The sequence below is a fragment of the Oncorhynchus mykiss genome, chromosome 13 (genome assembly GCF_013265735.2).
Source record: "Oncorhynchus mykiss isolate Arlee chromosome 13, USDA_OmykA_1.1, whole genome shotgun sequence".
NCBI classification, from domain to species: Eukaryota; Metazoa; Chordata; class Actinopteri; order Salmoniformes; family Salmonidae; genus Oncorhynchus; species Oncorhynchus mykiss.
In genome coordinates this window covers 19,641,063-19,709,415 of record NC_048577.1, presented here as the reverse complement: position 1 = coordinate 19,709,415, position 68,353 = coordinate 19,641,063, and the positions used below count along the sequence as shown (strand labels likewise).

The following is a 68,353-nucleotide window of genomic DNA, read 5'->3' as shown; positions in this document are numbered from 1 at the left end:
CCAAGCCAGGAGCTCCTCGGTGAGGGTGACGTCACTCCTTGAGGAGGTTGAGGAGTGTGACCTCCCACTACCACGGCTCCTCCTGGCTCCAAAATGGCCGTCGAAACTCCAGTCCTCGGAATAGTCATCTATGACTTGTGTGATGGTGTCCGCCATGCACCTGATGGCTCCCTCGCTACCAGAGCGTGCGGCACGCAGTTGAGCCCGGTTGGAGTCCGAACGCAGGGACAATCTTTTAGCCGCAGTCTTCACAATGGCCTTCACCGCATCCTCCCCACTGAATTGGATGCTCTCCTCCAGGCCAAAGACGACAGAGATGTCAGCATACTTCAGGGCATGCTGGACCTCCACAAAGAGATCCTTCATCAGCCTGAAGGGGTCATTAGCCCTCCTTGTCTGGGGGGACTCTGAGGCCTCCAGTCGGCACATGATGCCGTGGAGAATAAACTTCAGAGTCTGGGGGCTCATGATGGTGGCCCAGGGAGTGCTGCAAAGGAGGATGTGCTCCTTGCCTGGTAGGAGGGAGGGAATCTTCTCCAGGGGGTCCTGCCTGTTCTTGGTAGGCATCAGGGAGCTGTCACTCATCTCGGAGACCTCAGCCTCCCCCACCTCTTCTTCCAGGGTCTGGGAAGGAGCTGCCCGTGCTGCATGGGTGTTCGGCACAGTGTTGTCCTTCATGGAGGTGCTGGGGACTACCTCTTCTTCATCCAGGCAGGGTCTGGGCAGAAAACCGTCCAGAGTCTGGGCAGGAGCTGCCCATGCTGCCTGGGTTGAGGTGGAGGGTTTAGGGTATGAGACAGTCATGACACTTACAACCACCTCCTCTTCGTCCTTGGGTGAAGAGGAACACGGAGAGCCAGGGAACCTTTCTCTGGCACCGGAATCCAATCCTAAGAAAACACACTCATATTCTGAACTGGTTCAAAGCCACATCCATGTATAACACTATGCAGTATCTAGTACATTTACTATAATGGTAATACACTGGTTATTACACAAGTTATTACATGGTTATTACTGGTGATATGGGCAAAACAGGTTATAAGTGTACCTTTCTGGATGATGAGCCTGGCCTTGTAATCGTCGTTGCAGGTACTGTTCAGGATGTCTCCCACCCTGGTGGTCAGGACCTGGCAGACGGCCCCTAGTCAAATCAAAATGTATTTAATACAATAATTCTTACTAATTAGTGATCTTAATTCATCAATCAAGGGTGGAGTGAAACGCTGCAGAAACCCGGCCTTCTATAGAATGAGTTTGACATTTGATTTAAAGTAATTCTTCACACATAACATGTCTCCAAACACTGTATAGAAAAATAAGAAAAAGAGAGGAGAGAAAATGAAAATACCATTACTGACAATAAGAGAAAAGAAAGAAGGGGAATGTGTGGGTGCAAAAGATGGTAAAAACAACATAATAACTAACTTAGTGCCTCCTTGTTGTCATCGGAGAGGGAGCTGGAGGACTGGAGGGTAACTTTAGTGCCCTTCTTGATAGCTGGTAGGACACCTACAGAAAGAGGATCATAGACATTAGTGGATCCTTCCACCATATATCGCTTTAGAATTCTATCAATAAATCCAGGTATTTTGGAAGTGGAGATGAATACTCACTGTAACTGGTTGTTTGAGTTAGAGTTTGAGGCAGTGCCAACATACCAACTACTTGGCGGCTTAGTTTTTTCACCCCTGACTTAACCTCCCTAGACCTTCTAGCCTTGATAACCTCTGTGGCCTTCTTTTCTGACTTTGCTATATCTGCCTCTCGGCTGGGCCTGGGGCCTTGCGGGGGCTTCGGTACAAGGTTCTGAGACAAATAACAACAGTGGGGAAATCATATCACCATAGAAACCACATTTTTCACCATAGGCATGATGGTACTGAGTGACATGTCACATAAGGGTTAACCTTAGAATTAGCATCAGAATTAAAATCTGAATTCCAATACTAGTAGTTCTAACTAGTAGGTGGTCCATGTGTCTTAATGGCGTTATTATCGGGTTGTAAACTGGTTTTCAACCCGTCGTATTACTAGATTGCAACCAACTGGCCTCCGTGACAACCAGACGTTTTGCAACAGAACTAAAAGCTTTTTCTTACCTTTCGAGGGCTATCCTGGAGGCAGTCATCCAGGGCTGGCAGGCTTAGTCCATCATGGCCAGCTGAATGGACATCTGCCTTTCGAGGGCTATCCTGGAGGCAGTCTACCAGGGCTGGCAGGCTTAGTCCATCATGGCCAGTGGAATGGACATCTGTCTGGAGCACTTGCTCTCTATCACTAGCTTGGAGGGTCCCAGCCTGGGGTATAGGAACATAAGGAAATACATATAACTTAAGCCCTCCATTATTATGCCCACTTTTCCAACTATAAACCATAACCTTAGAATTACAATCAGAATTCAAATCTGAATTCCAAAACTATTAGTTCTAACTAAACTCTAACTAACAAAAAAAGACACGTCCTCTCACTGTCAACTGCGTTTATTTTCAGCAAACTTAACATGTGTAAATATTTGTATTAACATAACAAGATTCAACAACTGAGACATAAACTGAACAAGTTCCACAAGCATGTGACTAACAGAAATGGAATAATGTGTCCGTGAACAAAGGAGGGGTCAAAATCCAAAGTAACAGTCAGTAACTGGTGTGGCCACCAGCTGCATTAAGTACTGCAGTGCATCTCCTCCTCATGGGCTGCACCAAATTTGGCAGTTCTTGCTGTGAGATGTTAACCCACTCTTAAAAAATTAAATAAGAAAATGTTACCCCACTCTTCCACCAAGGCACCTGCAAGTTCCTGCACATTTCTGGGGGGAATGGCCCTAGCCCTCACCCTCCGATCCAACAGGTCCCAGACATACTCAATGGGATTGAGATCCGGGCTGTTCGCTGGCCATGGCAGAACACTGACATTCCTGTCTTGCAGGAAATCACGCACAGAACGAGCAGTATGGCTGGTGCCATTGTCATGCTGGAGGGTCATGTCACGATGAGCCTGGAGGAAGGGTACCACATGAGGGAGGAGGCAGTCTTCCCTTTAACGCACAGCGTTGAGATTGCCAGCAATGACAACAAGCTCAGTCCGACGATGCTGTGACACACCGTCCCAGACCTTGACGGACCCTTCACCTCCAAATCGATCCCGCTCCAGAGTACAGGCCTCGGTGTAATGCTCATTCCTTTCGACGATAAACGCAAATCCGACCATCACCCCTAGTGAGACAAAACCGCGACTTGTCAATAAAGAGCACTTTTTGCCAGTCCTGTCTGGTCCAGTGTCGGTGGGTTTGTGCCCATAGGCGACGTTGTGCCCGGTGATGTCTGGTGAGGACCTGCCTTACAACAGGCCTTCAAGCCCTCAGTCCAGTCTCTCTCAGCCTATTGCGGACAGTCTGAGCACTGATGGAGGGATTGTGCGTTCCTGGTGTAACTCGGGCAGTTGTTGTTGCCATTCTGTACCTGTCCCCAGGTGTGATGTTCAGATGTACCGATCCTGTGCAGGTGTTGTTACACGTGGTCTGCCATTGCGATGATGATCAGCTGTCCGTCCTGTCTCCCTGTAGCGCTGTCTTAGGCGTCTCACAGTACGGACACTGCAATGTGTTGCCCTGGCCATATCTGCAGTCCTCATGTCGCCTTACAGCATGCCTAAGGCACGTTCATGCAGATGAGCAGGGACCCTGGGCATCTTTCTTTTGGTGTTTTTCAGAGTCAGTAGAAAGGCCTCTTTAGTGTCCTAAGTTTTCACAACTGTGACCTTAATTTCCTACCGTCTGTAAGCTGTTAGTGTCTTAACGACCGTTCCACAGGTGCATGATCATATTGTTCATGGTTCATTGAACAAGCATGGGAAACAGTGTTAAAACCCTTCACAATGAAGATCTGATATTTGGATTTTTACGAATTATCTTAAAAATACTTGGTCCTGAAAAAGGGACGTTTCTTTTTTTGCTGAGTTTAGTAGGTGGTCCATGTGTCTTAATGGCTTTATTATCGCGTTGTAAACTGGTTTCCAACACGTCATATTACTAGATTGCAACCAACTGGTCTCCGTTACAACCAGACGTTTTGCAACAGAACTATAAGACGTTTTCTTACCTTTAGGGGGCTGTCAATGGGGCAGTCTACCAGGGCTGGCAGCCTTAGTCCATCATGGTCAGTGATGTCTGTCTGGAGGACCTGCTCTCCAGCACTAGCTTGGAGGGTCCCAGCCTGGGGTATATGAACATAAGGAAATACATTTAACCTTAGCCCTCAATTAATTATGCCCACTTTTTCAACTATAAATCATATCAATGTGTTTTTACAGCATATAGGTTATACTACCAAGAAGATAGCCTCATTACATATCAAGAGGGATAGCCCCAGAATGAACAAACATTTTTTTATCACTTATGAGACTTACTTTTAGAATAATTTTTCTCAACGGTTTATGATTTCTATCCATTGTGCTTTCAGGCACTCTTCAGATTGGACCTGACATTTTTTAAAATAAACAAATACATTTTAAAATACATTTCAAACATTTTTTTTACAACATCTTGGCCAGTTATGCTGTACTCACACAGAATGTCTTCTTTGTCCACTCAAAGTGATTTATTTGAACATGAGGATGACTGTCCTTTGCAACGCATCAACTCAACTAAGGCAAAAGTAGCGCACTGAACATTTTCTGGAGTTCGTTTACGTCATAGGCTTCTATATTCCATCATACATTATGACGTCAACTACAAAAGCACAGAGCGACCACTCCGGGAAATTAATGCATTGTTTCTGATCACATACGATATCTGATTTTTTTTTACAATGTAACCCAATTAATTTAGGTTCAGTGAGGTTTTATCGTATTATATGGATAAATGTTGCCCTCTGTTGGCCATAACTGATATATTATAGTCAAATAAATCAAATCATTGATGGGTTTGGTGAGGGAAGACAGATGTAGTAAGCTGATATGATCAGGGCATGCACACATATTGCCCATGAATGAATAAATGTTTTAAGCCAAATGTATATTTGTCCAAGACAGTCATTGTTACGCCTTTGCCCAAATTGCCCAATATAGCTTCATGTCACACATCTATCATAATTTATACAAACTGGACGAATGCAGGCTGTTGGTTTGTAAATGTTGTAAATAAATATGTATATAGTATGCATATGTAACAGTTGTTAAAGTACTATGTGAATTTCACCAGGTTCATATTTTAATATGTCGTGTTGATTTGTTATTATGCATGCCTGCATCCTGGCTGAAGTGGAGTGTGTTCTTACGTCTTGCCTTGCGTGCTCAAATCATTTTGATGCACTGAGAGAGGTAGTCACGCTTTTTATGTCTTCAGAAAAGTTTGATTATTTTCAGTACAAAGTCATACACACAGTGTTTTGTTCATGAATAATGATGTGTATTTAGAGGTTACTCATAAGTGAATGGTATTGTTAAGATGCACTTGTAATTGTACTTTTTAGGATGATATCAACATTCTGAATTCAACATGTGGTTAATAGCTGGCTAAGGTATTAATTAGCAGGCTATTTATTGTATGTGTGAGCGATGGCTAGCTCCTCGAATGATCCCAGTCCCTCCTATTGTGTATCTGCTGTAGAAAGAGGCTACGATTCGCAGAACAAATGTGCTCTACAAATGTTTGATTTCCTTTTGGATGCAGAGAGTGAGTTCTGCTTGATTAAAACTACCTGATCTCCAAAGTCCACGTCTATAGTCTCAATCAACCACACACAACGCAGAGTTACAGCGGTGCAGTATAGCACCGGTTACACATATTCTTATTATTGTTTCATTCACTTATCTTTTTGACCTGCACTGTTGGAGTTCAGATCTTAAGAATTTCACTGTACCCTACAATTACTACTGAATAAAGCTATCAGTGTTGTCAAACAAGAAATGATGCCTACAATTTAGTTTATGGCAGCTGGCGAAATCCCGCCTTCTTCGTTGTCATTTTCAAGATCGGCATTAAATTAGACGGTTCGTTTTCAGGCCGGTTTGGTGAGATTGCCTTTAAAATTGACCAATAGTGGCCACGAATACACGTGCTTCTAGACTGCCCCTGTGAACCTAGCTAGCAGTGATACTCGAAGCCGATTTTAATTGCATAAAAAATGTCCAGTATTGAGTAATTTTCAATATCTGCATCAATTGTAAATAAGAAATGCTCACAAATAGCAGCCATGTTCGAGTATATTTTTGATAAAAGCTTTGCGAAAACCTTATGCAATCTGGCTAGCTAACACATTTAGCATTGCGTCAAGCTAACGCTAATACTAGCACGGTCGTGTCAGTTAGTAGTTAACTTCTGCTAGCAGTGTGTCGCAGGTTGGTTCCGATAATTACATTTTAGGTCAAGTTAGGCCCTAGAAATGTCTTGCTCGTTATTAATTTGAGCCAACGTTATTTCTGAATATTCACCTTGCATTTGGAACCTATTTCCCTTTATAGCACTTTGCTGTCACAAAGTTTGAATGAGGAGGCGGCTGCCATTGTTTGTGCGGAGAGTGAGGCATGATTCCTTGTTCAACTTGATTGAATTGTGCAACTGGCTAACTACTGTAAACTGAGTTGTGTGGGATTCTGTGTTTCACATTATAGCCATTACCATATGATTAATTATTATCTGATGTTGGTTGTGTGAGGTATCTGCATTTGTGCACTGGAGCATCCATTATGAGATTAAACAACTGCTTGCTACTTGCCTGTTTGTGTGTGTGACGACAACTGAATAACATGGTGTGACTTGCATGTTGCAAAACTGTAGATAACAGCCCAGCAGATGCGTTGTCCTTGTGTTTGTATGTAACAATATTGAGCACATGGTGTGACTTGCTGTATCTTACAAAGTTGTGGTTAAGCAGGCATAGGGAGGCGTGGTCATCACGAGGTTTAACTGAGATGGAAAAATACTGAACAACACAATAACAGGAACTGAGCAACTGTTATAACTAGGCTGCGATACCAGAACAGTAATAATCTATACATCAACAGAGGGAGGACTCCAAGAAGCGCCAAGAGGCGGTGACCCGCCTGGGCTGGAACTATGTCCATCACAGTATAAGAACAACACTACTGTTTACGTACATACTGTCAGTTCTCTGTTCTCCCCTGGGTGGTATTACAGCGAGCCCGTATATAAGAAAGTTGCATTTGCCATTTATTACTTAGCTAATAAAAAATACATAGTATACAATCGGTGACTCGTTGTTATATTTATACCAGATTCGAATTTACGCAACTCTAACAGTTGCAGGGTGGTCGCTGGTCCAATCCTTGTTTTTAGCTAGGTAAATTGTAACGATTATGTGCCAAATGTATTCGCTTCCCATTTTGCGTACTGTCCAGCTTTGGCGGTGTGCGTGCGTCCGGCTACTAGCATTATTAGCAGCTAGCTAATGCTATGTAGGAATAAACATTAGACGAGTGTTTCCCAAACTCGGTACTAAGGACATCAGGGGGTGTACGTTTTGGTTTGTGCTGTAGCACGACACAGCTGAATAAGCATCAAGCTTTGATTGAGTCAGCTGTGTAATGTTGGGGGGGAAACGGTCACCCCTTGGAGTCCCAAGGACCGAATATGGAAAACCCTGTGCTAGACGGTGATGATTCACAAGGATTCAATTCAGAAAGTGAAATTACAAGAATTGGAAACCTCATGTAATATAACTAAGGTCAGATGGTGAGGAATTGTACATAGATTATTGAATTGGCATTTCAATTAACCTTCTGAATTTACTGTATTGTTGATACAGCGCCCACCCCCAAAATAGTCTCCAGTCTTTCCTAGCTTCAACTAACGCAAGTACCCCTTCTCTAGAATGGCAGAGAACGACGTTGACAACGAGCTTTTGGACTATGAAGAGGATGAGGAGCCTCAGGTTGCCCTGGAGACCGCCACACCTGCGGGCAAGGAGGAGGTCCGCGCCATTGTCGACTGTGGCTTTGAACATCCCTCTGAAGGTGAGCCTCACAGGCACTTCCCACCTTCAACCAAGGACTGTTTTTGACTTTGTCCATTCTGTGTGTGTCAAATGGCACCCTATTCCTGACATAGTGTAAAACTATTGAGCTGGGCCCATAGGGCTTTGTTCAAAACTAGCGCTGTGTGTGACTGGGCCCTGGTCGAAAGTAATCCACAATATATAGTGTGTCATTTGGGACTCCGACTACGAGTTATACATGTATGCCCCTTCAAGCATCACATCATACTTAAACTGGTCATCTCTGTATACCTGTCGCAAGACCCACTGGTTGATGCTTATTTATAAAACCCTCTTAGGCCTCACTCCCCCTCCCCTATCTGAGATAACTACTGCAGCCCTCATACTCCACATACAACACCTGTTCTGCCAGTCACATTCTGTTAAAGGTCCCCAAAGAGCACGCATCCCTGGGTCGCTCCTCTCTTCAGTTTTCTGCCCTAGTGACTGGAATGAGCTGCAACAAACACCCAAACTGTACAGTTTTATCTCAATCTCTTCATTCAAAGACTCAATCATGGACACTTACAAAGCAGCCACAACTGTCAGTGTGATGTGTTGTCTACCTTCTTGCCCTTTGTGCTGTTGTCTGTTCCCAATGTTTGTACAATGTTTTGTGCTGCTACCATGCTGTGTTGTCATGTGTTGATGCCTTGCTATGTTGTCTTAGGTCTCTCTTTATGTAGTGATGTGTGTTTTGTCCTATATATATATTTTTTTAATGTTAAATCCCAGGCCCCAATCCCTGCAGGAGGCCTCTTGGTAGGCCGTCATTGTAAATAAGAATTTGTTCTTAACTAACTTCCCTAGTTACGTTTCTGTCTTTCAGTCCAACATGAGTGCATCCCACAGGCCATCCTGGGCATGGACATCCTGTGCCAGGCCAAGTCTGGAATGGGCAAGACGGCTGTGTTTGTACTGGGCCACCCTGCAGCAGATTGAGCCTGTGTACCGGCAGGTGAGTGGTTGAATCATGAAATTAATCTCTACATTGTGGAAGCAGCAACTGAATTGCTGTTACACTGAAACATAGTCCTCCTGTACTAAAAATAGCTTTCGGCGGAGAATCCATTGAGTGCTTTGTAGTTTAGGAATAGGCTTAATGTGTATCTGGGGATACTTGCATAAGAAAGTGTCTAATCGCCAACTTTATTTAACCTTTATTTGGACTAGGCAAGTCAGTTATGAACACATTTTTATTTACAATGACGGCCTACCCTGGCCAAACCCTAATGACGCTGGGCCAATTGCAGTCTGAATTTGTTCTCCTTTTAATCTCACTGTTTACACTGCTGTTCTATCCTATTGGATAATCTTGTGTGCTTTTTATTTCTCTGCTATCCAGAGAATTCTGTATTAAACATCCTCCCCTACCTCTCTCTCAGTCTACCAGGTGTCTGTGCTGGTGATGTGCCACACACGAGAGCTGGCCTTCCAGATCAGCAAAGAGTATGAGCGCTTCTCCAAGTACATGCCTACTGTCAAGGCAGCCGTGTTCTTCGGGGGCCTGTCCATCAAGAAGGACGAGGACGCGCTGAAGAAGAACTGCCCCCACATTGTGGTGGGAACGCCCGGCCGCATCCTGGCCCTCATCCGCAACAAGACCCTCAACCTGAAGAACGTGAAGCACTTTGTCCTGGAAGAGTGTGACAAGATGCAAATTCAGACCACAGTAGGACAGGGGGGCTGATGCCAGATGTGAGTGACGGGAGCAAGGAGTAAGTTGATACGTCACAGAGGAACGGTCAATTGAAAACGTGTTCCAATGTACCTACTAGCATACCACTTAGAATGCACTTCTAATACACTGTCCTACTAAGTAGTAGTGGATCTTGGAACAGAATGTGATAGATGGTGTGACTTAAGTAAGGATTTAGCCAAAACGTAGGAAAGTATTTACATTTTATGTAGTCCCGTGGTTATGTACATGTTCTGAAACTTAAAGTTGCAGTTTTACACACACACAGATGAACCCATCTCCCTAAATTGCACTTTGAAGAGGCAATCGGCAGTATAAACATTAATGAATCATCTTCCTCGCCCCTGTTTTGGAGGGATAGGTCTGGAGAAATTTAACCACTCTGAAATTCGTAGAGCTATATGCAAGGATTAACCGTCAATGATATCAGAATTATCATTTTGACCATGTTTTGAGACTATATAGTTTATTTTTGCGTTTACTTTGTTTACAAGCATTGGAATGAAACATTTCTGATGGGGTACGAAAGTTGAACTAAGCTCATGGGCATTTGTTATTCTTTTAATTTTAAATGTCTAAAAATGGATGTAGAAACTGCAGATATCCCCCCCCTTTTTTTCAAGGGATTTTGGATATGGCTTAATATTAATGTAAAAAGTTCCAGTCTAGCACATCTAAGCTTTGTCTTTTCGTGACTGTCTGTCTCACAAGTGGCCAGAGTTGACCCTCTCTTCACCTGGGTCTGGGGCTCTGGACATTTTCAGGAGGAACAGTCCTGGCATTAAAGCTATAATGAAAAATAAAGTTCCATCCAGCTCTAGTACTAGTAATTGATGTTCACAATCACATTTGTAGTTCTTCATTCACCAACACAGAATGTGGTTTACTCCTGTTTTTCACTTAATGTGGCTAGGTTTATAAAACTGCCCTAAATAGTGACACTTTCCCCATGTTCTATTCATTGGGGCACACTAGCAAAATGTTTAGCACTGGAAGTCCTGGTAGTCCCTCCCTGTGTTCTGTTTGGTGCTTAATGAATATCTCCTGTAGCCCATGGATGTGTTTGTGGACGATGAGACCAAGCTGACGCTGCACGGCCTGTAGCAGTACTACTGCAAGCTGAAGGACAGCGAGAAGAACCACAAGCTCTTCGACCTGCTCGACGTGCTCGAGTTCAACCAGGTACGGACAGAGGTCTTTTCAGAGACGTAATTTATAAAACGTAAGTGAGTTGAATGTATTTTGTCCATGGATTTGAAAGTCACGTTTTTAAATACAATTTTACTCATTCAAGTGAACTAAGTCTATGCACCGACAAAGTTTCTGCCTGTGAGTTTTATGCCCTGTGTTTTTCGTCTTCAGAGTGTACATTTATTTGACCAGGGTAAAGCCAGGGTGCCATATCAGATGCAGCATGGGTTTTGTGCCCCATGTTTGTCTTCGGGGTCTCACTGCCATTTTCTCCCCTGTCTGAAGGTGGTGATCTTTGTGAAGTCTGTGCAGCGCTGTGTGGCTCTGTCTCAGCTGCTGGTGGAGCAGAACTTCCCTGCAATCGCCATCCACAGGGGCATGGCCCAGGAGGAGAGGTGGGTTCTGATGGAGAGGGAAAAATCACTGGCTAAACCCTACAGTCTATGCACTTGTTAAAATCTGAGCAGTTTTGATTGGTATAAGCAATATTAGGACTTACACTTCAAGTCATCTCAGATATTAATAAGTGCATAGGGTTTAGGGGTAGATTTGGGATTGGGTCTTGGCTTTCATTGGGAATTTCTGATTTGGACAAAAGAATGTCCTCGACTTTTCCGTCCTCTTATCCGTAAACCGATAAGTGGTTGAGGAGTGTCAATTCGTTAGTAGGCAAACGGTGTCCTCGCCTCCTGCTGAGGAAGCATAAGTGTCCTTTGCTGAAGTTGACATCTACCCCTCCCCTTTCAATCAGCTGTTTACTCTGAGAAGCATGCACATATTTAAAACGATAAGTAGCATATCGTTTTTATCCATACAATGTCTAGCTAAATGTCTTTTCCTACTTTACACATTTTAATTTGGGATTCCACCCCTCTAAATGTCATTTGCATTATGTGTGAATGGAGTCTACTTTCATACAAGCACATTTCCTCCTCTCAGTTACTGTTGACTTTTTTTCAAAAGGAGGAGAGGAATGAGGAGTTGCACAATCAAATTGAGAATCTCATTTACTTGCACATTTTCTATAATAGTCATGTAGAAGCTGTTATCCAAAGGGACTTAACAAGAACTTTCTCTCAGACAACATGCTTGTGGGTCACAGTTTCAGTGTACCCACAGGAGTGAAGCAGGATGTATAATGCCTGTTCTACTTATTCTAAATCTATGGGTGCCCCCCTTCCTCCCCCAGGCTTTCCCGGTACCAGCAGTTCAAGGACTTCCAAAGGTGGATCCTGGTGGCCACCAACCTGTTTGGCCGAGGGATGGGCATTGAGTTCGTCAACATCGTCTTCAACTACGACATGCCGAGGACTCCGACACCTACCTGCACAGAGTGGCCCGTGCAGGCAGGTTCGGGACGAAATTCATTATATCGTTCCATGGCCCTGTACAGCAGATGTTATCTAGAATCATATAAGTTGCATAAATGGTAAGCTTGAATGAAGACCAGACACATTTGGGCAAATTAGCTAATATCATGTAATCCGGTGAAGCTCCCTCAGACTACCCAAGTTCCCTAAACGCAACCACATTTAGAAGAAGAATTGCTTCCTGAATTCCTAGTGTAGCAATAAGCGCCCTTCTGATAATCACGTTTACATGAATACCAAGGGTAACATGGCTTTAAAATATACACTTCCACCATCCTCCCTCCAAAGGAATTGCAAAGAAATGCGATGTGACTAATAATTTATTCTGCAATGGTAGTGAGTGTATTGTCGGAGGGGGGCTAGGCCGATCTGACCCTGATCAGGTCTGTGATTAAATAAGATACAGATTAAAAGGATCACCAGCACTGCTGCGTTAACCTCAAATGGATTACAAACAGATTTAACACTGTACACCAACATAACCCCGGATGCCCTTGCATTTGCCTAGGCATTAACAGAAAATACACACATAAACGATACACGGTATGTCCATGGGATTGGTTTAAGCCTCACTTTCCCAAAGTAGATGAACCAACCAGATCCTCTTTTCTGGGGAACTGATCGAAACTGATATGGGACCAGTATAGTTAGTGTGGCATCAAAATGAAACCATCTGACCTATTACTATTACACCTGTGCCACTTTGGTACAATAGCCCCAGTACATTGTGTCACTAGTTGATTGTGTGTTCATTCAGCTCTATATTAACACCATATGAAACCTCCCTCTGGGGTTACAGAACAGGTCTGGATAGTTTGCCACACACACTGGAATGGGCCAATAGTGAGGTGATGTTAATTATTCTCCCAGAGAGAGTTAACTGAGGTGAATCATTCCAGTACATTACCAGACACCAGTGATCCTAGAAAACAAGTGCAACCAAGACAACCGCTCTGGTGAAATGGTTGCCCGGGCTTGTTTATCATAATAAAGGGCAAGGCCCTGTTCACCTGACTAGGTGGAGAAATAGATGGGGGGGCGTGGTATTGGGCGTGGCCAACAGCGCCTTCTCCGACCAACATTTTTAGAGGCCCTCCCATGGCAGCAGAAACAAAATGTTGCTGTTTTAAAACAATGTTGTCTGCTATTCGCAGTTCTAGACATTTTGCCATGGGGAAAAGAAAGCATTTTACAGTTTAATTAAGCTAGTTTCCTGCAATTCTACACATTTTGCCATGGCTTGTGTTGTGTTCTTATGCTACACTTCATGACCAAAAGCTTGTCAAACATCTCATTACAAATCATGGGCATTGTTATAGAGTTGGTCCCCCCTTTGGTGCTATAACAGCCTCCACTCTTCTGGGAAGGCTTTCCACTAGATGTTGGAACATTGCTGCGGGGACTTGCTTCCATTCAGCCACAAAAGCATTAGTGAAGTCAGGCAATGATGCTGGGTGATTAAGCCTGGCTCGCAGTCGGTGTTCCAATTAATTCCAAAGCTGTTCACTCATGTGAAGGCCAAATTACAGAGGAGGAACTGCTTGAGGCAATTGGGTTCTTTAAGGATGGGAAAACTCCAGGGCTGGATGGCATACCAGTGGAAGTATACAAAACTTTTTTGGTATACTCAAAGGACCATTATTGGCTTGTTTTAACCACTCCTATATAAATGGTAGATTATCAGACACGCAAACTGGAAACAATAGAACATTATGAAATATCGGGGACACCAGGCCTGGTTTTCATAGCTGATTTAGAAGAGGCTTTTGATAAAGTACGACTGGAGTTTATATATAATATTTCAATTTTGGGGAATGTCTTATAAAATGGGTTAAGGTTATGTATAGTAACCCTAGGTGTAAAATAGTAAATAATGGCTACATCTCAGAAAGTTTTAAACTATCTAGAGGAGTAAAACAAGGTTGTCCACTATCGGCATATCTATTTATTATTGCCATCGAAGTGTTAGCTGCAAAGATTAGATCAAACAATAATATTAAGGGATTAGAAATCAGGGGCTTAAAAACTAAGGAGTCATTGTTCGCTGATGATTCATGTTTTCTTTTAAAACCACAATTGGAGTCTCTCCACGGCCTCTTAGAGGATCTATATACTTTTGCTATCCTCTCTGGATTAAAACCAAATTATGATAAATGTACCATATTACATATTGGATCACTAAAAAAATGCACATTTTACATTACCATGTAGTTTACCAATTAAATGGTCTGACGGAGATGTGGACATACTCGGTATACAAATCCCAAAAGAAAGAAATTATCTCACTCCAATATTTTTTTATAGAAAGTTTGCAAAAATAGATAAGATCTTGCTACCTTGGAAAGGAAAATACCTGTCTATTTGTGGAAAAATCACCCTGATTAACTCCTTAGTTATATCAGTGTACCTATTTGCTTATGGTTTTGCCTAAACCTAGTGTTTACAAAAGTAACACATTCCAAAACAACAGAAAACCCATTATACAAATAACACAGCAAAATATCTTATTAAGAATGCACATGTTCATTCACAATCGACATTAAATGGCAGCTACTCTTCGCTACAACCGAGCAGGGCTCATATTACTCTCTTCAAACTTAACTCTAACTTCCTCAAGATGTTACTAAAACACACCTTAAACACTCTTGACATGTTAGCGAGTTATAACATTTAAATGACTCTTTTTTTTATCATCAATAAAGTACCTGAAAACAGGGGAGAAATAATCACGAGAGTGATACGGTGTTGTTTTCTCAATTCAACTTTTAGTTCAATGAGAAAAGACCGCGATTTCCCCAGGAATATGGGTGGAGACCAGAGCAATCGATCTCCAGCTCATAGATTAAGAGCATTTCGTAGATCACAGATTAACACTTAGGCACCACAAAATAAAGTAATCAATATAACGTTTACCCATTACTCTCACAATTCGTACCCTTTGTACGCTTGAACTTTAACACAATTATATGAATGTTTTCAATCTCTATCAACTAATACTGAATGCATGATCTTTTTAACCTTAGATGTTTTAAGATCCTCAGATACTATGAACTTACTAATACTTTTTAATGTATAACAGGCTATGAATATTTCCTTTAACCTGTCACATATGTATATATATGTATATATATGCATGCGTGTATGGATATATATATTTACCCCAAAAATATGGGGGATTGGAAATGATGCAGACAATTACATAGGAAGCAACATTCTATCCGCAATATTAAGCTAAAAGAAAAAAAAGCTGTTTGATGGGGTTAAGGTCAGGGCTCTGTGCAGGCCAAACCATTTCTGTTTGGAACTCCCTTTGTGCACGGAGGCATTGTCATGCTAAAACAGGAAAGGGCATCGTATAGAATGTCATTGTACCCCTCACTGGAACTAAAGGGCCTATCCCGAACCATGAAAAATAGCCCCAGGCAATTCGTTATTCCTCCTCCAAACATTAGTTGGCACTATGCATTGTGGCAGGTAGCGTACTCCTGGCATCCGCCAAACCCAGATTTGTCCGTTGAACTGCCAGCTGGTGAAGCGTGATTCATCACTCCAGAGAATGCGTTTCCACTGCTCCAGAGTCCAAAGGCGGCAAGCTTTACGCCACTCCAGCCAATGCTTGGCATTGCGCATGGTGATCTTATGTTTGTGTGCGCCTGCTCGGCCATGGAAACCCCCTTCATGAAGCTCCCGACAAACAGTTATTATGCTGACGTTGCTTCCAGAGGCAGTTGGGAACTCGGTAGTGAGTGTTGCAACTGAGGACAGATTTTTTTTGACTCGCTACAACACTCGGCAGTCCCGTTCTGTGAGCTTGTGTGGCCTACCACTTCACGGCTGAGCCGTTGTTGCTCCTAGACGTTTCCAATTCACAATAACAGCACTTACAGTTGACCGGGGCAGCTCTAGCAGGGCAGATATTTGACAAACTGACTTGTTGAAAAGGTGGCATCCTATGATGATGCCACGTTGAAAGTCACTGAGCTCATCAGTAAAGGCCATTCTACTGCCAATGTTTGTCTACAGAGATTGCATGACTGTGTGCTCAATTTTTATACATCTGTCAGCAGAGGATGTTGCTGAACTGTCCGAATCCACTAATTTGAAGTGGTGTCCACATACTTTTGTTAATATAGCGTATCTGAGTGACTCAAACATTATAACAAAATCAATTGGGGGCCCCATGCCAAAACATTTGGGGAATTTTAGGGGAAACATTGCAATGTTGTTTTTGTAATATTATCACCCCTCTAGTATGTGATGTCTCTGAAACAATACAGTTATACTGATCTGTAGGATCCTGTATCTGGGCAAATATTGGATTGCTTTGTGAGTAACTTTAACTAATTGCCATTCCATTTCCGCTTTATTCCGTGCTGTAATGTAAAGTGCTTCCAAAATAATATGAACAACAGACTAGAAGGGAGCTTGTAGTAGCTGCAGTAGGGCAGGATACTGGAGTTTTAGACTTGATATGTCAGGTCATGGAGTTGCTCCCAGTAGCTCAGCGTCTTCAGGATAATGGAGTGGAACCTTTAGCACAGGGCAGGCCTCTGCTGATCGCTACAACCATCCAACCACAGTGAGAGAGTCGGTGTGACGAACAGATAGACAGAACATCCGAGATGCAGAGACAGACAGACAGACAGACACAGACATCAGGACAGGTTTATGATATCCCTCCCTCCTACTACGGTCCTTATTGTGGCATTCAGCAGTTTTGTACAGCAGAAGCACGCCACAGCCAAGCCGGTGTAAAACACAAAGACTTAATCTGACAACATCACAAAGGCATATTAGTTTACCATTCATTCACAGTTCACCTTAGCATGGATTGCCATAACAACAGCAAGTAGCAGGGATGATGAGAAAGAAGTGAGGTTTACACAGCTGTGTGTAAATGCCAACTGTCACTTTTACTGAGCTGTAATGTTCAAATGTCCCATCCGTGTGTGTGTGGTAATCTGGTATAGTGTTTAATTTCAAAACAAGGTCATGAGGATGTGTGAAGATCAGACAATTGTTTTCTAGAGACTTAGTGTTTCACTCTCTGTATGGTGAGTGCATTTCCTAGATAAGGTTAAAATAAATTACTTGATTTCTCACTCAACACACCCTGTGCTGGTGAAATCTACCCAGCGTTTTCACTTGGTGGTACATGTCTCTAGTCTGTTCTGTTCTAGCGTTTATAATATTAACAATAATTAGCCTGAAATGCAAGGTAATTTATTCCTTGAAAAGTAGTCCCCAAAAAGACTGAAAGCAGATGCTTGGGGCAGAATACTTCACTTTTTTTTATAGTCAGCCATAATACCTCTTCCATAATAAAATGTTTGAGATCTTTCGCTCTCATCTTTTGGAGTAAAGCCAACCCAAGGGACACCCATTTCTGACTACAATATTCTAACGGCTGTAGCATGCCTTCACTAGCAAAAAATAATACATCTGAAGGACAAATAACCTGCGTTGTATAGGCTACAAAGAACTGGCTGAGGATGTAATTAGTAGGCTTTTGCCTGTTTCGGTTTGTGTGATGGCACTTAGCACGATTTCAGGCCAATATGCTAATGCCTATGGCTGCTACCTGTACAACAGGCTCTCGCGCTGCAGATGATGCTCCAGTATATGTCACCAATTCAAATGTCAGTTCAATCCTATGTCTTGCAGTGCAATGTGATAGAAGAAGGCTATTTAAAACATTGCAACGATTGTATAACGATATATGCAATGGAGGCCGCGCAAGCAAAGAGGCTACAAGGTGTCCTCTTATTTCTGTGGGTAAAACTGTAGGCTACAGAAAAATAACAGGGTTGGTAACCTATTTCGGCTATTTTCTTTTTCGGTTGCCTTCCCTTTCCATTGAGGGGCTTATTCGCTTTCCGGAAATATGCAAATGAAGACCACTGTATTAATTCGACAAGAGAGAAATGAAGCAGTATCAGCACCGCTGTCGCCGAGTAACCTCTGATGAAGATTATAACAGAACATGGCCAAGATGTTCAAATGTTCATAAATGACAAGCATGGTCAAATAATAAGTCTGGGACAGGTAGCACGTCCGGTGAACAGGTCAGGATTCCATAGCCGCAGGCAGAACAGTTGAAACTGGAGCAGCAGCACGGCCAGGTGGACTGGGGACAGCAAGGAGTGATCATGCCAGGTAGTCCTGAGGCATGGTCCTAGGGCTCAGGTCCTCCGAGAGAGAGAAAGAAAGAGAGAATTAGAGAGAGCATACTTAAATTCACACAGGACACCGGATAAGACAGGAGAAGTACTCCAGATATAACAAACTGACCCTAGCCCCCCGACACATAAACTACTACAGCATAAATACTGGAGGCTGAGACAGGAGGGGTCAGGAGACACTGTGGCCCCATCCGATGATACCCCCGGACAGGGCCAAACAGGAAGGATATAACCCCACCCACTTTGCCAAAGCACAGCCCCCACACCACTAGAGGGATATCTTCAACCACCAACTTACCAACCTGAGACAAGGCCGAGTATAGCCCACAAAGATCTCCGCCACGGCACAACCCAAGGGGGGGTGCCAACCCAGACAGGAAGATCACATCAGTGACTCAACCCACTCAAGTGACGCACCCCTCCTAGGGACGGCACTCTATTGTGCTTTAGAGATTTATTCCCTCTAAAAAAAAATGTAAAATGAGGGAATTATTATTCAAATGTAACTCTTATTATGTCAATTGCAATTAGGTTAGGGCATTATTATAGCCTGTACTGCTATAATGACTGGCACAGTGAACATACTCATAACAATGATACTGAAGTAGACAGCAAATTGACCTTAAGAATCTATAGCATGCAGGTGGGTCTGTAAAACAAAAACTCAAGAAGAAGAAGATCAAAATAGATGCAAGTTGTGTTTATTGAATTAAATGTGGTGTAATAAAATGAGTTGTGAGTAGGGGGGGTTGTCTCCCTCCCTCTTCTGTTGGCTTTGAGAGTTTATTTAGAAAGTGGGTTGGGGGAGGTGGCAGCAGGGTTTTCCCAAACTCGTCTTCTGAACAGTTACTTTTGCATTTTTTTTTTTTGCAGGGGAAGCAAAATAGTTTTGCCAGGGCGGCTGTGATCCGCGGGAGGAGAGCCTGTTTTTTCTTAGGCTCATCTGCAGCCACAGTACCTGAACAGGTGACAGAGAACAAGGCATGAAATCAGGGTCGTGTTCATTAGGGTACACAGTAGCAAAATATTTTGAAACGGAAAACAAAAACAAGCATTTGTTATTGGCAAGTTCAAGAAAGTTCCTCCCTGTTTTAGTCCGCGGTCTTCCATTTAGTGGCTAATGAATAAGACCCTGATAACTTCATCATAGTCTCCCGTCCTTACGTTACAATAGTGTGCTGAAGACAGATGCACATGTTGACTGACAGAAATGAGGACTTACTATCATTGCCAAGAGGAGACACCTTGTTCTTCTTCTGGTTCTTGTTATTTCCTCGCTTCTTCTTTCTTGACTTTCTCACTTCTTTCTTCATAGCCTCTTCCTTCTCTTTCTTCTTAGTAGAGAGAGAAACAGACATGAGTCGATGCCTCACAATCAAACAGCCCAAATAACAAAACGATCTACTAGTTCTTTGCCGTCTCACCTGTGTGGAGGTGATGTCCTCGAGGTCTGTGGAGAGGGCGCTGCTGATGGTCTTGGTGCTTTCAGAAAGGTAGCTAATTACCTGGGACTTCTCAGAGATGGCTGAGCTTACACTGGTCTTTTCCAAACCAGTGCTGTCATCAGCCATCTCCTCTAGGTCCTCTTCTAGAGTTTCCCTCCAAGCTAGGAGCTCCTCGGTGAGGGTGACGTCACTCCTTGAGGAGGTTGAGGAGTGTGACCTCCCACTACCACGGCTCCTCCTGGCTCCAAAATGGCCGTCGAAACTCCAGTCCTCGGAATAGTCATCTATGACTTGTGTGATGGTGTCCGCCATGCACCTGATGGCTCCCTCGCTACCAGAGCGTGCGGCACGCAGTTGAGCCCGGTTGGAGTCCGAACGCAGGGACAATCTTTTAGCCGCAGTCTTCACGATGGCCTTCACCGCATCCTCCCCACTGAATTGGATGCTCTCCTCCAGGCCAAAGACGACAGAGATGTCAGCATACTTCAGGGCATGCTGGACCTCCACAAAGAGATCCTTCATCAGCCTGAAGGGGTCATTAGCCCTCCTTGTCTGGGGGGACTCTGAGGCCTCCAGTCGGCACATGATGCCGTGGAGAATAAACTTCAGAGTCTGGGGGCTCATGACGGTGGCCCAGGGAGTGCTGCAAAGGAGGATGTGCTCCTTGCCTGGTAGGAGGGAGGGAATCTTCTCCAGGGGGTCCTGCCTGTTCTTGGTAGGCATCAGGGAGCTGTCACTCATCTCGGAGACCTCAGCCTCCCCCACCTCTTCTTCCAGGGTCTGGGAAGGAGCTGCCCGTGCTGCATGGGTGTTCGGCACAGTGTTGTCCTTCATGGAGGTGCTGGGGACTACCTCTTCTTCATCCAGGCAGGGTCTGGGCAGAAAACCGTCCAGAGTCTGGGCAGGAGCTGCCCATGCTGCCTGGGTTGAGGTGGAGGGTTTAGGGTATGAGACAGTCATGACACTTACAACCACCTCCTCTTCGTCCTTGGGTGAAGAGGAACACGGAGAGCCAGGGAACCTTTCTCTGGCACCGGAATCCAATCCTAAGAAAACACACTCATATTCTGAACTGGTTCAAAGCCACATCCATGTATAACACTATGCAGTATCTAGTACATTTACTATAATGGTAATACACTGGTTATTACACAAGTTATTACATGGTTATTACTGGTGATATGGGCAAAACAGGTTATAAGTGTACCTTTCTGGATGATGAGCCTGGCCTTGTAATCGTCGTTGCAGGTACTGTTCAGGATGTCTCCCACCCTGGTGGTCAGGACCTGGCAGACGGCCCCTAGTCAAATCAAAATGTATTTAATACAGGGGTGTCAAACTCATTCCATGGAGGGCTAAGTGTCTGCGGGTTTTAGTTTTTTCCTTTCAATTAAGACCTAGACAACCAGGTTAGAGGAGTTTCTTACTAATTAGTGACCTTAATTCATCAATCAAGGGTGGAGTGATACCCTGCAGAAACCCGGCCTTCTATAGAATGAGTTTGACATTTGATTTAAAGTAATTCTTCACACATAACATGTCTCCAAACACTGTATAGAAAAATAAGAAAGAAAAAGGAGAGAAAATGAAAGTACCATTACTGACAATAAGAGAAAAGAAAGAAGGGGAATGTGCGGGTGCAAAAGACGGTAAAAACAACATAATAACTAACCTAGAGCCTCCTTGTTGTCATCGGAGAGGGAGGGGGAGCTGGAGGACTGGAGGGTAACTTTAGTGCCCTTCTTGATAGCTGGCAGGACACCTACAGAAAGAGGATCGTAGACATTAGTGGATCCTTCCACCATATATCGTTTTAGAATTCTATCAATAAATCCATGTACTTTGGAAGTGGAGATGAATACTCACGGTAACTGATTGTTTGAGTTAGAGTTTGAGGCAGTGCCAACATACCAACTACTTGGCGGCTTAATTTTTTCACCCCTGACTTAGCCTCCCTAGACCTTCTAGCCTTGATAACCTCTGTGGCCTTCTTTTCTGCCTTTGCTATATTTGCCTCTCGGCTGGGCCTGGGGCCTTGCGGGGGCTTCGGCACAAGGTTCTGAGACAAATAACAACAGTGGGGAAATCATATCACCATAGAAACCACATTTTTCACCATAGGCATGATGGTACTGAGTGACATGTCACATAAGGGTTAACCTTAGAATTAGAATCAGAATTAAAATCTGAATTCCAATACTATTAGTTCTAACTAGTAGGTGGTCCATGTGTCTTAATGGCGTTATTATTGCGTTGTAAACTGGTTTTCAACCCTTCGTATTACTAGATTGCAACCAACTGGCCTCCGTGACAACCAGACGTTTTGCAACAGAACTAAAATATGTTTCTTACCTTTCGAGGGCTATCCTGGAGGCAGTCTACCAGGGCTGGCAGGCTTAGTCCATCATGGCCAGCGGAATGGACATCTGCCATTCGAGGGCTATCCTGGAGGCAGTCTACCAGGGCTGGCAGGCTTAGTCCATCATGGCCAGCGGAATGGACATCTGTCTGGAGCACTTGCTCTCCAGCACTAGCTTGGAGGGTCCTAGCCTGGGGTATAGGAACATAAGGAAATACATATAACTTAAGCCCTCCATTATTATGCCCACTTTTCCAACTATAAACCATAACCTTAGAATTACAATCAATATTCAAATCTGAATTCCAAAACTATTAGTTCAAAACTAAACTCAGCAAAAAAAGAAACGTCCTCTCACTGTCAACTGCGTTTATTTTCAGAAAACTTAACATGTTTATGGTTCATTGAACAAGCATGGGAAACAGTGTTAAAACCCTTCACAATGAAGATATGTGAAGATATTTGTTTTTTTACGAATTATCATTAAAATACATGGTCCTGAAAAAGGGACGCTTCTTTTTTTGCTGAGTTTAGTAGGTGGTCCATGTGTCTTAATGGCTTTATTATCACGTTGTAAACTGGTTTTCAACACGTCATATTACTAGATTGCAACCAACTGGTCTCTGTTACAACCAGACGTTTTGCAACAGAACTATAAGACGTTTTCTTACCTTTAGGGGGCTGTCAATGGGGCAGTCTACCAGGGCTGGCAGCCTTATTAGTCCATCATGGTCAGTGATGTCTGTCTGGAGGACCTGCTCTCCAGCACTAGCTTGGAGGGTCCCAGCCTGGGGTATATGAACATAAGGAAATACATTTAACCTTAGCCCTCATTTAATTATGCCCACTTTTCCAACTATAAATCATATCAATCTGTTTTTTACAGCATATAGGTTATACTACCAAGAAGATAGCCTCATTACATATCAAGAGGGATAGCCCCAGAATGAACAAACATTTTTTCATCACTTATGAGTCTTACTTTTAGAAGAATGTTTCTCAACGGTTTATGATTTCTATCCATTGTGCTTTCAGGCACCCTTCAGATTGGACCTGACTTTTTTTTTAAATAAACAAATACATTTTAAAATACATTTCAAACATTTTTTTTACAACATCTTGGCCAGTTATGCTGTACTTACACAGAATGTCTTCTTTGTCCACTCAAAGTGATTTATTTGAACATGAGGATGACTGTCCTTTGCAAAGCATCAGCTCAACTGAGGCAAAAGCAGCGCACTAAACATTTTCTTGAGTTCGTTTACGTCATAGGCTTCTATATTCCATCGTACATTATGACGTCAACTACAAAAGCACAGAGCGACCACTCCGGGAAATTAATGCATTGTTTCTGATCACATACGATATCTGAATTTTTTTTACAATGTAACCCAATTAATTTAGGTTCAGTGAGGTTTTATCGTATTATATGGATAAATGTTGCCCTCTGTTGGCCATAACTGATATATTATAGTCAAATAAATCAAATCATTGATGGGTTTGGTGAGGGAAGACAGATGTAGTAAGCTGATATGATCAGGACATGCACACATATTGCCCATGAATGAATACATGTTTTAAGCCAAATGTCTATTTGTCCAAGACAGTCATTGTTACGCCTTTGCCCAATATAGCTTCATGTCACACATCTATCATAATTTATACAAACTGGATGAATGCAGGCTGTTGGTTTGTAAATGTTGTAAATAAATATGTATATAGTATGCATATTATTATTATTGTTTCATTCACTTATCTTTTTGACCTGCACTGTTGGAGTTCAGATCTTAAGAATTAAGAACTTCACTGTACCCTACAATTTCATCTGCGACCGACTAATAAACTAATCTAATCGACTGGTTCCAAGAATGACATTTTAGGTCAAGTAAGGCCCTAGAAATGTATTGCTCGTTATTAATTTGAGCCAACGTTATTTCTGAATATTCACCTTGCCTTTGGAACCTATTTCCCTTCATAGCACTTTGCTGTCACAAAGTTTGAATTGTAGTATCTGGGATCTACATCGGTTTATATTAGTTACTGTGCTGTTACTAAGCAGTAATGCATTACGGCAGTGTTACGTTACTACACCTAATAGGAAATGCACATGCGCACTGGGGTGCCGCGAACTGTAGAGCACGAGGGGTTTTGACTAAACGAAAACTAACTGTACTCCCGTCTCCTGCCTGGTCATTTCTCCACAACACAAATATTACAGTGGCGACGAGGTGATTAAACTACATAAACGGACATTGCTTGAAGGGAAGAATGTTGCGTGAGTAATGAAACTCAAAATAATTATGTAATTCGTCAGTTATTTTTGATTTTCTTTCGCCAGTAGAGAAGGCTAGCACTGCTAGTACAGTATTCAGGAGCTGCCAAGTAGCAAGACTATTGGAGTCCAGAACAGCGACACTGCCCTCTTGTGGTTAAATAAATATAAAAAACTGTCATTGAAATTAGGCGATCTCAGTGAAGAAATATTGTACACGGTGTGTACATAATTACAAATGAGTGCAGTGAATGAAGTAATTGCAGAAACTTCTGAAGTGAAGAGTTAGGTGAAAATTAAGGAATAAGGAAACTGAACAATTAACTGAATGGCAACCATTGGTCGAGTACCAGAGTTTGAGGCTACAAAAGAGGATTTTGATTCCTATTTGGTGCGTTTTGAGCGTTGGCTGGCTGCAAATGAAATCAAAGATGGAAAGAAAGCAGACGTATTTCTCAGTGTTTTGGGTCCAACTGAGTATGGATTGCTGAAAGGTCTCATTGAACCAATGAAAGCAGTGGAGTTGAACTATGCAGAACTGACTGAAACTCTTTCAAGGTATTTCAAGCCTAAGCCAATTCTCATTGCAGAACGTTTCAGATTTTACCACTGGTGACCAGAGTCAAGGGGAAACCGTGGCTGACTACATCCTTGCTTTGAAAAGGCTGGCAAGAACATGTGAGTTTGCACGATTTCTTGATGATGCTCTCCGAGACAAGTTTGTATGTGGTCTCACAGGTGAAGCATATCACAGAAGGCTCTTGTCAGAGAAGGACCTGACCTGTAAGAAAGCCTGTGATATAGCACTTGGACTCGAGCTTGCCCACAGGTATACTATTGAGCTATCGGGACATGCAGAACATCAGAATGGTGTTCACAAGATCAGTGATGCACGTGGTGGAAAAAGCTCACAAAAGTCACACTTTTTTCAGTCCCGTCCTCAAGGTTACACAAGAACAAAGCAGCCCACATCTCAAAGGTCTAAGCCAAGTTGCTACAGATGTGGGGGAGATAATCATCAGCACAGTGAATGTCGATTCCAAAATGAAAAGTGCCACAATTGTGGAAAGGTTGGACATTTACAGTAAGGCCTCAAAACGCACAGCAAGAGCGCACAAAGTGTCAGACGCAGCACAAGAAGAGGAAGGTACAACTGAAACAGTAGTGGAACTGTTCAGTGTACACAGCTCAACAACTAAAAGATGGAATCTATCTCAACATGGAGTTAGCGGGAAAACAGGTTAAAATGCAGCTGGACACCGGAGCGTCTGTATCTCTGGTTCCAGAGAGACTCTACAAAGAAAAACTGAAAGAGTGTCCTCTTCAGCCCGCGTCCATCCGCCTTTCTTCATACACTGGTGACACTATTCCTGTGTTAGGGCAGATCCAGGTACAAGTCCGATATGAGGGAAAGGAGTGGACGCTACCGCTTGTCATTGTTAAAGGAGAAAAATCAGCCTTGCTAGGCAGAAACTGGCTACAAAAGATCAAGTTGAACTGGGGAGAAATCTTCAGTCTGAGAAATGACAAACCAGTGAGTCAGGCTACACTCACTAACATGCTGGAGAAGCACAAATAACTTTTCAAAGATGGCTACGGTGAAATACAAGACTTCACAGCAAAAGTCAGAGTGCAAGAAGGAACCAAGCCTATCTTTCACAAACCACCTGGACCGCCTACAGAAGAATAACATAATCACGAAAGTAGCGAGGAGTGACTGGGCCGCTCCGATTGTTGTAGTCCCAAAGAAAGACAAGACCGTCAGAATGTGCGGTGACTACAAGGTCACAGTAAATCGCTGCATACTACCAGAGGAATATCCACTACCAAACGCTGAAGATCTGTTTGCCACTCTAGCTGGTGGGAAGGTTTTCAGTAAGCTGGACCTAGCATTCACTTATCAGCAACTGAAGCTGGATCCAGAGTCAGAACAGTATCTGACCATCAATACACACAAGGGGCTATTCAGATTCAATCGCTTGGCCTATGGAATCTCGACAGCTCCAGCGATATTCCAACAAACAATGGATCAGATCTTGGACGGTATAGACCATGTTGTGTGCTTCATGGACGACATCCTCGTGTCAGCACCAACTATTGGAGAGCACCTTGTAGTGCTGAACAAAGTGATGTCAAGACTGGAGAAATATGGAGTGAGAATGAAACGCAGCAAGTGTGAGTTCCTCCAGGACTCAGTGGAGTATCTCGGATACAAGATTGATGCACAAGGCCTGCACCCAACCAACAGCAAGGTGGAAGCAATCGTAAACGCACCAGCACCCATATATATCTCAGAGCTGAGGTCATTTTTGGGGCTCCTGAACTATTACGGAAAGTTTGTGGCAAACTTGTCCACATTGTTGCATCCGCTTCACCAACTGCTGCAGGCCGATACAAAGTGGAATTGGTCCCCACAATGCGAAGAAGCATTCAAGACTTGCAAACAGCGTCTGCTAAAGAGCAAGTGGCTTGCCCACTATAACGCAGAGATGAAGCTGAGACTCGCGTGTGATGCATCTCCATACGGAGTAGGAGCCGTCATCTCACATGTTCTACCGTCAGGTGAAGAACACCCTATTGCATTTGCATCACAGACTCTGTCACCAAGTGAGAAAAATTATGCTCAAATTGAGAAGGAAGCCCTGAGCATAATATTCGGAGTGAAGAAGTTTCACAAATACCTCTACTGAAGGAAGTTCCAACTGCTGACAGATCACAAGCCTCTGTTGGCCATCCTTGGACCAAAATCAGCTATACCAACCCTTGCTGCACTTCGAATGCAACGTTGGGCTCTGATATTGTTAGCCTACGACTACGAGATTGAGTATAGACGATCCAGTGATCACGCAAATGCCGATGCACTATCAAGACTACCATGCAATAGTGACTCCGACAGTGAAGATGATAAAGCAGTCTTCCAGATCTCTCTCATTGATGAACTGCCCATATCTGCTTCTGACATAGCAGAGGAAACAAGGAAAGACCCAGTGCTTTCCAAAGTCTTGGACTTAACATTAGGCGGTTGGCCAACCTTCGTAAATGACGATAACCTTCGTCCATTCATCGACAAGAAAGACCAGTTGTCCACTGATCAAGGGTGTGTTCTGTGGGGATCAAGGGTGGTGGTACCTCACAAATTCCAGAGGAGACTGCTATCTGACCTGCATGAGGGACATCCAGGGATCACTCAAATGAAAGCACTCGCTCGCAGTTATCTGTGGTGGCCTGGACTGGATCAGGACATTCAACAGCATGTAGGCCACTGCTCACCTTGTGAAGCTGTTCGCAACAAGCCTGCTGCTGCGCCTCTTCATCCATGGTCCTGGGCTGCTACACCTTGGGAACGCATCCATGTGGATTACGCCGAAATTGACAAGCAACATTTCCTTGTTGATGTCCATTCCAAGTGGATGGAAGTGTTCCCTACTCAACTGACCACAGCTGAGAAGAACATCAATCTTCTCAGACACCTGTTTGCATCCTTTGGACTAGTCAAGGAGCTTGTATCGGACAATGGCCCTCCGTTCACGTCAAACGATTTTGAAATGTTTCTCAAGAACAATGGAGTAAGGCACATCCTGTCACCACCTTACCATCCGGCATCAAACGGAGCAGCAGAGAGAGCCGTGCAAACCTTTAAGAAGGCCTGGACTAGACTCAAGGTTCAGTCTGTGCCCACCCACCAAAGGCTTCCGCGGTTCCTGTTTACTTACCGTAACACACCACACACAGTAACGGAATGTACACCAGCTGAACTGTTTCTGAAACGCCAACCACGTACCCGCCTGACATTGTTGAAACCAGACTTGTCAAGCACTGTGGCGAAGCACCAGCTACAGCAGAAGAAAGCTCATGACAGACACTCAAAGACTGTCAGAGAATTCAAAGAGGAAGAGAGGGTGATGGTACGTGATTTCAGACTCAGGTGTGATCTTGCAACGCAGAGGACCTTTGACTTACCAAGTCCAAATTGGTCATCGCCAGGTCAACGTTCATGTGGATCATCTGCTACGGTCCAACGCCCCAGCAGAGACATGCCGAGAGAACAAGAACAATAACGACCCCCAGGACTATTCTCCTGACTGTGGACGTACGGGAGAGACAGAGCCTGACCTTCCACCCGAACCTGGCCCACCACAGGAAGCCCAGGAGGAGCGGAGATATCCTATTCGACAGCGAAGGGCACCTCAACAGCTTGACCTGTGAGTTGAGCTGGTTAAGGAGGTAACGGACAGTAAAACAAACACTTTAATATGTCCTAGATAAAAGGAAAGAAAAAGGACATTACCTGGGTTAGTTATTAGGACACAAACTCCATCTTCGGGGCAGAATAATCCCCTGGATTTGTGCTGGGCTCTGAAAAGTCTGCTTCAACCCAGTAGTTGAAAAATGTTTAAGAATGCATTGTTCAGATATTGCATTAGTAGTTACCTAACATATTTACCTTGTTCTCTGGGAGTTAAACACTATGGGGGAGGAGTGTAGTATCTGGGATCTACATCGGTTTAAATTTGTTACTGTGCTGTTACTAAGCAGTAATGCATTACAGCAGTGTTACGCTACTACACCTAATAGGAAATGCACATGCGCACTGGGGTGCCGCGAACTGTAGAGCACGAGGGGTTTTGACTAAACGAAAACTGCCTGGTCATTTCTCCACAACACAAATATTACATGAATGAGGAGGCGGCTGCCATTGTTTGTGCGGAGAGTGAGGCATGATTCCTTGTTCAACTTGATTGAATCGGGCAACTGGCTAACTACTGTAAACTGAGTTGCAGGGTGGTCGCTGGTCCAATCCTTGTTTCTAGCTAGGTAAATTGTAATGATTATGTGCCAAATGTATTCGCTTCCCATTTTGCGTACTGTCCAGCTTTGGCGGTGTGCGTGCGTCCTGCTACTAGCATTATTAGCAGCTAGCTAATGCTATGTAGGAATACACATTAGACGAGTGTTTCCCAAACTCGGTCCTAGGGACCTCAGGGGGTTTTGGTTTTTGCCGTAGCACTACACAGCTGATTCCAATAAGCATCAAGCTTTGATTGAGTCAGCTGTGTAATGTTGGGGGGGAAACGTGCACCCCTTGGAGTCCCAAGGACTGAATATGGAAAACCCTGTGCTAGACTAGGATTCAATTTAGAAAGTGAAATTACAAGAATTGGAATCCTCATGTAAAATAACTAAGGTTAGATGGTGAGGAATTGTACATAGATTATTGAATTGGCATTTCAATTACCCTTCTGAATTTACTGTATTGTTGATACAGCGCCCACCCCCAAACTAGTCTCCAGTCTTGCCTAGCTTCAACTAACGCAAGTACCCCTTCTCTAGAATGGCAGAGAACGACGTTGACAACGAGCTGTTGGACTATGAGGAGCCTCAGGTTGCCCCGGAGACCGCCACACCTGCTGGCAAGAAGGAGGAAAAGGGCTCTTACGTCTCCATCCACAGCTCCGCATTCCGAGACTTCCTGCTCAAACCAGAGCTGCTCCGCGCCATTGTCGACTGTGGCTTTGAACATCCCTCTGAAGGTGAGCCTCACAGGCACTTCCCACCTTCAACCAAAGACTGTTTTTGACTTTGTCCATTCTGTGTGTGTCAAATGGCATCCTATTCCTGACATAGTGTACTACTATTGAGCTGGGCCCATAGGGCTTTGTTCAAAACTAGCACTGTGTGTGACTGGGCCCTGGTGGAAAGTAAAGTAGGGTGTCATTTGGGACTCTGACAATGAGTTATCCATGTATGCCCCTTCAAGCATCACATCATACTTAAACTGGTCATCTCTGTATACCTGTCGCAAGACCCACTGGTTGATGCTTATTTATAAAACCCTCTTAGGCCTCACTCCCCCTCCCCTATCTGAGATATCTACTGCTGCCCTCATACTCCACATACAGCACCTGTTCTGCCAGTCACATTCTGTTAAAGGTCCCCAAAGCGCACCTATCCCTGGGTCGCTCCTCTCTTCAGTTTTCTGCCCCTAGTGATTTACAGTTTTATCTCAATCTCTTCATTCAAAGACTCAATCATGGACACTCTTACAAAGCAGCCACAACTGTCAGTGTGATGTGTTGTCTACCTTCTTTCCCTTTGTGCTGTTGTCTGTGCCCAATGTTTGTACAATGTTTTGTGCTGCTACCATGCTGTGTTGTCATGTGTTGATGCCTTGCTATGTTGTCTTAGGTCTCTCTTTATGTAGTGATGTGTGTTTTGTCCTATATATATTTTTTTTAAATGTTAAATCCCAGGCCCCAATCCCTGCAGGAGGCCTCTTGGTAGGCCGTCATTGTAAATAAGAATTTGTTCTTAACTAACTTCCCTAGTTACGTTTCTGTCTTTCAGTCCAACATGAGTGCATCCCACAGGCCATCCTCGGCATGGACATCCTGTACCAGGCCAAGTCTGGTATGGGCAAGACGGCTGTGTTTGTACTGGCCACCCTGCAGCAGATTGAGCCTGTGTACGGGCAGGTGAGTGGTTGAATAATGAAATTAATCTCTACCTTGTGGAAGCAGCAACTGAATTGCTGTTACATCCTCCCTCCTTTACTAAAAATAGCTTTCGATTGAGAATCCATTGAGTGCTTTGTAGTTTAGGAATAGGCTTAATCTGTATCTGGGGATACTTGCATAAGAAAGTGTCTAATCGCCAACTTTATTTAACCTTTATTTGGACTAGGCAAGTCAGTTAAGAATAAATTCTTATTTACAATGGCGGCCTACCCCGGCCAAACCCTAATGACGCTGGGCCAATTGCAGTCTGAATTTGTTCTCCTTTTAATCTCACTGTTTACACTGCTGTTCTATCCTATTGGATAATCTTGTGTGCTTTTTGTTTCTCTGCTGTCCAGAGAGTTCTGTATTAAACATCCTCCCCTACCTCTCTCTCTGTCTATACAGGTGTCTGTGCTGGTGATGTGCCACACACGAGAGCTGGCCTTCCAGATCAGCAAAGAGTATGAGTGCTTCTCCAAGTGCAGGCCTACCGTCAAGGCAGCCGTGTTCTTCGGGGGCCTGTCCATCAAGAAGGACGAGGACGCGCTGACGAAGAACAGCCCCCACTTTGTATTGGTAACGCCCGGCCGCATCCTGGCCCTCATCCGCAACAAGACCCTCAACCTGAAGAACGTGAAGCACTTTGTCCTGGACGAGTGTGACAAGATGCAAATTCAGACCACAGTAGGACGGGGGGGCTGATGCCAGATGTGAGTGACGGGAGCAAGGAGTAAGTTGAAACGTCACAGAGGAACGGTCAATTGAAAACGTGTTCCAATGTACCTACTAGCATACCACTTAGAATGCACTTCTAATACACTGTCCTACTAAGTAGTAGTGGATCTTGGAACAGAATGGGATAGATGGTGTGACTTAAGTAAGGATTTAGCCAAAACGTAGGAAAGTATTTACATTTTATGTAGTCCCGTGGTTATGTACATGTTCTGAAACTTAAAGTTGCAGTTTTACACACACACAGATGAACCCATCTCCCTAAATTGCACTTTGAAGAGGCAATCGGCAGTATAAACATTAATGAAGCATCTTCCTCGCTCCTGTTTTGGAGGGGTAGGTCTGGAGAAATTTAACCACTCTGAAATTCGTAGAGCTATATGCAAGGACTGACCGTCAATGATATCAGAATTATCATTTTGACCATGTTTTGAGACTATATAGTTTATTTTTGCGTTTACTTTGTTTACAAGCATTGGAATGAAACAAGCTTGTATTTTGGGTTCTGATGGGGTACGAAAGTTGAACTAAGCTCATGGGCATTTGTTATTCTTTTAATTTTAAATGTCTAAAAATGGATGTAGAAACTGCAGATATCCCCCCCCCCTTTTTTTCAAGGGATTTTGGATATGGCTTAATATTCATGTAAAAAGTTCCAGTCTAGCACATCTATGCTTTGTCTTTTCGTGACTGTCTGTCTCACAAATGGCCAGAGTTGACCCTCTCTTCACCTGGGTCTGGGGCTCTGGACATTTTCGGGAGGAACAGTCCTGGCATTAAAGCTATAATGAAAAATAAAGTTCCATCCAGCTCTAGTACTAGTAATTGATGTTCACAATCAGATTTGTAGTTCTTCATTCACCAACACAGAATGTGGTTTACTCCTTTTTTTCACTTAATGTGGCTAGGTTTATAAAACTGCCCTAAATAGTGACACTTTCCCCATGTTCTATTCATTAGGGCACACTAGCAAAATGTTTAGCACTGGAAGTCCTGGTAGTCCCTCCCTGTGTTTGGTGCTTAATGAATATCTCCTGTAGCCCATGGAGGTGTTTGTGGACGATGAGACCAAGCTGACGCTGCACGGCCTGTAGCAGTACTACTGCAAGCTGAAGGACAGCGAGAAGAACCACAAGCTCTTCGACCTGCTCGACGTGCTCGAGTTCAACCAGGTACGGACAGAGGTCTTTTCAGAGACGTAATTTATAAAACATAAGTGAGTTGAATGTATTTTGTCCATGGATTTGAAAGTCACGTTTTTAAATACAATTTTACTCATTCAAGTGAACTAAGTCTATGCACTGACAAAGTTTCTGCCTGTGAGTTTTATGCCCTGTGTTTTTCGTCTTCAGAGTGTACATTTATTTGACCAGGGTAAAGCCAGGGTGCCATATCAGATGCAGCATGGGTTTTGTGCCCCATGTTTGTCTTCGGGGTCTCACTGCCATTTTCTCCCCTGTCTGAAGGTGGTGATCTTTGTGAAATCTGTGCAGCGCTGTGTGGCTCTGTCTCAGCTGAACTTCCCTGCAATCGCCATCCACAGGGGCATGGCCCAGGAGGAGAGGTGGGTTCTGATGGAGAGGAAAAAATCACTGGCTAAACCCTACAGTCTATGCACTTGTTAAAATCTGAGCCGTTTTGATTGGTATAAGCAATATTAGGATATTGCTTACACTTCAAGTCATCTCAGATATTAATAAGTGCATAGGGTTTAGGGGTAGATTTGGGATTGGGTCTTGGCTTTCATTGGGAATTTCTGATTTGGACAAAAGAATGTCCTCGACTTTTCCGTCCCCTTATCCGTAAAAACTAAGGAGTCATTGTTCGCTGATGATTCATGTTTTCTTTTAAAACCACAATTGGAGTCTCTCCACGGCCTCTTAGAGGATCTATATACTTTTGCTATCCTCTCTGGATTAAAACCAAATTATGATAAATGTACCATATTACATATTGGATCACTAAAAAAATGCACATTTTACATTACCATGTAGTTTACCAATTAAATGGTCTGACGGAGATGTGGACATACTCGGTATACAAATCCCAAAAGAAAGAAATTATCTCACTCCAATATTTTTTTATAGAAAGTTTGCAAAAATAGATAAGATCTTGCTACCTTGGAAAGGAAAATACCTGTCTATTTGTGGAAAAATCACCCTGATTAACTCCTTAGTTATATCAGTGTACCTATTTGCTTATGGTTTTGCCTAAACCTAGTGTTTACAAAAGTAACACATTCCAAAACAACAGAAAACCCATTATACAAATAACACAGCAAAATATCTTATTAAGAATGCACATGTTCATTCACAATCGACATTAAATGGCAGCTACTCTTCGCTACAACCGAGCAGGGCTCATATTACTCTCTTCAAACTTAACTCTAACTTCCTCAAGATGTTACTAAGACACACCTTAAACACTCTTGACATGTTAGCGAGTTATAACATTTAAATGACTCTTTTTTTTATCATCAATAAAGTACCTGAAAACAGGGGAGAAATAATCACGAGAGTGATACGGTGTTGTTTTCTCAATTCAACTTTTAGTTCAATGAGAAAAGACCGCGATTTCCCCAGGAATATGGGTGGAGACCAGAGCAATCGATCTCCAGCTCATAGATTAAGAGCATTTCGTAGATCACAGATTAACACTTAGGCACCACAAAATAAAGTAATCAATATAACGTTTACCCATTACTCTCACAATTCGTACCCTTTGTACGCTTGAACTTTAACACAATTATATGAATGTTTTCAATCTCTATCAACTAATACTGAATGCATGATCTTTTTAACCTTAGATGTTTTAAGATCCTCAGATACTATGAACTTACTAATACTTTTTAATGTATAACAGGCTATGAATATTTCCTTTAACCTGTCACATATGTATATATATGTATATATATGCATGCGTGTATGGATATATATATTTACCCCAAAAATATGGGGGATTGGAAATGATGCAGACAATTACATAGGAAGCAACATTCTATCCGCAATATTAAGCTAAAAGAAAAAAAAGCTGTTTGATGGGGTTAAGGTCAGGGCTCTGTGCAGGCCAAACCATTTCTGTTTGGAACTCCCTTTGTGCACGGAGGCATTGTCATGCTAAAACAGGAAAGGGCATCGTATAGAATGTCATTGTACCCCTCACTGGAACTAAAGGGCCTATCCCGAACCATGAAAAATAGCCCCAGGCAATTCGTTATTCCTCCTCCAAACATTAGTTGGCACTATGCATTGTGGCAGGTAGCGTACTCCTGGCATCCGCCAAACCCAGATTTGTCCGTTGAACTGCCAGCTGGTGAAGCGTGATTCATCACTCCAGAGAATGCGTTTCCACTGCTCCAGAGTCCAAAGGCGGCAAGCTTTACGCCACTCCAGCCAATGCTTGGCATTGCGCATGGTGATCTTATGTTTGTGTGCGCCTGCTCGGCCATGGAAACCCCCTTCATGAAGCTCCCGACAAACAGTTATTATGCTGACGTTGCTTCCAGAGGCAGTTGGGAACTCGGTAGTGAGTGTTGCAACTGAGGACAGATTTTTTTTGACTCGCTACAACACTCGGCAGTCCCGTTCTGTGAGCTTGTGTGGCCTACCACTTCACGGCTGAGCCGTTGTTGCTCCTAGACGTTTCCAATTCACAATAACAGCACTTACAGTTGACCGGGGCAGCTCTAGCAGGGCAGATATTTGACAAACTGACTTGTTGAAAAGGTGGCATCCTATGATGATGCCACGTTGAAAGTCACTGAGCTCATCAGTAAAGGCCATTCTACTGCCAATGTTTGTCTACAGAGATTGCATGACTGTGTGCTCAATTTTTATACATCTGTCAGCAGAGGATGTTGCTGAACTGTCCGAATCCACTAATTTGAAGTGGTGTCCACATACTTTTGTTAATATAGCGTATCTGAGTGACTCAAACATTATAACAAAATCAATTGGGGGCCCCATGCCAAAACATTTGGGGAATTTTAGGGGAAACATTGCAATGTTGTTTTTGTAATATTATCACCCCTCTAGTATGTGATGTCTCTGAAACAATACAGTTATACTGATCTGTAGGATCCTGTATCTGGGCAAATATTGGATTGCTTTGTGAGTAACTTTAACTAATTGCCATTCCATTTCCGCTTTATTCCGTGCTGTAATGTAAAGTGCTTCCAAAATAATATGAACAACAGACTAGAAGGGAGCTTGTAGTAGCTGCAGTAGGGCAGGATACTGGAGTTTTAGACTTGATATGTCAGGTCATGGAGTTGCTCCCAGTAGCTCAGCGTCTTCAGGATAATGGAGTGGAACCTTTAGCACAGGGCAGGCCTCTGCTGATCGCTACAACCATCCAACCACAGTGAGAGAGTCGGTGTGACGAACAGATAGACAGAACATCCGAGATGCAGAGACAGACAGACAGACAGACACAGACATCAGGACAGGTTTATGATATCCCTCCCTCCTACTACGGTCCTTATTGTGGCATTCAGCAGTTTTGTACAGCAGAAGCACGCCACAGCCAAGCCGGTGTAAAACACAAAGACTTAATCTGACAACATCACAAAGGCATATTAGTTTACCATTCATTCACAGTTCACCTTAGCATGGATTGCCATAACAACAGCAAGTAGCAGGGATGATGAGAAAGAAGTGAGGTTTACACAGCTGTGTGTAAATGCCAACTGTCACTTTTACTGAGCTGTAATGTTCAAATGTCCCATCCGTGTGTGTGTGGTAATCTGGTATAGTGTTTAATTTCAAAACAAGGTCATGAGGATGTGTGAAGATCAGACAATTGTTTTCTAGAGACTTAGTGTTTCACTCTCTGTATGGTGAGTGCATTTCCTAGATAAGGTTAAAATAAATTACTTGATTTCTCACTCAACACACCCTGTGCTGGTGAAATCTACCCAGCGTTTTCACTTGGTGGTACATGTCTCTAGTCTGTTCTGTTCTAGCGTTTATAATATTAACAATAATTAGCCTGAAATGCAAGGTAATTTATTCCTTGAAAAGTAGTCCCCAAAAAGACTGAAAGCAGATGCTTGGGGCAGAATACTTCACTTTTTTTTATAGTCAGCCATAATACCTCTTCCATAATAAAATGTTTGAGATCTTTCGCTCTCATCTTTTGGAGTAAAGCCAACCCAAGGGACACCCATTTCTGACTACAATATTCTAACGGCTGTAGCATGCCTTCACTAGCAAAAAATAATACATCTGAAGGACAAATAACCTGCGTTGTATAGGCTACAAAGAACTGGCTGAGGATGTAATTAGTAGGCTTTTGCCTGTTTCGGTTTGTGTGATGGCACTTAGCACGATTTCAGGCCAATATGCTAATGCCTATGGCTGCTACCTGTACAACAGGCTCTCGCGCTGCAGATGATGCTCCAGTATATGTCACCAATTCAAATGTCAGTTCAATCCTATGTCTTGCAGTGCAATGTGATAGAAGAAGGCTATTTAAAACATTGCAACGATTGTATAACGATATATGCAATGGAGGCCGCGCAAGCAAAGAGGCTACAAGGTGTCCTCTTATTTCTGTGGGTAAAACTGTAGGCTACAGAAAAATAACAGGGTTTGGTAACCTATTTCGGCTATTTTCTTTTTCGGTTGCCTTCCCTTTCCATTGAGGGGCTTATTCGCTTTCCGGAAATATGCAAATGAAGACCACTGTATTAATTCGACAAGAGAGAAATGAAGCAGTATCAGCACCGCTGTCGCCGAGTAACCTCTGATGAAGATTATAACAGAACATGGCCAAGATGTTCAAATGTTCATAAATGACAAGCATGGTCAAATAATAAGTCTGGGACAGGTAGCACGTCCGGTGAACAGGTCAGGATTCCATAGCCGCAGGCAGAACAGTTGAAACTGGAGCAGCAGCACGGCCAGGTGGACTGGGGACAGCAAGGAGTGATCATGCCAGGTAGTCCTGAGGCATGGTCCTAGGGCTCAGGTCCTCCGAGAGAGAGAAAGAAAGAGAGAATTAGAGAGAGCATACTTAAATTCACACAGGACACCGGATAAGACAGGAGAAGTACTCCAGATATAACAAACTGACCCTAGCCCCCCGACACATAAACTACTACAGCATAAATACTGGAGGCTGAGACAGGAGGGGTCAGGAGACACTGTGGCCCCATCCGATGATACCCCCGGACAGGGCCAAACAGGAAGGATATAACCCCACCCACTTTGCCAAAGCACAGCCCCCACACCACTAGAGGGATATCTTCAACCACCAACTTACCAACCTGAGACAAGGCCGAGTATAGCCCACAAAGATCTCCGCCACGGCACAACCCAAGGGGGGGTGCCAACCCAGACAGGAAGATCACATCAGTGACTCAACCCACTCAAGTGACGCACCCCTCCTAGGGACGGCACTCTATTGTGCTTTAGAGATTTATTCCCTCTAAAAAAAAATGTAAAATGAGGGAATTATTATTCAAATGTAACTCTTATTATGTCAATTGCAATTAGGTTAGGGCATTATTATAGCCTGTACTGCTATAATGACTGGCACAGTGAACATACTCATAACAATGATACTGAAGTAGACAGCAAATTGACCTTAAGAATCTATAGCATGCAGGTGGGTCTGTAAAACAAAAACTCAAGAAGAAGAAGATCAAAATAGATGCAAGTTGTGTTTATTGAATTAAATGTGGTGTAATAAAATGAGTTGTGAGTAGGGGGGGTTGTCTCCCTCCCTCTTCTGTTGGCTTTGAGAGTTTATTTAGAAAGTGGGTTGGGGGAGGTGGCAGCAGGGTTTTCCCAAACTCGTCTTCTGAACAGTTACTTTTGCATTTTTTTTTTTTGCAGGGGAAGCAAAATAGTTTTGCCAGGGCGGCTGTGATCCGCGGGAGGAGAGCCTGTTTTTTCTTAGGCTCATCTGCAGCCACAGTACCTGAACAGGTGACAGAGAACAAGGCATGAAATCAGGGTCGTGTTCATTAGGGTACACAGTAGCAAAATATTTTGAAACGGAAAACAAAAACAAGCATTTGTTATTGGCAAGTTCAAGAAAGTTCCTCCCTGTTTTAGTCCGCGGTCTTCCATTTAGTGGCTAATGAATAAGACCCTGATAACTTCATCATAGTCTCCCGTCCTTACGTTACAATAGTGTGCTGAAGACAGATGCACATGTTGACTGACAGAAATGAGGACTTACTATCATTGCCAAGAGGAGACACCTTGTTCTTCTTCTGGTTCTTGTTATTTCCTCGCTTCTTCTTTCTTGACTTTCTCACTTCTTTCTTCATAGCCTCTTCCTTCTCTTTCTTCTTAGTAGAGAGAGAAACAGACATGAGTCGATGCCTCACAATCAAACAGCCCAAATAACAAAACGATCTACTAGTTCTTTGCCGTCTCACCTGTGTGGAGGTGATGTCCTCGAGGTCTGTGGAGAGGGCGCTGCTGATGGTCTTGGTGCTTTCAGAAAGGTAGCTAATTACCTGGGACTTCTCAGAGATGGCTGAGCTTACACTGGTCTTTTCCAAACCAGTGCTGTCATCAGCCATCTCCTCTAGGTCCTCTTCTAGAGTTTCCCTCCAAGCTAGGAGCTCCTCGGTGAGGGTGACGTCACTCCTTGAGGAGGTTGAGGAGTGTGACCTCCCACTACCACGGCTCCTCCTGGCTCCAAAATGGCCGTCGAAACTCCAGTCCTCGGAATAGTCATCTATGACTTGTGTGATGGTGTCCGCCATGCACCTGATGGCTCCCTCGCTACCAGAGCGTGCGGCACGCAGTTGAGCCCGGTTGGAGTCCGAACGCAGGGACAATCTTTTAGCCGCAGTCTTCACGATGGCCTTCACCGCATCCTCCCCACTGAATTGGATGCTCTCCTCCAGGCCAAAGACGACAGAGATGTCAGCATACTTCAGGGCATGCTGGACCTCCACAAAGAGATCCTTCATCAGCCTGAAGGGGTCATTAGCCCTCCTTGTCTGGGGGGACTCTGAGGCCTCCAGTCGGCACATGATGCCGTGGAGAATAAACTTCAGAGTCTGGGGGCTCATGACGGTGGCCCAGGGAGTGCTGCAAAGGAGGATGTGCTCCTTGCCTGGTAGGAGGGAGGGAATCTTCTCCAGGGGGTCCTGCCTGTTCTTGGTAGGCATCAGGGAGCTGTCACTCATCTCGGAGACCTCAGCCTCCCCCACCTCTTCTTCCAGGGTCTGGGAAGGAGCTGCCCGTGCTGCATGGGTGTTCGGCACAGTGTTGTCCTTCATGGAGGTGCTGGGGACTACCTCTTCTTCATCCAGGCAGGGTCTGGGCAGAAAACCGTCCAGAGTCTGGGCAGGAGCTGCCCATGCTGCCTGGGTTGAGGTGGAGGGTTTAGGGTATGAGACAGTCATGACACTTACAACCACCTCCTCTTCGTCCTTGGGTGAAGAGGAACACGGAGAGCCAGGGAACCTTTCTCTGGCACCGGAATCCAATCCTAAGAAAACACACTCATATTCTGAACTGGTTCAAAGCCACATCCATGTATAACACTATGCAGTATCTAGTACATTTACTATAATGGTAATACACTGGTTATTACACAAGTTATTACATGGTTATTACTGGTGATATGGGCAAAACAGGTTATAAGTGTACCTTTCTGGATGATGAGCCTGGCCTTGTAATCGTCGTTGCAGGTACTGTTCAGGATGTCTCCCACCCTGGTGGTCAGGACCTGGCAGACGGCCCCTAGTCAAATCAAAATGTATTTAATACAGGGGTGTCAAACTCATTCCATGGAGGGCTAAGTGTCTGCGGGTTTTAGTTTTTTCCTTTCAATTAAGACCTAGACAACCAGGTTAGAGGAGTTTCTTACTAATTAGTGACCTTAATTCATCAATCAAGGGTGGAGTGATACCCTGCAGAAACCCGGCCTTCTATAGAATGAGTTTGACATTTGATTTAAAGTAATTCTTCACACATAACATGTCTCCAAACACTGTATAGAAAAATAAGAAAGAAAAAGGAGAGAAAATGAAAGTACCATTACTGACAATAAGAGAAAAGAAAGAAGGGGAATGTGCGGGTGCAAAAGACGGTAAAAACAACATAATAACTAACCTAGAGCCTCCTTGTTGTCATCGGAGAGGGAGGGGGAGCTGGAGGACTGGAGGGTAACTTTAGTGCCCTTCTTGATAGCTGGCAGGACACCTACAGAAAGAGGATCGTAGACATTAGTGGATCCTTCCACCATATATCGTTTTAGAATTCTATCAATAAATCCATGTACTTTGGAAGTGGAGATGAATACTCACGGTAACTGATTGTTTGAGTTAGAGTTTGAGGCAGTGCCAACATACCAACTACTTGGCGGCTTAATTTTTTCACCCCTGACTTAGCCTCCCTAGACCTTCTAGCCTTGATAACCTCTGTGGCCTTCTTTTCTGCCTTTGCTATATTTGCCTCTCGGCTGGGCCTGGGGCCTTGCGGGGGCTTCGGCACAAGGTTCTGAGACAAATAACAACAGTGGGGAAATCATATCACCATAGAAACCACATTTTTCACCATAGGCATGATGGTACTGAGTGACATGTCACATAAGGGTTAACCTTAGAATTAGAATCAGAATTAAAATCTGAATTCCAATACTATTAGTTCTAACTAGTAGGTGGTCCATGTGTCTTAATGGCGTTATTATTGCGTTGTAAACTGGTTTTCAACCCTTCGTATTACTAGATTGCAACCAACTGGCCTCCGTGACAACCAGACGTTTTGCAACAGAACTAAAATATGTTTCTTACCTTTCGAGGGCTATCCTGGAGGCAGTCTACCAGGGCTGGCAGGCTTAGTCCATCATGGCCAGCGGAATGGACATCTGCCATTCGAGGGCTATCCTGGAGGCAGTCTACCAGGGCTGGCAGGCTTAGTCCATCATGGCCAGCGGAATGGACATCTGTCTGGAGCACTTGCTCTCCAGCACTAGCTTGGAGGGTCCTAGCCTGGGGTATAGGAACATAAGGAAATACATATAACTTAAGCCCTCCATTATTATGCCCACTTTTCCAACTATAAACCATAACCTTAGAATTACAATCAATATTCAAATCTGAATTCCAAAACTATTAGTTCAAAACTAAACTCAGCAAAAAAAGAAACGTCCTCTCACTGTCAACTGCGTTTATTTTCAGAAAACTTAACATGTTTATGGTTCATTGAACAAGCATGGGAAACAGTGTTAAAACCCTTCACAATGAAGATATGTGAAGATATTTGTTTTTTTACGAATTATCATTAAAATACATGGTCCTGAAAAAGGGACGCTTCTTTTTTTGCTGAGTTTAGTAGGTGGTCCATGTGTCTTAATGGCTTTATTATCACGTTGTAAACTGGTTTTCAACACGTCATATTACTAGATTGCAACCAACTGGTCTCTGTTACAACCAGACGTTTTGCAACAGAACTATAAGACGTTTTCTTACCTTTAGGGGGCTGTCAATGGGGCAGTCTACCAGGGCTGGCAGCCTTATTAGTCCATCATGGTCAGTGATGTCTGTCTGGAGGACCTGCTCTCCAGCACTAGCTTGGAGGGTCCCAGCCTGGGGTATATGAACATAAGGAAATACATTTAACCTTAGCCCTCATTTAATTATGCCCACTTTTCCAACTATAAATCATATCAATCTGTTTTTTACAGCATATAGGTTATACTACCAAGAAGATAGCCTCATTACATATCAAGAGGGATAGCCCCAGAATGAACAAACATTTTTTCATCACTTATGAGTCTTACTTTTAGAAGAATGTTTCTCAACGGTTTATGATTTCTATCCATTGTGCTTTCAGGCACCCTTCAGATTGGACCTGACTTTTTTTTTAAATAAACAAATACATTTTAAAATACATTTCAAACATTTTTTTTACAACATCTTGGCCAGTTATGCTGTACTTACACAGAATGTCTTCTTTGTCCACTCAAAGTGATTTATTTGAACATGAGGATGACTGTCCTTTGCAAAGCATCAGCTCAACTGAGGCAAAAGCAGCGCACTAAACATTTTCTTGAGTTCGTTTACGTCATAGGCTTCTATATTCCATCGTACATTATGACGTCAACTACAAAAGCACAGAGCGACCACTCCGGGAAATTAATGCATTGTTTCTGATCACATACGATATCTGAATTTTTTTTACAATGTAACCCAATTAATTTAGGTTCAGTGAGGTTTTATCGTATTATATGGATAAATGTTGCCCTCTGTTGGCCATAACTGATATATTATAGTCAAATAAATCAAATCATTGATGGGTTTGGTGAGGGAAGACAGATGTAGTAAGCTGATATGATCAGGACATGCACACATATTGCCCATGAATGAATACATGTTTTAAGCCAAATGTCTATTTGTCCAAGACAGTCATTGTTACGCCTTTGCCCAATATAGCTTCATGTCACACATCTATCATAATTTATACAAACTGGATGAATGCAGGCTGTTGGTTTGTAAATGTTGTAAATAAATATGTATATAGTATGCATATTATTATTATTGTTTCATTCACTTATCTTTTTGACCTGCACTGTTGGAGTTCAGATCTTAAGAATTAAGAACTTCACTGTACCCTACAATTTCATCTGCGACCGACTAATAAACTAATCTAATCGACTGGTTCCAAGAATGACATTTTAGGTCAAGTAAGGCCCTAGAAATGTATTGCTCGTTATTAATTTGAGCCAACGTTATTTCTGAATATTCACCTTGCCTTTGGAACCTATTTCCCTTCATAGCACTTTGCTGTCACAAAGTTTGAATTGTAGTATCTGGGATCTACATCGGTTTATATTAGTTACTGTGCTGTTACTAAGCAGTAATGCATTACGGCAGTGTTACGTTACTACACCTAATAGGAAATGCACATGCGCACCTGGGGTGCCGCGAACTGTAGAGCACGAGGGGTTTTGACTAAACGAAAACTAACTGTACTCCCGTCTCCTGCCTGGTCATTTCTCCACAACACAAATATTACAGTGGCGACGAGGTGATTAAACTACATAAACGGACATTGCTTGAAGGGAAGAATGTTGCGTGAGTAATGAAACTCAAAATAATTATGTAATTCGTCAGTTATTTTTGATTTTCTTTCGCCAGTAGAGAAGGCTAGCACTGCTAGTACAGTATTCAGGAGCTGCCAAGTAGCAAGACTATTGGAGTCCAGAACAGCGACACTGCCCTCTTGTGGTTAAATAAATATAAAAAACTGTCATTGAAATTAGGCGATCTCAGTGAAGAAATATTGTACACGGTGTGTACATAATTACAAATGAGTGCAGTGAATGAAGTAATTGCAGAAACTTCTGAAGTGAAGAGTTAGGTGAAAATTAAGGAATAAGGAAACTGAACAATTAACTGAATGGCAACCATTGGTCGAGTACCAGAGTTTGAGGCTACAAAAGAGGATTTTGATTCCTATTTGGTGCGTTTTGAGCGTTGGCTGGCTGCAAATGAAATCAAAGATGGAAAGAAAGCAGACGTATTTCTCAGTGTTTTGGGTCCAACTGAGTATGGATTGCTGAAAGGTCTCATTGAACCAATGAAAGCAGTGGAGTTGAACTATGCAGAACTGACTGAAACTCTTTCAAGGTATTTCAAGCCTAAGCCAATTCTCATTGCAGAACGTTTCAGATTTTACCACTGGTGACCAGAGTCAAGGGGAAACCGTGGCTGACTACATCCTTGCTTTGAAAAGGCTGGCAAGAACATGTGAGTTTGCACGATTTCTTGATGATGCTCTCCGAGACAAGTTTGTATGTGGTCTCACAGGTGAAGCATATCACAGAAGGCTCTTGTCAGAGAAGGACCTGACCTGTAAGAAAGCCTGTGATATAGCACTTGGACTCGAGCTTGCCCACAGGTATACTATTGAGCTATCGGGACATGCAGAACATCAGAATGGTGTTCACAAGATCAGTGATGCACGTGGTGGAAAAAGCTCACAAAAGTCACACTTTTTTCAGTCCCGTCCTCAAGGTTACACAAGAACAAAGCAGCCCACATCTCAAAGGTCTAGCAAGTTGCTACAGATGTGGGGGAGATAATCATCAGCACAGTGAATGTCGATTCCAAAATGAAAAGTGCCACAATTGTGGAAAGGTTGGACATTTACAGTAAGGCCTCAAAACGCACAGCAAGAGCGCACAAAGTGTCAGACGCAGCACAAGAAGAGGAAGGTACAACTGAAACAGTAGTGGAACTGTTCAGTGTACACAGCTCAACAACTAAAAGATGGAATCTATCTCAACATGGAGTTAGCGGGAAAACAGGTTAAAATGCAGCTGGACACCGGAGCGTCTGTATCTCTGGTTCCAGAGAGACTCTACAAAGAAAAACTGAAAGAGTGTCCTCTTCAGCCCGCGTCCATCCGCCTTTCTTCATACACTGGTGACACTATTCCTGTGTTAGGGCAGATCCAGGTACAAGTCCGATATGAGGGAAAGGAGTGGACGCTACCGCTTGTCATTGTTAAAGGAGAAAAATCAGCCTTGCTAGGCAGAAACTGGCTACAAAAGATCAAGTTGAACTGGGGAGAAATCTTCAGTCTGAGAAATGACAAACCAGTGAGTCAGGCTACACTCACTAACATGCTGGAGAAGCACAAATAACTTTTCAAAGATGGCTACGGTGAAATACAAGACTTCACAGCAAAAGTCAGAGTGCAAGAAGGAACCAAGCCTATCTTTCACAAACCACCTGGACCGCCTACAGAAGAATAACATAATCACGAAAGTAGCGAGGAGTGACTGGGCCGCTCCGATTGTTGTAGTCCCAAAGAAAGACAAGACCGTCAGAATGTGCGGTGACTACAAGGTCACAGTAAATCGCTGCATACTACCAGAGGAATATCCACTACCAAACGCTGAAGATCTGTTTGCCACTCTAGCTGGTGGGAAGGTTTTCAGTAAGCTGGACCTAGCATTCACTTATCAGCAACTGAAGCTGGATCCAGAGTCAGAACAGTATCTGACCATCAATACACACAAGGGGCTATTCAGATTCAATCGCTTGGCCTATGGAATCTCGACAGCTCCAGCGATATTCCAACAAACAATGGATCAGATCTTGGACGGTATAGACCATGTTGTGTGCTTCATGGACGACATCCTCGTGTCAGCACCAACTATTGGAGAGCACCTTGTAGTGCTGAACAAAGTGATGTCAAGACTGGAGAAATATGGAGTGAGAATGAAACGCAGCAAGTGTGAGTTCCTCCAGGACTCAGTGGAGTATCTCGGATACAAGATTGATGCACAAGGCCTGCACCCAACCAACAGCAAGGTGGAAGCAATCGTAAACGCACCAGCACCCATATATATCTCAGAGCTGAGGTCATTTTTGGGGCTCCTGAACTATTACGGAAAGTTTGTGGCAAACTTGTCCACATTGTTGCATCCGCTTCACCAACTGCTGCAGGCCGATACAAAGTGGAATTGGTCCCCACAATGCGAAGAAGCATTCAAGACTTGCAAACAGCGTCTGCTAAAGAGCAAGTGGCTTGCCCACTATAACGCAGAGATGAAGCTGAGACTCGCGTGTGATGCATCTCCATACGGAGTAGGAGCCGTCATCTCACATGTTCTACCGTCAGGTGAAGAACACCCTATTGCATTTGCATCACAGACTCTGTCACCAAGTGAGAAAAATTATGCTCAAATTGAGAAGGAAGCCCTGAGCATAATATTCGGAGTGAAGAAGTTTCACAAATACCTCTACTGAAGGAAGTTCCAACTGCTGACAGATCACAAGCCTCTGTTGGCCATCCTTGGACCAAAATCAGCTATACCAACCCTTGCTGCACTTCGAATGCAACGTTGGGCTCTGATATTGTTAGCCTACGACTACGAGATTGAGTATAGACGATCCAGTGATCACGCAAATGCCGATGCACTATCAAGACTACCATGCAATAGTGACTCCGACAGTGAAGATGATAGAGCAGTCTTCCAGATCTCTCTCATTGATGAACTGCCCATATCTGCTTCTGACATAGCAGAGGAAACAAGGAAAGACCCAGTGCTTTCCAAAGTCTTGGACTTAACATTAGGCGGTTGGCCAACCTTCGTAAATGACGATAACCTTCGTCCATTCATCGACAAGAAAGACCAGTTGTCCACTGATCAAGGGTGTGTTCTGTGGGGATCAAGGGTGGTGGTACCTCACAAATTCCAGAGGAGACTGCTATCTGACCTGCATGAGGGACATCCAGGGATCACTCAAATGAAAGCACTCGCTCGCAGTTATCTGTGGTGGCCTGGACTGGATCAGGACATTCAACAGCATGTAGGCCACTGCTCACCTTGTGAAGCTGTTCGCAACAAGCCTGCTGCTGCGCCTCTTCATCCATGGTCCTGGGCTGCTACACCTTGGGAACGCATCCATGTGGATTACGCCGAAATTGACAAGCAACATTTCCTTGTTGATGTCCATTCCAAGTGGATGGAAGTGTTCCCTACTCAACTGACCACAGCTGAGAAGAACATCAATCTTCTCAGACACCTGTTTGCATCCTTTGGACTAGTCAAGGAGCTTGTATCGGACAATGGCCCTCCGTTCACGTCAAACGATTTTGAAATGTTTCTCAAGAACAATGGAGTAAGGCACATCCTGTCACCACCTTACCATCCGGCATCAAACGGAGCAGCAGAGAGAGCCGTGCAAACCTTTAAGAAGGCCTGGACTAGACTCAAGGTTCAGTCTGTGCCCACCCACCAAAGGCTTCCGCGGTTCCTGTTTACTTACCGTAACACACCACACACAGTAACGGAATGTACACCAGCTGAACTGTTTCTGAAACGCCAACCACGTACCCGCCTGACATTGTTGAAACCAGACTTGTCAAGCACTGTGGCGAAGCACCAGCTACAGCAGAAGAAAGCTCATGACAGACACTCAAAGACTGTCAGAGAATTCAAAGAGGAAGAGAGGGTGATGGTACGTGATTTCAGACTCAGGTGTGATCTTGCAACGCAGAGGACCTTTGACTTACCAAGTCCAAATTGGTCATCGCCAGGTCAACGTTCATGTGGATCATCTGCTACGGTCCAACGCCCCAGCAGAGACATGCCGAGAGAACAAGAACAATAACGACCCCCAGGACTATTCTCCTGACTGTGGACGTACGGGAGAGACAGAGCCTGACCTTCCACCCGAACCTGGCCCACCACAGGAAGCCCAGGAGGAGCGGAGATATCCTATTCGACAGCGAAGGGCACCTCAACAGCTTGACCTGTGAGTTGAGCTGGTTAAGGAGGTAACGGACAGTAAAACAAACACTTTAATATGTCCTAGATAAAAGGAAAGAAAAAGGACATTACCTGGGTTAGTTATTAGGACACAAACTCCATCTTCGGGGCAGAATAATCCCCTGGATTTGTGCTGGGCTCTGAAAAGTCTGCTTCAACCCAGTAGTTGAAAAATGTTTAAGAATGCATTGTTCAGATATTGCATTAGTAGTTACCTAACATATTTACCTTGTTCTCTGGGAGTTAAACACTATGGGGGAGGAGTGTAGTATCTGGGATCTACATCGGTTTAAATTTGTTACTGTGCTGTTACTAAGCAGTAATGCATTACAGCAGTGTTACGCTACTACACCTAATAGGAAATGCACATGCGCACTGGGGTGCCGCGAACTGTAGAGCACGAGGGGTTTTGACTAAACGAAAACTGCCTGGTCATTTCTCCACAACACAAATATTACATGAATGAGGAGGCGGCTGCCATTGTTTGTGCGGAGAGTGAGGCATGATTCCTTGTTCAACTTGATTGAATCGGGCAACTGGCTAACTACTGTAAACTGAGTTGCAGGGTGGTCGCTGGTCCAATCCTTGTTTCTAGCTAGGTAAATTGTAATGATTATGTGCCAAATGTATTCGCTTCCCATTTTGCGTACTGTCCAGCTTTGGCGGTGTGCGTGCGTCCTGCTACTAGCATTATTAGCAGCTAGCTAATGCTATGTAGGAATACACATTAGACGAGTGTTTCCCAAACTCGGTCCTAGGGACCTCAGGGGGTTTTGGTTTTTGCCGTAGCACTACACAGCTGATTCCAATAAGCATCAAGCTTTGATTGAGTCAGCTGTGTAATGTTGGGGGGGAAACGTGCACCCCTTGGAGTCCCAAGGACTGAATATGGAAAACCCTGTGCTAGACTAGGATTCAATTTAGAAAGTGAAATTACAAGAATTGGAATCCTCATGTAAAATAACTAAGGTTAGATGGTGAGGAATTGTACATAGATTATTGAATTGGCATTTCAATTACCCTTCTGAATTTACTGTATTGTTGATACAGCGCCCACCCCCAAACTAGTCTCCAGTCTTGCCTAGCTTCAACTAACGCAAGTACCCCTTCTCTAGAATGGCAGAGAACGACGTTGACAACGAGCTGTTGGACTATGAGGAGCCTCAGGTTGCCCCGGAGACCGCCACACCTGCTGGCAAGAAGGAGGAAAAGGGCTCTTACGTCTCCATCCACAGCTCCGCATTCCGAGACTTCCTGCTCAAACCAGAGCTGCTCCGCGCCATTGTCGACTGTGGCTTTGAACATCCCTCTGAAGGTGAGCCTCACAGGCACTTCCCACCTTCAACCAAAGACTGTTTTTGACTTTGTCCATTCTGTGTGTGTCAAATGGCATCCTATTCCTGACATAGTGTACTACTATTGAGCTGGGCCCATAGGGCTTTGTTCAAAACTAGCACTGTGTGTGACTGGGCCCTGGTGGAAAGTAAAGTAGGGTGTCATTTGGGACTCTGACAATGAGTTATCCATGTATGCCCCTTCAAGCATCACATCATACTTAAACTGGTCATCTCTGTATACCTGTCGCAAGACCCACTGGTTGATGCTTATTTATAAAACCCTCTTAGGCCTCACTCCCCCTCCCCTATCTGAGATATCTACTGCTGCCCTCATACTCCACATACAGCACCTGTTCTGCCAGTCACATTCTGTTAAAGGTCCCCAAAGCGCACCTATCCCTGGGTCGCTCCTCTCTTCAGTTTTCTGCCCCTAGTGATTTACAGTTTTATCTCAATCTCTTCATTCAAAGACTCAATCATGGACACTCTTACAAAGCAGCCACAACTGTCAGTGTGATGTGTTGTCTACCTTCTTTCCCTTTGTGCTGTTGTCTGTGCCCAATGTTTGTACAATGTTTTGTGCTGCTACCATGCTGTGTTGTCATGTGTTGATGCCTTGCTATGTTGTCTTAGGTCTCTCTTTATGTAGTGATGTGTGTTTTGTCCTATATATATTTTTTTTAAATGTTAAATCCCAGGCCCCAATCCCTGCAGGAGGCCTCTTGGTAGGCCGTCATTGTAAATAAGAATTTGTTCTTAACTAACTTCCCTAGTTACGTTTCTGTCTTTCAGTCCAACATGAGTGCATCCCACAGGCCATCCTCGGCATGGACATCCTGTACCAGGCCAAGTCTGGTATGGGCAAGACGGCTGTGTTTGTACTGGCCACCCTGCAGCAGATTGAGCCTGTGTACGGGCAGGTGAGTGGTTGAATAATGAAATTAATCTCTACCTTGTGGAAGCAGCAACTGAATTGCTGTTACATCCTCCCTCCTTTACTAAAAATAGCTTTCGATTGAGAATCCATTGAGTGCTTTGTAGTTTAGGAATAGGCTTAATCTGTATCTGGGGATACTTGCATAAGAAAGTGTCTAATCGCCAACTTTATTTAACCTTTATTTGGACTAGGCAAGTCAGTTAAGAATAAATTCTTATTTACAATGGCGGCCTACCCCGGCCAAACCCTAATGACGCTGGGCCAATTGCAGTCTGAATTTGTTCTCCTTTTAATCTCACTGTTTACACTGCTGTTCTATCCTATTGGATAATCTTGTGTGCTTTTTGTTTCTCTGCTGTCCAGAGAGTTCTGTATTAAACATCCTCCCCTACCTCTCTCTCTGTCTATACAGGTGTCTGTGCTGGTGATGTGCCACACACGAGAGCTGGCCTTCCAGATCAGCAAAGAGTATGAGTGCTTCTCCAAGTGCAGGCCTACCGTCAAGGCAGCCGTGTTCTTCGGGGGCCTGTCCATCAAGAAGGACGAGGACGCGCTGACGAAGAACAGCCCCCACTTTGTATTGGTAACGCCCGGCCGCATCCTGGCCCTCATCCGCAACAAGACCCTCAACCTGAAGAACGTGAAGCACTTTGTCCTGGACGAGTGTGACAAGATGCAAATTCAGACCACAGTAGGACGGGGGGGCTGATGCCAGATGTGAGTGACGGGAGCAAGGAGTAAGTTGAAACGTCACAGAGGAACGGTCAATTGAAAACGTGTTCCAATGTACCTACTAGCATACCACTTAGAATGCACTTCTAATACACTGTCCTACTAAGTAGTAGTGGATCTTGGAACAGAATGGGATAGATGGTGTGACTTAAGTAAGGATTTAGCCAAAACGTAGGAAAGTATTTACATTTTATGTAGTCCCGTGGTTATGTACATGTTCTGAAACTTAAAGTTGCAGTTTTACACACACACAGATGAACCCATCTCCCTAAATTGCACTTTGAAGAGGCAATCGGCAGTATAAACATTAATGAAGCATCTTCCTCGCTCCTGTTTTGGAGGGGTAGGTCTGGAGAAATTTAACCACTCTGAAATTCGTAGAGCTATATGCAAGGACTGACCGTCAATGATATCAGAATTATCATTTTGACCATGTTTTGAGACTATATAGTTTATTTTTGCGTTTACTTTGTTTACAAGCATTGGAATGAAACAAGCTTGTATTTTGGGTTCTGATGGGGTACGAAAGTTGAACTAAGCTCATGGGCATTTGTTATTCTTTTAATTTTAAATGTCTAAAAATGGATGTAGAAACTGCAGATATCCCCCCCCCTTTTTTTCAAGGGATTTTGGATATGGCTTAATATTCATGTAAAAAGTTCCAGTCTAGCACATCTATGCTTTGTCTTTTCGTGACTGTCTGTCTCACAAATGGCCAGAGTTGACCCTCTCTTCACCTGGGTCTGGGGCTCTGGACATTTTCGGGAGGAACAGTCCTGGCATTAAAGCTATAATGAAAAATAAAGTTCCATCCAGCTCTAGTACTAGTAATTGATGTTCACAATCAGATTTGTAGTTCTTCATTCACCAACACAGAATGTGGTTTACTCCTTTTTTTCACTTAATGTGGCTAGGTTTATAAAACTGCCCTAAATAGTGACACTTTCCCCATGTTCTATTCATTAGGGGCACACTAGCAAAATGTTTAGCACTGGAAGTCCTGGTAGTCCCTCCCTGTGTTTGGTGCTTAATGAATATCTCCTGTAGCCCATGGAGGTGTTTGTGGACGATGAGACCAAGCTGACGCTGCACGGCCTGTAGCAGTACTACTGCAAGCTGAAGGACAGCGAGAAGAACCACAAGCTCTTCGACCTGCTCGACGTGCTCGAGTTCAACCAGGTACGGACAGAGGTCTTTTCAGAGACGTAATTTATAAAACATAAGTGAGTTGAATGTATTTTGTCCATGGATTTGAAAGTCACGTTTTTAAATACAATTTTACTCATTCAAGTGAACTAAGTCTATGCACTGACAAAGTTTCTGCCTGTGAGTTTTATGCCCTGTGTTTTTCGTCTTCAGAGTGTACATTTATTTGACCAGGGTAAAGCCAGGGTGCCATATCAGATGCAGCATGGGTTTTGTGCCCCATGTTTGTCTTCGGGGTCTCACTGCCATTTTCTCCCCTGTCTGAAGGTGGTGATCTTTGTGAAATCTGTGCAGCGCTGTGTGGCTCTGTCTCAGCTGAACTTCCCTGCAATCGCCATCCACAGGGGCATGGCCCAGGAGGAGAGGTGGGTTCTGATGGAGAGGAAAAAATCACTGGCTAAACCCTACAGTCTATGCACTTGTTAAAATCTGAGCCGTTTTGATTGGTATAAGCAATATTAGGATATTGCTTACACTTCAAGTCATCTCAGATATTAATAAGTGCATAGGGTTTAGGGGTAGATTTGGGATTGGGTCTTGGCTTTCATTGGGAATTTCTGATTTGGACAAAAGAATGTCCTCGACTTTTCCGTCCTCTTATCCGTAAACCGATAAGTGGTTGAGGAGTGTCAAATCGTTAGGAGGCAAACGGTGTCCTCGCCTCCTGCTGAGGAAGCATAAGTGTCCTTTGCTGAAGTTGAGATCTACCCCTCCCCTTTCAATCAGCTGTTTACTCTGAGAAGCATGCACATATTTAAAACGATAAGTAGCATATCGTTTTTATCCATACAATGTCTAGCTAAATGTCTTTTACTACTTTACACATTTTAATTTGGGATTCCACCCCTGTTAATGTCATTTGCATTAAATATGAATGGAGTCTAATTTCATACAAGCACATTTCCTCCTCTCCTCAGTTACTGTTGACTTTTTTTCAAAAGGAGGAGAGGAATGAGGAGTTGCACAATCAAATTGAGAATCTCATTTACTTGCACATTTTCTATAATAGTCATGTAGAAGAAGCTGTTATCCAAAGGGACTTAACAAGAACTTTCTCTCAGACAACATGTTTGTGGGTCACAGTTTCAGTGTACCCACAGGAGTGAAGCAGGATGTATAATGCCTGTTCTACTTATTCTAAATCTATGGGTGCCCCCCTTCCTCCCCCAGGCTTTCCCGGTACCAGCAGTTCAAGGACTTCCAAAGGCGGATCCTGGTGGCCACCAACCTGTTTGGCCGAGGGATGGACATTGAGCGCATCAACATCGTCTTCAACTACGACATGCCCGAGGATTCTGACACCTACCTGCACAGAGTGGCCCGTGCAGGCAGGTTCGGGACAAAATTAATTATTTCGGTCCATGGCCCTGTACAGCAGATGTTATCTAGAATCGAGATTAATCTCTTTGATGGTAAGCTTGAATGAAGAACAGACACATTTGGGCTAATTAGCTAATATCATGTCATCTGGTGAAGCTCCCTCAGACTACCCAAGTTCCCTAAACGCAACCACATTTAGAAGAGGAATTGCTTCCTGAATTCCTAGTGTAGCAATAAGCGACCTCCTGATAAATCACGTTTCCATGAATACCAAGGGGAACATGGCTTTAAAATACACACTTCCACCATCCTCCCTCCAAAGGAATTGCAAAGCAATGCGATGTGACTAATCATTTATTCTGCAATGGTAGTGAGTGTATTGTCGGAGGGGGGCTTGGCCGATCTGACCCTGATCAGGTCTGTGATTCAATAAGATACAGATTAAAAGGATCACCAGCACTGCTGCGTTAACCTCAAATGGATTACAAACAGATTTAACACTGTACACCAACATAACCCCGGATGCCCTTGCATTTGCCTAGGCATTAACAGAAAATACACACATAAACGATACACGGTATGTCCATGGGATCAGTTTAAGCCTCACTTTCCCAAAGTAGATGAACCAACCAGATCCTCTGTTCTGGGGCACTGATCGAAACTGATATGGGACCAGTATAGTTAGTGTGGCATCAAAATGAAACCATCTGACCTATTACTATTACACCTGTGCCACTTTGGTACAATAGCCCCAGTACATTGTGTCACTAGTTGATTGTGTGTTCATTCAGCTCTATATTAACACCATATGAAACCTCCCTCTGGGGTTACAGAACAGGTCTGGATAGTTTGCCACACACACTGGAATGGGCCAATAGTGAGGTGATGTTAATTATTCTCCCAGAGAGAGTTAACTGAGGTGAATCATTCCAGTACATTACCAGACACCAGTGATCCTAGAAAACAAGTGCAACCAAGACAACCGCTCTGGTGAAATGGTTGCCCGGGCTTGTTTATCATAATAAAGGGCAAGGCCCTGTTCACCTGACTAGGTGGAGAAATAGATGGGGGGGGCGTGGTATTGGGCGTGGCCAACAGTGCCTTCTCCGACCAACATTTTTAGAGGCCCTCCCATGGCAGCAGAAACAAAATGTTGCTGTTTTAAAACAATTTTGTCTGCTATTCGCAATTCTAGACATTTTGCCATGGGGAAAATAAAGTATTTTACAGTTTAATTAAGCTAGTTTCCTGCAATTCTACACATTTTGCCATGGCTTGTGTTGTGTTCTTATGCTACACTTCATGACCAAAAGCTTGTCAAACATCTCATTACAAATCATGGGCATTATTATAGAGTTGGTCCCCCCTTTGGTGCTATAACAGCCTCCACTCTTCTGGGAAGGCTTTCCACTAGATGTTGGAACATTGCTGCGGGGACTTGACTTGCTTCCATTCAGCCACAAAAGCATTAGTGAAGTCGGGCAATGATGCTGGGCGATTAAGCCTGGCTCGCAGTCGGTGTTCCAATTAATTCCAAAGCTGTATACTCAAAGGACCATTATTGGCTTGTTTTAACCACTCCTATATAAATGGTAGATTATCAGACACGCAACAAGAAGGTCTGATATCATTATTACTGAAACAGGACCCAAGTGGTGTATATACAGTGCCTTGCGAAAGTATTCGGCCCCCTTGAACTTTGCGACCTTTTGCCATATTTCAGGCTTCAAACATAAAGATATAAAACTGTATTTTTTTGTGAAGAATCAACAACAAGTGGGACACAATCATGAAGTGGAACGACATTTATTGGATATTTCAAACTTTTTTAACAAATCAAAAACTGAAAAATTGGGTGTGCAAAATTATTCAGCCCCTTTACTTTCAGTGCAGCAAACTCTCTCCAGAAGTTCAGTGAGGATCTCTGAATGATCCAATGTTGACCTAAATGACTAATGATGATAAATACAATCCACCTGCGTGTAATCAAGTCTCCGTATAAATGCACCTGCACTGTGATAGTCTCAGAGGTCCGTTAAAAGCGCAGAGAGCATCATGAAGAACAAGGAACACACCAGGCAGGTCCGAGATACTGTTGTGAAGAAGTTTAAAGCCGGATTTGGATACAAAAAGATTTCCCAAGCATTAAACATCCCAAGGAGCACTGTGCAAGCGATAATATTGAAATGGAAGGAGTATCAGACCACTGCAAATCTACCAAGACCTGGCCGTCCCTCTAAACTTTCAGCTCATACAAGGAGAAGACTGATCAGAGATGCAGCCAAGAGGCCCATGATCACTCTGGATGAACTGCAGAGATCTACAGCTGAGGTGGGAGACTCTGTCCATAGGACAACAATTGCACAAATCTGGCCTTTATGGAAGAGTGGCAAGAAGAAAGCCATTTCTTAAAGATATCCATAAAAAGTGTTGTTTAAATTTTGCCACAAGCCACCTGGGAGACACACCAAACATGTGGAAGAAGGTGCTCTGGTCAGATGAAACCAAAATGTAACTTTTTGGCAACAATGCAAAACGTTATGTTTGGCGTAAAAGCAACACAGCTCATCACCCTGAACACCATCCCCACTGTCAAACATGGTGGTGGCAGCATCATGGTTTGGGCCTGCTTTTCTTCAGCAGGGACAGGGAAGATGGTTAAAATTGATGGGAAGATGGATGGAGCCAAATACAGGACCATTCTGGAAGAAAACCTGATGGAGTCTGCAAAAGACCTGAGACTGGGACGGAGATTTATCTTCCAACAAGACAATGATCCAAAACGTAAAGCAAAATCTACAATGGAATGGTTAAAAAATAAACATATCCAGGTGTTAGAATGGCCAAGTCAAAGTCCAGACCTGAATCCAATCGAGAATCTGTGGAAAGAACTGAAAACTGTTGTTCACAAATGCTCTCCATCCAACCTCACTGAGCTCGAGCTGTTTTGCAAGGAGGAATGGGAAACAATTTCAGTCTCTCGATGTGCAAAACTGATAGAGACATACCCCAAGCGACTTACAGCTGTAATCGCAGCAAAAGGTGGCGCTACAAAGTATTAACTTAAGGGGACTGAATAATTTTGCACGCCCAATTTTTCAGTTTTTGATTTGTTAAAAAAGTTTGAAATATCCAATAAATGTCGTTCCACTTCATGATTGTGTCCCACTTGTTGTTGATTCTTCACAAAAAAATACAGTTTTATATCTTTATGTTTGAAGCCTGAAATGTGGCAAAAGGTCGCAAAGTTCAAGGGGGCCGAATACTTTCGCAAGGCACTGTATATAGATCCAGTCCATTAAAAAAATTGGAGACCTCTTACACTTCAGTGTTGTGATGCAAAAATCCTAGCAAAATGCTTGGCACATAGAATTTAAAAAGTATTGTCAGATATTATTCATCCTAATCAGACAGGTTTTTAACATGGGCGATACATTGGAGATAATAAAAGACAAGTACTGGAAACAATAGAACACTATGAAATATCGGGGACACCAGGCCTGGTTTTCATAGCTGATTTAGAAAAGGCTTTTGATAAAGTACGACTGGAGTTTATATATAAATGCCTAGAATATTTCAATTTTGGGGAATCTCTCATAAAATGGGTTAAGGTTATGTATAGTAACCCTAGGTGTAAAATAGTAAATAATGTCTACATCTCAGAAAGTTTTAAACTATCTAGAGGAGTAAAACCAGGTTGTCCACTATCGGCATATCTATTTATTATTGCCATCGAAGTGTTAGCTGCAAAGATTAGATCAAACAATAATATTAAGGGATTAGAAATCAGGGGCTTAAAAACTAAGGAGTCATTGTTCGCTGATGATTCATGTTTTCTTTTAAAACCACAATTGGAGTCTCTCCACGGCCTCTTAGAGGATCTAGATACTTTTGCTATCCTCTCTGGATTAAAACCAAATTATGATAAATGTACCATATTACATATTGGATCACTAAAAAATGCACATTTTACATTACCATGTAGTTTACCAATTAAATGGTCTGACGGAGATGTGGACATACTCGGTATACAAATCCCAAAAGAAAGAAATTATCTCACTCCAATAATTTTTTATAGAAAGTTAGCAAAAATAGATAAGATCTTGCTACCTTGGAAAGGAAAATACCTGTCTATTTGTGGAAAAATCACCCTGATTAACTCCTTAGTTATATCACAGTGTACCTATTTGCTTATGGTTTTGCCTACACCTAGTGACCTGCTTTTTAAATTATATGAACAAAAAATATTCAATTTTATTTGGAACGGCAAACCAGATAAAAATTAAAAGGGCCTATTTATATAACGAATATGAATTCGGTGGGCAGAAATGATTAAATATTAAAGCATTAGACCTCTCACTAAAGGCATCGGTCATACAAAAGTTATACTTAAATCCAAACTGGTTCTCTAGTCAATTGGTACGAATGTCTCATCCTATATTCAGGAAGGGCCTTTTCCCCTTTATTCAGATTACACCTGCTCACTTTCGGTTGTTTGAAAAGGAAATAATCTCCAAAATATCTTAATTTTTTTAAACAAGCCTTAGAAAGTTGGTTGCAATTTCAGTTTAATCCACCTGAAAGGACGGAACAAATAGTACAACAAATATTGTGGTTAAATTCAAATATACTAATTGATAAAATTGTATTTATCGAAGAAATGTTTAAAAAAGGTATAATTTTAGTGAATGATATCATAAATAGGACTGATGGAGTTATGTCACACATGCAGCTAACACAGACATATGGAAATGTCTGCTCTACCCAAAATTACAACCAATTAATTGCAGCATTACCACAAAAATGCTGTGCCATATAAATTGCAAAATAGTTGGGAAGAGATTTTCGATGTACCCATTCCATGGCACATGGTTTATGAATTGATACGCAAAACAACGCCGGATTCAAAACTTTGAATTTTTCAATATAAATTACCATACAAAATTCTTGCAACTAATAGAATGTTATATATATGGGGGATACAATCTTCCCAGCTCTGCAGAATCTGCTGTGAGGAGGCAGAGTCATTAGATCATTTATTTTGGTATTGTCCATATATAGCTCATTTTTGGTCACAGGTCCAGGAATGACTGAAGAATTGCAACATTTGCCTAGAACTAACACTACAAATAGCAATACTGGGTGATTTGAAAAGCCATAGTCAATCAATCAATAATATAATAATTATTTTGGCAAAAATGTTTATTTTTAATTTACAATCTGTAGAAGCTATGAGAATAGGAAGGTTCAGTTCTTTTGTGAAGCATCACAGCACAGTTGAAGGATATATGGCAAGTAGAAATCCGAAGTGGATGATGTTGAGAGACAGATGGGAGGGGTTGAATGGAGCTGAAGGGTGGGACTAATAACAAGATAAACAATGTAAAGCATACCGGATCTGTAGGATGTATATAGGTTCGGAGCTTTTGTGAAATAGCATAGTTACAAGTATAAATCAAACTGGAAGGACATCAGAAATAGAGGAAGGACTAAGAACAAACAAGAGAGAACTGTTGTGGAGTAGACTGTGTCTGTAGAATGTGTATAGGATGTGTGGATTGAAGGTAGAGGCAGAAGTGTTTATTAGTTTACTTCAATTGGGGGATCGGCGGTAGGGTTTGCGGGGAATAATAATAAAGGTATATTCTTTAAAAAAGTATGTATGTCTATATAGGTATGTGTATGTGTATATATATATATATATATGCATGCGTGTATGGATATATATATTTACCCAAAAAATATGGGGGATTGGAAATGATGCAGACAATTACATTGGAAGCAACATTCTATCCGCAATATTAAGCTAAAAGAAAAAAAAGCTGTTCGATGAGGTTAAGGTCAGGGCTCTGTGCAGGCCAGTCAAGTTCTTCCATACCAACCTCTGAAAACCATTTATGTTTGGAACTCCCTTTGTGCACGGAGGCATTGTCATGCTAAAACAGGAAAGGGCATCGTAAAGAATGTAATTGTATGCTGTAGCGTTAAGGATTTCCCTTCACTGGAACTATAAATGGCCTATCCCGAACCATGAAAAACAGCCCCAGGCAATTCGTTATTCCTCCTCCCAGCATTAGTTGGCACTATGCATTGTGGCAGGTAGCGTACTCCTGGCATCCGCCAAACCCAGACTTGTTCGTCGGACTACCAGCTGGTGAAGCGTGATTCATCACTCCAGAGAATGCGTTTCTACTGCTCCAGAGTCCAATGGCGGCAAGCTTTACGCCACTCCAGCCAATGCTTGGCATTGCGCATGGTGATCTTAGGCTTGTACTTATATTCACACAGGACACCAGATAAGACAGGAGAAGTACTCCAGATATAACAAACTGACCCTAGCCCCCGACACAAACTACTACAGCATAAATACTGGAGGCTGAGACAGGAGGGGTCAGGAGACACTGTGGCCCCATCTGATGATACCCCCGGACAGGGTCAAACAGGAAGGATATAACCCCACCCACTTTGCCGAAGCAAAGCCCCCACACCACTAGAGGGATATCTTCAACCACCAACTTACCATCCTGAGACCAGGCCGAGTATAGCCCACAAAGATCTCTGCCACGGCACAACCCAAGGGGGGAGCGCCAACCCAGACAGGAAGATCACATCAGTGACTCAACCCACTCAAGTGATGCACCCCCCCTAGGGACGGCACTCTATAGTGCTTTAGAGATTTATTCCCTCTAAAAAAATATATAAAATGAGGGAATTATTCAAATGTAACTCTTATTATGTCAATTGCAATTAGGTTAGGGCATTATTATAGCCTATACTGGCTATAACGACTGGCACAGTGAACATACTCATAACAATGATACTGTAGTAGACAGCAAATTGACCTTAAGAATCTATAGCATGCAGGTGGGTCTTTAAAAAAAAAACTCAAGAAGAAGATCAAAATAGATGCAAGTTGTGTTTATTTAATTAAATGTGGTGTAATAAAATGAGTTGTGAGTAGGGGGGGTTGTCTCCCTCCCTCTTCTGTTGGCTTTGAGAGTTTATTTAGAAAGTGGGTTGGGGGAGGTGGCAGCAGGGTTTTCCCAAACTCGTCTTCTGAACAGTTACTTTTGTATTTTTTTTTTGCAGGGGAAGCAAAATAGTTTTGCCAGGGCGGCTGTGATCCGCGGGAGGAGAGCCTGTTTTTTCTTAGGCTCATCTGCAGCCACAGTACCTGAACAGGTGACAGAGAACAAGGCATGAAATCAGGGTCGTGTTCATTAGGGTACACAGTAGCAAAATATTTTGAAATGGAAAACAAAAACAAGCATTTGTTATTGGCAAGTTCAATAAAGTTCCTCCCTGTTTTAGTCTGCGGTCTTCCATTTAGTGGCTAATGAATAAGACTCTGATAACTTCATCATAGTCTCCCATTCATACATTACAATAGTGTGCTGAAGACAGATGCACATGTTGACTGACAGAAATGAGGACTTACTATCATTGCCAAGAGGAGACACCTTGTTCTTCTTCTGGTTCTTGTTATTTCCTCGCTTCTTCTTTCCTGACTTCCTCACTTCTTTCTTCATAGCCTCTTCCTTCTCTTTTTTCTTAGTAGAGAGAGAAACAGATATGAGTCGATGCCTCACAATCAAACAGCCCAAATAACTAAACGATCTACTGGTTCTTGGCCGTCTCACCTGTGTGGAGGTGAGGTCTTTGCAGAGGGCGCTGCTGATGGGCTTGGTGCTTTCAGAAAGGTAGCTAATTACCTGGGACTTCTCAGAGATGGCTGAGCTTACACTGGTCTTTTCCAAATCAGTGCTGTCATCAGCCATCTCCTCTAGGTCCTCTTCTAGGGTTTCCCTCCAAGCCAGGAGCTCCTCTGTGAAGGTGACGTCACTCCTTGAGGAGGTAGAGGAGTGTGACCTCCCACTACCACGGCTCCTCCTGGCTCCAAAATGGCCGTTGGAACTCCAGTCCTCGGAATAGTCATCTATGACTTGTGTGATGGTGTCTGTCATACACCTGATGGCTCCCTCGCTACCAGAGCGTGCGGCACGCAGTTGAGCCCGGTTGGAGTCCGAACGCAGGGACAATCTTTTAGCCAAAGTCTTCACGATGGTCTTCACCGCATCCTCCCCACTGAATTGGATGCTCTCCTCCAGGCCAAAGATGACAGAGATGTCAGCATACTTCAGGGCATGCTGGACCTCCACAAAGAGATCCTTCATCAGCCTGAAGGGGTCATTGGCCCTCCTTGTCTGCGGGGACTCTGAGGCCTCCAGTCGGCACATGATGCCGTGGAGAATAAACTTCAGAGTCTGGGGGCTCATGACGGTGGCCGAGGGAGTGCTGCGAAGGAGGATGTCCTCCTTGCCTGGTAGGAGGGAGGGAATCTTCTCCAGGGGGTCCTGTCTGTTCTTGGTGGGCATCAGGGAGATGTCACTCATCTCGGAGACCTCAGCTTCCCCCACCTCTTCTTCCAGGGTCTGGGAAGGAGCTGCCCGTGCTGAATGGGTGGTCGTCACAGAGTCGTCCTTCATGGAGGTGCTGGGGACTACCTCTTCTTCATCCAGGCAGGGTCTGGGCAGAAAACCGTCCAGAGTCTGGGCAGGAGCTGCCCATGCTGCCTGGGTTGAGGTGGAGGGTTTAGGGTATGAGACAGTCATGACACTTACAACCACCTCCTCTTCGTCCTTGGGTGAAGAGGAACACGGAGAGCCAGGAAACCTTTCCCTGGCACCGGAATCCAATCCTAAGAAAACACACTCATATTCTGAACTGGTTCAAAGCCACATCCATGTATAACACTATGCAGTATCTAGTACATTTACTATAATGGTAATACACTGGTTATTATATAAGTTATTACATGGTTATTACTGGTCATATGGGCAAAACAGGTTATAAGTGTACCTTTCTGGATGATGAGCCTGGCCTTGTAATCGTCGTTGCAGGTACTGTTCAGGATGTCTCCCACCCTGGTGGTCAGGACCTGGCAGACGGCCCCTAGTCAAATCAAAATGTATTTAATGCAGGGGTGTCAAACTCATTCCATGGAGGGCTAAGTCTCTGCGGGTTTTAGTTTTTTCCTTTCAATTAATACCTAGACAACCAGGTTAGAGGAGTTTCTTACTAATTAGTGACCTTAATTCATCAATCAAGGGTGGAGTGAAACCCTGCAGAAAACCGGCCTTCTATAGAATGAGTTTGACATTTGATTTAAAGTAATTCTTCACACATAACATATCTCCAAACACTGTATAGAAAAAAAGAGGAGAGAGAAATTGAAAATACCATTACTGACAATAAGAGAAAAGAAAGGAGAATGCGGGTGAAAAGACGGTAAAAACAACATAACTAACCTAGTGCCTCCTTGTTGTTATCAGAGAGGGAGAGGGAGCTGGAGGACTGGAGGGTCAGGAAGCTGCCCCTCTCTAACAGAGCGGCCCACCTCCCACGGGACTCTGCCCCCTCCTCCTCTCCAAGGTCACGTGACCAGGTGGAGTCGCTGTCCCACAACTCGTTCTCGCTGGATGTGGGGGTCTCCCCCCAGCCGTCCCTATACATCCAGTTGAAGTTGTCATTCCACATAATGTCTCTACCCGGTGGGGTGGTCGGCAGATCCAAGAAGTTCTCCAGCAGATTCTTAATGGCCCGTTGGATGAACATGTACAGCACATTTGTGAAAAATTCATCGGAGAGCCTACGGTTGGCAGCCAGGTCTTTCAGGATGGGCTCGGACCTGCTCTGGCGGGCCATTGGCCTCCTTCCCATACCGGTGTCCAGAAGCATCTGATACACCTTGCAGATGAGCTCCTTTCCAAAGTAGTGGACCTTCCCCCTGAAGATCCTGTTGACCAGCTTCCATGAGGACAGGATCTGCCCTAGGGGCTCCACTGGTGGGGTTAACTTCATGTCCGTGATGTCATTCAGTGAAACATCATCCTCACTGCTGAACTCCTGGTGGAGTTCCCGGTCAGTGTCGGAGTGCGTCAGATGAAAAATAACATCAAAGATGTTACTGGCTGTGACTCCTGTCTCTCTGTGGCCGGTGGTAGGAGCGGTGGTCTGCCTACTTCTTCTGCCGCCATGCCCAGACCGGGGAATGCTGGCAGTCTGGGTCGTGTCTATCTCCCCAGCAGGGCTGCTGGTCTCCCCAACTTCCCCTGGCCTCTCCCCAAGCAGGGCAAGGGCAGGGAGGGACCCCTCGCTAAGGACTTTATGGACGTCGCTTTCCTTGGGCTTCCTCTCTGACCCCAGTTCTCCCAAATCTGGCATATTGGACCTGCTCGATCCCTGTGATAACCCAGGGCATCTCCCATTCCGGCTGCTGTTGCCTCTTCCAGACCTCATGTGGTGGATCCGTCTGGCGGCCTCCTGGGCACTCTCACAGGCGTCCCTGAACAACTCTGAGAAGATGCTGGAGAGCCTCTCTTCGGTCAGACTGATGTCTGGATGGGTGTTCTCCAGGTCATCCTCAACAGAAAAGAAGAGGTCCTCCTGGGCCCTTTTCAGGATGTTACTCACAGACAGATCTGCTACGCCCAGAAGCTCCTTGTCGGTCTCAGAAGGGGGAGTGGGCGGCTGACCACCCAGGAGCCTTCCCTTCGGCTCAGAACTCCGCTGGTGGAACTCCCTGGAGATGATCTGGAGCTCACCTGACCCCCAGCGGGACGAGTTTGATGACTCTGGACTGGATGTCCTGATCAGAACCATCACTGGGAGGAACACCTCATTGGAGACACACACCACCCACTTGATGATCTCGTCCAGGTCACCTATTGTCACGTTCTTAGAAAGAGAAACAGAAAACAACAAAATGACAGCTAGTAGTTTTTATGTTAAAAAAATTGTTTTCACATGATCACTCCACCTTTGAAAGCAGAAGAAATGGGGGACTTACTATTTGTTTGAGGAAGTTCCTGATAAGCTTTCTCTTACTGGAAAACAAACAAACAAACCAGGAATCATTGGCAACTTAAACTAGTGCTTACATAGATAATATTTTTTCTGCACATAATGAGGTTCACAGCAGGACTCACGGGTGAGACTTCAGGAAGTTTGTTAAAGAGAACACCTCAGGTCCAATTTGACGGGAGGCATCATCGCTCTTAGCCTCGGACGTGACATCACTCTTTGGGGTCAGGAGGTCATCAACAGATGAAGAGGAGATAATTATCTCCCCATCAGGTGTCAAGGGACATAGGGGTTCTGAAACAGAAGACAGTCAGAATTACCACCGAACAAGCTAGTAACCACGGAAACGATTCTATTGAAGTTGTATAATCAGGAATAAACACTGTGTCACCAACACCCACCTGTTGTATCCATTTTAGTAACTTTAGTGCCCTTCTTGATAGCTGGCAGGACACCTACAGAAAGAGGATCGTAGACATTAGTGGATCCTTCCACCATATATCGTTTTAGAATTCTATCAATAAATCCAGGTATTTTGGAAGTGGAGATGAATACTCACTGTAACTGGTTGTTTGAGTTAGAGTTTGAGGCAGTGCCAACATACCAACTACTTGGCGGCTTAGTTTTTTCACCCCATACTTAGCCTCCCTAGACCTTCTAGCCTTGATAACCTCTGTGGCCTTCTTTTCTGCCTTTGCTATATTTGCCTCTCGGCTGGGCCTGGGGCCTTGCGGGGGCTTCGGCACAAGGTTCTGAGGCGAATAACAGTGGGGAAATCATATCACCATAGAAACCACATTTTTCACCATAGGCATGATGGTACTGAGTGACATGTCACATAAGGGTTAACCTTAGAATTAGAATCAGAATTAAAATCTGAATTCCAATAGTATTAGTTCTAACTAGTAGGTGGTCCATGTGTCTTAATGGCGTTATTATCGCGTCGTAAACTGGTTTTCAACCCGTCGTATTACTAGATTGCAACCAACTGGTCTCCGTTACAACCAGACGTTTTGCAACAGAACTAAAAGCTGTTTCTTACCTTTCGAGGGCTATCCTGGAGGCAGTCTACCAGGGCTGGCAGGCTTAGTCCATCATGGCCAGCGGAATGGACATCTGTCTGGAGCACTTGCTCTCTATCACTAGCTTGGAGGGTCCCAGCCTGGGGTATAGGAACATAAGGAAATACATATAACTTAAGCCCTCTATTATTATACCCACTTTTCCAACTATAAACCATAACTTTAGAATAACAATCAGAATTCAAATCTGAATTCCAAAACTATTAGTTCTAACTAAACTCAGCAAAAACAGAAACGTCCCTTTTTCAGGACCAAGTATTTTTAAGATAATTCGTAAAAATCCAAATATCAGATCTTCATTGTGAAGGGTTTTTGTTTCCCATGCTTGTTCAATGAACCATAAACAATTTATGATCATGCACCTGTGGAACGGTTGTTAAGACACTAACAGCTTACAGACGGTAGGAACCGTCTTAATGGCTTTATTATTGCGTTGTAAACTGGTTTTCAACACGTCATATTACTAGATTGCAACCAACTGGTCTCTGTTACAACCAGACGTTTTGCAACAGAACTATAAGACGTTTTCTTACCTTTAGGGGGCTGTCAATGGGGCAGTCTACCAGGGCTGGCAGCCTTAGTCCATCATGGTCAGTGATGTCTGTCTGGAGGACCTGCTCTCCAGCACTAGCTTGGAGGGTCCCAGCCTGGGGTATATGAACATAAGGAAATACATTTAACCTTAGCCCTCAATTAATTATGCCCACTTTTCCAACTATAAATCATATCAATCTGTTTTTACAGCATATAGGTTATACTACCAAGAAGATAGCCTCATTACATATCAAGAGGGATAGCCCCAGAATGAACAAACATTTTTTCATCACTTATGAGACTTACTTTTAGAATCATTTTTCTCAACGGTTTATGATTTCTATCCATTGTGCTTTCAGGCACCCTTCAGATTGGACCTGACATTTTTTTAAATAAACAAATACATTTTAAAATACATTTCAAACATTTTTTTTACAACATCTTGGCCAGTTATGCTGTACTCACACAGAATGTCTTCTTTGTCCACTCAAAGTGATTTATTTGAACATGAGGATGACTGTCCTTTGCAAAGCATCAACTCAACTGAGGCAAAAGTAGCGCACTGAACATTTTCTTGAGTTCGTTTACGTCATAGGCTTCTATATTCCATCGTACATTATGACGTCAACTACAAAAGCACAGAGCGACCACTCGGGGAAATTAATGCATTGTTTCTGATCACATACGATACCTGAAAAATGTTTACAATGTAACCCAATTAATTTAGGTTCAGTGAGGTTTTATCGTATTATATGGATAAATGATGCCCTCTGTTGGCCATAACTGATATATTATAGTCAAATAAATCAAATCATTGATGGGTTTGGTGAGGGAAGACAGATGTAGTAAGCTGATATGATCAGGGCATGCACACATATTGCCCATGAATGAATAAATGTTTTAAGCCAAATGTATATTTGTCCAAGACAGTCATTGTTACGCCTTTGCCCAAATTGCCCAATATAGCTTCATGTCACACATCTATCATAATTTATACAAACTGGATGAATGCAGGCTGTTGGTTTGTAAATGTTGTAAATAAATATGTATATAGTATGCATATGTAACAGTTGTTAAAGTACTATGTGAATTTCACCAGGTTCATATTTGAATGTGTCGTGTTGATTTGTTATTATGCATGCCTGCATCCTGGCTCAAGTGGAGTGTGTTCTCACGTCTTGCCCTGCGTGCTCAAATCATTTTGATGCACTGAGAGAGGTAGTCACGCTTTTTATGTCTTCAGAAAAGTTTGATTATTTTCAGTACAAAGTCATACACACAGTGTTTTGTTCATGAATAATGATGTGTATTTAGAGGTTACTCATAAGTGGATGGTATTGTTAAGATGCACTTGTAATTGTACTTTTTAGGATGATATCAACATTCTGAATTCAACATGTGGTTAATAGCTGGCTAAGGTATTAGCAGGCTATTTATTGTATGTGTGAACGATGGCTAGCTCCTCGAATGATCCCAGTCCCTCCTATTGTGTATCTGCTGTAGAAATAGGCTACGATTCGCAGAACATATGTGCTCTACAAATGTTTTATTTGCTTTTGGATGCAGGTATGTGGTTTTATCTTTGTAAAATATGTTATGTATAATAAGGAGAGACTTAATCTTTGTATTCGAAAATCATTTTGATGCACTGAGAGAGAAAGAGGCGATGATTCTCAGAACATATGTGCTCTACAAATGTTTTATTTCCTTTTGGATGCAGAGTGAGTTCTGCTTGATTAAAACTACCTGATCTCCAAAGTCCACGTCTATAGTCTCAATCAACCATACACAACGCAGAGTTACAGCGGTGCAGTATAGCACCGGTTACACATATTCTTATTATTGTTTCATTCACTTATCTTTTTGACCTGCACTGTTGGAGTTCAGATCTTAAGAATTTCACTGTACCCTACAATTACTACTGAATAAAGCGATCAGTGTTGTCAAACAAGAAATTATGCCTACAATTTAGTTTATGGCAGCTGGCGAAATCCCGCCTTCTTCGTTGGCATTTTCGAGATCGGCATTAAATTAGACGGTTCGTTTTCAGGCCGGTTTGGTGAGATTGCCTTTAAAATGGACCAATAGTGGCCACGAATAGACTGCCCCTGTGATACTCGAAGCCAATTTTAATTGCATAAAACATTTTCAGTATTGAGTAATTTTCAATATCTACATCAATTGTAAATAAGAAACATATTTTTATTTCCATAGTGCTCACAAATAGTAGCCATGTTCGAGTATATTTTTGTTAAAATCTTTGCGAAAACCTTGTGCAATCTGGCTAGCTAACTAACACATTTAGCATTGCGTCAAGCTAACGCTAGTACTAGCACGGTCA

General features: G+C 43.4%; 6 protein-coding genes, 2 long non-coding RNA genes and 3 pseudogenes across 9 annotated transcripts in view; 5 read left to right on the top strand and 6 right to left on the bottom strand.

Moving 5' to 3' along the window:
- Window positions 1-1,222, bottom strand: part of LOC118936323 — a 2,314-nt gene extending 1,092 nt beyond the window's left edge. For both annotated transcript variants that reach the window (XM_036940516.1, XM_036940517.1), the window contains exons 1-2: window positions 1,052-1,222; window positions 1-890 (exon numbers count right to left, since the gene is read on the bottom strand). The exon at window positions 1-890 is cut by the window's left edge. In XM_036940516.1, the coding sequence (XP_036796411.1) occupies window positions 1-804 (804 nt within the window). In that variant the 5' untranslated portion in view covers window positions 805-890; window positions 1,052-1,222. The remainder of the gene's footprint in view (window positions 891-1,051) is intronic.
- A 6,613-nt stretch (window positions 1,223-7,835) lies between these two features.
- On the top strand, window positions 7,836-12,319 carry LOC118938229 (annotated as a pseudogene).
- A 6,919-nt stretch (window positions 12,320-19,238) lies between these two features.
- On the bottom strand, window positions 19,239-19,753 carry LOC118938232. The gene is made up of 2 exons (XR_005035478.1): window positions 19,662-19,753; window positions 19,239-19,397 (listed from the first exon to the last, which is right to left on the bottom strand). It is a non-coding gene; the product is annotated as an uncharacterized LOC118938232 (long non-coding RNA).
- Window positions 19,754-19,774: 21 nt separating this feature from the next.
- LOC118938541 lies at window positions 19,775-22,031 on the bottom strand. The gene is made up of 4 exons (XM_036942610.1): window positions 21,557-22,031; window positions 21,092-21,184; window positions 19,864-20,930; window positions 19,775-19,807 (listed from the first exon to the last, which is right to left on the bottom strand). The coding sequence occupies exons 1-4, from the start codon at window positions 21,687-21,689 to the stop codon at window positions 19,775-19,777; spliced, it is 1,326 nt and encodes a 441-aa protein (XP_036798505.1). The 5' UTR covers window positions 21,690-22,031.
- A 7,137-nt stretch (window positions 22,032-29,168) lies between these two features.
- Window positions 29,169-32,360, top strand: LOC118938226 (ATP-dependent RNA helicase DDX39A-like). The gene is made up of 4 exons (XM_036940514.1): window positions 29,169-29,330; window positions 29,847-30,046; window positions 30,861-30,988; window positions 31,418-32,360. Exons 2-4 carry the CDS (start codon window positions 29,848-29,850, stop codon window positions 31,712-31,714), a joined length of 624 nt encoding a protein of 207 aa, XP_036796409.1. The 5' UTR covers window positions 29,169-29,330; window position 29,847; the 3' UTR covers window positions 31,715-32,360.
- A 380-nt stretch (window positions 32,361-32,740) lies between these two features.
- LOC118938540 lies at window positions 32,741-33,369 on the top strand (annotated as a pseudogene).
- Window positions 33,370-38,509: 5,140 nt separating this feature from the next.
- On the bottom strand, window positions 38,510-39,024 carry LOC118938231. Its single transcript, XR_005035477.1, has 2 exons — window positions 38,933-39,024; window positions 38,510-38,668 (listed from the first exon to the last, which is right to left on the bottom strand). It is a non-coding gene; the product is annotated as an uncharacterized LOC118938231 (long non-coding RNA).
- Window positions 39,025-39,045: 21 nt separating this feature from the next.
- Window positions 39,046-41,302, bottom strand: LOC110485840. Its single transcript, XM_021557033.2, has 4 exons — window positions 40,828-41,302; window positions 40,363-40,455; window positions 39,135-40,201; window positions 39,046-39,078 (listed from the first exon to the last, which is right to left on the bottom strand). The coding sequence occupies exons 1-4, from the start codon at window positions 40,958-40,960 to the stop codon at window positions 39,046-39,048; spliced, it is 1,326 nt and encodes a 441-aa protein (XP_021412708.2). The 5' UTR covers window positions 40,961-41,302.
- A 7,155-nt stretch (window positions 41,303-48,457) lies between these two features.
- On the top strand, window positions 48,458-51,915 carry LOC118938227 (ATP-dependent RNA helicase DDX39A-like). Its single transcript, XM_036940515.1, has 4 exons — window positions 48,458-48,600; window positions 49,117-49,316; window positions 50,131-50,258; window positions 50,688-51,915. The coding sequence occupies exons 2-4, from the start codon at window positions 49,118-49,120 to the stop codon at window positions 50,982-50,984; spliced, it is 624 nt and encodes a 207-aa protein (XP_036796410.1). The 5' UTR covers window positions 48,458-48,600; window position 49,117; the 3' UTR covers window positions 50,985-51,915.
- Window positions 51,916-60,222: 8,307 nt separating this feature from the next.
- Window positions 60,223-64,268, bottom strand: LOC118938223. Its single transcript, XM_036940511.1, has 5 exons — window positions 62,842-64,268; window positions 62,393-62,485; window positions 61,174-62,231; window positions 60,972-61,083; window positions 60,223-60,707 (listed from the first exon to the last, which is right to left on the bottom strand). The coding sequence occupies exons 1-5, from the start codon at window positions 64,193-64,195 to the stop codon at window positions 60,598-60,600; spliced, it is 2,727 nt and encodes a 908-aa protein (XP_036796406.1). The 5' UTR covers window positions 64,196-64,268; the 3' UTR covers window positions 60,223-60,597.
- Window positions 64,269-68,061: 3,793 nt separating this feature from the next.
- The window catches only part of LOC118938230, a 28,757-nt pseudogene continuing 28,465 nt past the window's right edge, over window positions 68,062-68,353 (top strand).

Coding starts and splice junctions, on each gene's coding strand:
- LOC118938541 (XM_036942610.1), bottom strand. CDS start 21,689: ATGGTGGAAGGATCCACTAATGTCTACGATCCTCTTTCTGTAGGTGTC. Junction 21,185..21,556: donor TGACAACAAGGAGGCTCTAG/GTTAGTTATTAT, acceptor TGATTTGACTAG/GGGCCGTCTGCCAGGTCCTG. Junction 20,931..21,091: donor CAGGCTCATCATCCAGAAAG/GTACACTTATAA, acceptor GTGTTTTCTTAG/GATTGGATTCCGGTGCCAGA.
- LOC118938226 (XM_036940514.1), top strand. CDS start 29,848: ATGGCAGAGAACGACGTTGACAACGAGCTGTTGGACTATGAGGAGCCT. Junction 30,047..30,860: donor CTTTGAACATCCCTCTGAAG/GTGAGCCTCACA, acceptor TCTGTCTTTCAG/TCCAACATGAGTGCATCCCA. Junction 30,989..31,417: donor TTGAGCCTGTGTACGGGCAG/GTGAGTGGTTGA, acceptor CTGTCTATACAG/GTGTCTGTGCTGGTGATGTG.
- LOC110485840 (XM_021557033.2), bottom strand. CDS start 40,960: ATGGTGGAAGGATCCACTAATGTCTACGATCCTCTTTCTGTAGGTGTC. Junction 40,456..40,827: donor TGACAACAAGGAGGCTCTAG/GTTAGTTATTAT, acceptor TGATTTGACTAG/GGGCCGTCTGCCAGGTCCTG. Junction 40,202..40,362: donor CAGGCTCATCATCCAGAAAG/GTACACTTATAA, acceptor GTGTTTTCTTAG/GATTGGATTCCGGTGCCAGA.
- LOC118938227 (XM_036940515.1), top strand. CDS start 49,118: ATGGCAGAGAACGACGTTGACAACGAGCTGTTGGACTATGAGGAGCCT. Junction 49,317..50,130: donor CTTTGAACATCCCTCTGAAG/GTGAGCCTCACA, acceptor TCTGTCTTTCAG/TCCAACATGAGTGCATCCCA. Junction 50,259..50,687: donor TTGAGCCTGTGTACGGGCAG/GTGAGTGGTTGA, acceptor CTGTCTATACAG/GTGTCTGTGCTGGTGATGTG.
- LOC118938223 (XM_036940511.1), bottom strand. CDS start 64,195: ATGGTTCTGATCAGGACATCCAGTCCAGAGTCATCAAACTCGTCCCGC. Junction 62,486..62,841: donor TAACAACAAGGAGGCACTAG/GTTAGTTATGTT, acceptor TGATTTGACTAG/GGGCCGTCTGCCAGGTCCTG. Junction 61,084..61,173: donor AAGACCTCACCTCCACACAG/GTGAGACGGCCA, acceptor CTCTCTACTAAG/AAAAAAGAGAAGGAAGAGGC.